Source organism: Marmota marmota, unplaced genomic scaffold (genome assembly GCF_001458135.2).
Source record: "Marmota marmota marmota unplaced genomic scaffold, marMar, whole genome shotgun sequence".
Classification (NCBI taxonomy): Eukaryota; Metazoa; Chordata; class Mammalia; order Rodentia; family Sciuridae; genus Marmota; species Marmota marmota.
In genome coordinates, this window is record NW_025999942.1 from 3,180,807 (window position 1) to 3,252,895 (window position 72,089).

Here is a 72,089-nt window from a genome sequence, read left to right on the forward strand (position 1 = left end):
AGGTCAGGAGCTAGAATCAGCCTCACAGGTTTGCTGTTCTTCACCCACGACTTATGACCAGCATCCTACCTCCAGGCTGAAGGTGGGTTTCTTCTTGAAAATAGATGCTCGCCTTATTTATTTATTTATTTTTTGACACAGTAGTGCAAAGGTTTTTGTTTTGTTTTGTTTTGGTTTTTTTTTTTTTAGAGAGAGAGAGAGAGAGAGAATTTTTTTTTAATATTTATTTTTTAGTTTTTGGCAGACTCAACATCTTTCTTTGTATGTGGTGCTGAGGATCACATGCCAGGCGAGCGCGCTACCTCTTGAGCCACATCCCCAGCCCCAGTGCAAAGTTTTAATACAGATTTTTGTAATTGATACATTAAGAATGAATAGAAAAACTAGGATATATATGATTTGAATAGCACAATTAACAAGATTGGTCTAATGGACATATAACACTTTGTGTTCTTTTTTTTTTTTTTTTTTTGGTACTGGGGATTCAACCCAGGAGTGCTTTACCACTAATCTATATATCCTTTTATTTTTTGAGACAGGGTCTTACTACATTCTAAGGAATAATTATAAAGAGGAGACAGAGACAAGGTGCAGAGCAGGGAAGGTGGCAAAGTGGCTCCTTGTCCAAGTGGCCATGTTTATTTATACCAATAGGTTACATTAGGTCATTAGTACCATAACTACATTATTGTTTAGAGTATGAGTAAGGTTGCTTATTTTGCAGTTACATTTCACAGTTACAACATGCAATGTTAGGAGCTTTGTGCAGCTCTCAAGGAAGTCCATTGTCTGAAGTTACAATTAGGCAGGTAGATCCAGGAGCACCAGAGCTTGGTGAAACATTGTAGTTATCAAGCAAGCAAGTTCCTTTATTCCCAGGAGTTATATGCCTAAGATTAAGATTGAAACCCTCAGGAAGAGCATTACTACAGTGGCCAGGCATCCCATGTCTTTTACAGGGAAGTTTCCCAGCAGCCAGGCATTCTGCACCTTTGCACAGAAACTTCCTAGCCACCAAGAATGACACAATCAGCAAGTTTATTAGAGACCCCAATCCCAAACACAGAACCCCTACACTAAGTTGCCGGGGCTGCCTTGAATTTGTGATCATCCTCCCTCAGCCTCCCAAGTGGCTGGGATTATAGGCATGTGCCACCATGCCTGCCCTGTGTCCAGTGATTTTAAAACTCACATTCTTTTTAAGCTATATGGAATATTCATGAAAACTGACCATTGAATAAACCTCAAATCTAGCCTTAAGATAAAAAGTTTGGTCATTTTTATACATTATATTATCTGAATGCAATGTAATTAAACATAAATAATTTTTCATGTAGTAATAAAAACATCTTATGTTTAAGATTTTTTTAAAAAAATTGTTCATTTATTTTAATTAGCTATATATGATGGCAGAATGCATTTTGATTCATTGTACACAATTGCAGCATGACTTTTCATTTATCTGGTTGTACACAATGTAGCTTGGCACCACATGTGCAGCCATACATGTACCTAGGGTAATAATGTCCATCACATTCCACCATCTTTCCTGTTCCTATACCCCCTCCCCCCTCCCTCTTGCCCAATCTATTTTTCCCATGCCCCCCTCCCCCATTATGGATCAGCATCCACTTATCAGATAGGGTGCTCGCCTTTTTTAGCACCTGGGACAGCTTAGAGAATTTTGTTGAAGGAACATGAGGCAAAGTCAATTAAAGCTCCCGTAGGGAAAGTAGAGAAGTATTTTCTGGAGAATGTAGAATTCATCTTTAATAATAAAAGAATAAATTTCATTCAACTATATGGGGAACATATGAAGTTGTACAGAAGAAATTTGGGGACCATCCTAGCGGAACAAAGTAACCGATTCTTTGAACTGTCTTTACTATGATTCTATAAAACATTTAGGCTATATAAGAGAAATTCTGAACTTTCTAAGAATGAGTTACATTTGTGGGACACAAAATTTCACAAAAAACAGTTACATCTTCATGGCCCTTAGTTAACACTCTATCTAAACCTCAAACTCTGTTTTAAGCGTCCTAGGAAATGATTTCTATTCCACTTCTGATACAGATGAATGGGAGTAATGGTGTTTCGCACTCAGTCTTCTCAAAAACACCATTCAGCCTTAGAACCCAGGAGTGAAAACCTTACTGTACAAAATTTTAAAAATTTAAAAAATGCAGCCGCCAGGGGGCGCGCGGGCGCCGCCTCCTCAGATCGCCGCGGTTTGCTCGCGGCCGGAGGTCTAAGCCCTGGAGGCGGTCACCGCTGCCCTAGCGTGGCAGCCAGGCCTGAAGCTTTGGCGGCGTTGGTGCTTCACTCTGAGCTTTTTTCTCTCCTGCGAATTTCTGTTGTTAAGCTGTTCCCATCGCTCCTTTCTCTGCCATTCGAGAACAGAGGTTTGTTTTTTATTTTTTTTTTAATTTTTCTATTTTTCTAGTTGTTTGTTGATAGACCTTTATTTTATTTATTTATACACGCTGCTGAGAATCGAACCCAGTGCCTCACACATGCCAGGCAAGTGCGCCACCGCTGAGCCCCAGCCACAGCCCTTGAGAACACTTTTAGAGGCTGTCCTGTGCCTGCTGTCAGAGCGTGGAAGAAGGGCAAACCCCAGGCCCTGCTGAACCTTCATCTGCAGCCTGAGACGTACACTCCTGGCTGCTGACCTCCACAGATAGCTTTTTTTTTTTTTTTTTGAGGGGGGCACAAATATACTCGACATAAGCAATTCAGTGGCATTGCAGTGGCATTGATTACTTTTACAATGTCACACAACCATCTCAACATTCACCTCCCAAACTTTTGCATCACCAGAAACTGAAACTCTGACTCTGTTAAATAATAACTCCTATTCTCCTCTCTCCCTCCAGCTCCGAGGATAAGGTCTATTCTACTTTCTGCCTTTGTACATTTGACTATTCTGGATATATCATAGCAACAGAATCATATAATATCTGTCCTTTTGTGCCTGGCTTCTTTCACTTAGCATACATTTTCAAGGACATGTTGCAGCATGTGCCAGAATTTCCTTCCTTCTTGAGGCTGAATAATATTTCATTGTAGGCAGAGACCACTTTTTTTTTTAACCATTGTATGTAGATGGACATTTTGGTTGCTTTCACATTTTGAATATATTGAATAATGCTGCTACAAATCCCTGCCTTTAATTCCTTTAGGTGCTTGCCTAAAGAAGTGAAATTTCTGGATCATATGGCTATTCTGTATTTAATTTTTGAGCACCTGCTATAGCAATTGCATCACTATGTTTAGTAATAATTAAAAGCATGCTTCTCTCTCTCTCTTTTTATATATATATATATATATATTTGTCTATAAGACTTGAAATTTGAAGTCAGAGCACACCTCTATTCCATTGCCCTGCTGAGTTTCCCCAGGAGGAAAAATGACTTCTTTAAGGTCATTACTAATTAGTGACAAAACCAGTCCTAGATGGCAGGTCTCTTGTCTCTAAAACTTAGGAAAGGAAAAATTTGGCACCTGCTTCCCTGGAGGGGAATTAAAATTAATGTGGCTGTTATCTTATTCATCCTTTCAACAGGTGTTACTGACTTCCCAGTGAGTGAAGGGCCATGTCCTGCATACCCTGGTTTGGGCTGTTTAATGAGCCCAGGTTGCTGGGATGAAGTTTAGTGGAAGTTGATGGACTTATTTGCTCTTGAGAGCAATGCAGCAAATGCCTTGGTGCCTGCTAAAGTTTCCAAGGGACATGCACACATTGAAAACATTTTTCACTCTTTGGGCAGGTGGATTCCATTAATTCTACAAACAACTGAAGGTAATCTGTTTGCAGAATCATTGGTTTAAAATCAAATCCACATTTCTTTGCATGTGTTGTTTATGGCCTTCAGATTAATAATAGGAGATGTGTGTGCATGTGTGTGCATGTAAATGCATGTGCTTAGAATATATCTTTTACATGCACACAACAAAGATAGAAACTGTTACTCAATTTTATGAGTAAATATGAAAATATGATGAAGAATGTTTAGAAAAAAATGTGTGTGTGTATATCTATGTCTATATCTATATCTATATCTATATCTATATCTATATATTGTCAGGAGGAGGCTCAGACTGTGGTAAAGAGATTTTGGATCCCAACATGTGGGAGAAGATCTAAAGCACAGTTGGAATAGTGGACTTGCTTTATTCAGAGGTGGCAGCAGCTTCTAACCAGACCCCAGCTCCAGCTTTAGCCCCCAACCTGTTCCATTTATCCCCCAGCCAGTTCCTAATTATTTGCAGCACCCCCCCAGTCTTTTCCAGAGGCCTTTTTTTACATGTTAGCTTTACTTTCTTTATTAATTAATTTATTTTTTTAGTTGTAGTTGGACACAATACCTTTATTTATTTATTTATATGTTGTGCTGAGGATGGAACCCAGCTCGCACGTGCCAGGCGAGCGCTCTACCTCTGAGCCACAACCCCAGTCCTCCACAGGCCTTTTTTATATGCAGACAGACAAAGAAGACACAGTGTCAATAGGTTATATCAGTGGGCACATGCTCACAAGCAAATGTTTATGACCTTAAGGTAGATATGTTAAATCAGAGTGTTTATGACCTTGACTACACACTAAAAACATAGTCCACTGGAAGTTTTGGTGAGGGAGCCTAACTACAGCCATTTGGGGCCTGCCCTACAGTTGTCAAATACAAAGTTTAGTAACAGGAAACTAAGACTCGTGATTTTATAATTTTTTAGCTCTAATGACAGTCTCTCAGAGAGTCAAGGGATGTTTGACTCAGACCAGCTTTGTGCACTCTGTGGCAAAGTGGACCTGTAAGCTTTGAGTTAGAGAAACCAATGAAGAAGATAGGACTGAAAGGCTCCATGCAATGATTTGAATGTTTGTTCTCCAAATTCATGGGTTGGAGATCTCCTCTCCAATGTAACCCTGTTGAGAGGTGATGGGACCTTCATGAGACAATGAGGTTGCGGTGCACCATCCTCATTAAGGAATTAATGAAGTTCTTGTGAGAGTAGGTGAGTTATGTCAAGAATGGGTTATTGGGGCTGGGGTTGTAGCTCAGTGGTTGAGTGCTTGCCTCACGTGAGTGAGGCACTGGGTTTGATTCTCAGTGCCACATAAAATAAATATTTATTTTTAAAAAGAATGGGTTGTTGTAAAGAGAGTTCAGCTTCCTTGGTTGACTCTCTTGCCTTGTGATCTCTCCCTTCATAAAATGTCCACTTGCTTTCTGATTTTCCACCATGCCTGGACCAGCACATGGCTTCACCAAAAGCCAAACAGATACCAGTGCTACGCACTTAGACTTCCAGAGCTATGAGCTAAAATAAACCTCTTTCCTTTATAAATGGCCCAACCTTAGGTATATTGTTGTAGCAATAGAAAACGGACTAAGGTACACACCAGCATACAGGTGGCTCCTCTGAGCTTCCTTCCTTCCCTCTTGTGACCAAGGGTAGGGGACAGGGAAACTAGAGTGATCCCTTTTCTCACCGAGTATTTCTGAAAGTGGACTGGGGGTATTAATACAGAGTTTGGTGGGGTTAAATGCATGTAAGCAGGTCAAGTGAGACCTACCAAATGTTTTACTCAGGATCTTGGTATGAAAGTCTCTTGGGATTTTCACTCAGAGCCCTGAGTTCTAGCTCCCATTTGTATTAGATCAGGGTCACCCGGGGAGACTTTAAGACATAGCAATGCCCAGGCTGGCTCTTTTTCCCCAGAAAGTCCCATTTAACTAGTCTATTGGCCCCTAAACTTCCCAGGTGATTCTTATGTGCATTCTGGGCTGAGAATCACTGCTTTGAAAAGATTGCAAGGGCTGATTCAGCCAATTCCTCCATGTTTTGAGCCCTATGTGGTGGTAACCATGAAATTAGGTCCTCTCCTCCAACTCTTTAAAAAGAATATATCTATTTATTTGAAAACCTCTATGTGATTTCCTTTTATTTATAGAAACTAATTTATAGCTCCATTTTTCTTCCCCTGGAAGGTCCTGTACTTTCTTTCTTGTGGTTGAGTTGTAACATTTGCAGCTGGTACGGCCCTGAATGCACATGGAATTATTTAGTGGTTTTTTTTTCTGATTTTCTTTTCTGCTTTGGACTCAGATTTATTTGCTTGATTGTTTTCATATGGGTGATGACATCATTTGTTTTTGTTTTTATTTCTATTTCTGAGGGTGAAGGTATTTGCTCCTAATGCTGAGCAGATGCACATCATTAATCACTTGAAAGAGAGCCCAGCAGAAGAGAAGAGAAATGTGGGTGAGGAAAGTGCCAGGAGAGTCCATGGGACCTTCAAGATTTGGCAGACATGAACTTCAGTGAGCTCGATGCTGTCATTTTACCAGTAAGTTAGCTGAAAGCTGTGAGACCAACTGTTCATTTTAATTAATTCTCACTGATATTAAAATTGTCTTCCTCGCCAGTGCTGCCAGCTACTATTTTGATCATCTGTGCAAGGCTTTGGGTCTGTGGTTCTCAAACTTCACTGCATATGAGAACCACTTGGGAGGCTTTTAAAAACTAATGCTGGGCTTTACATCTGAATCAGTTAAATCAGACTCGCTTGGGGCAGAAACCAATGCTAGTATTTTTCGTGTGCCCCAAGTGATTCCTCAGTGCTCCAGTTAGAGTAACCGCTGCTTACTCAACTTGGCTGCATCTGATGGAGTCCAAAGCCATCAAAGCCTGTGTCCCACCTCTTGCAATTGTGTTTTTGTTGGTTTGGCTGATGGCTAGAATTTTTAAGATTTGCAGATGATTCTCACATGCAGACAAATTTAGGAAGCACTCCTCTGTACCATTGCTTCTCAAGGGACACATGAGTCATAGGCAGATCTTGTTACAAGGCAGGTGGTGACAAGTGGCAGTGGCATGCAGTCCAGACTTTGAGGCCTCAAGGCTTTTTGGAAATCACAGTGGAAGGTTTGCCTATTTCTGGACCTTTTCAGTGCACTTTTGGAATAGTCACATCTTCAAATTAAAGATTGATTTATAAGTGTTTCGGATATTTCCTTGACTTTTTATTATTTAATTCTCTTCAGAAGGAATTGTACATATTTGGTTTTTTTCAAAGCAAAGTCAATTTTATTTCAAGAGTTGCTATATTTTTGAAATTTTGGGAAACAACTTGGAGGTGTCTCATGCTGATGACTGGGAACTGTTATTTAGTCCAGGAATGAGTTGCTTATTGATATTTGTATGTATCTACTGAAATAGGTTTCTAACTGCTATTTTACATACATAGTTATTATAGTTTGAATGTGATGTGACTCCCAAAGACTCATGCGTTAAAGGCTTGGTCCCCAATGCATCAATTTTCAGAGATGGGCTTTTAGGAAATGATTAGATTGAGAGTTGTAGCCTCATTAGTGGATTAATCCATTTGATGGATTCATGGTTTAAATGGACTATTGAGAAGTGACGGAAACTGTGGGAGGTAGAGTGTAGTTGGAGTAAGGTAGGGTGTGTCCTGAAAGGTCCCTTGCTGCTTCCTCTCTGGCTCTCTCTGCTACCTTGCTGCCACAAGTTGAGCACTTTCTTCCACCATGCCCTGGTTCCAATGATGTTCTGCCTCTCCTCAGGCCCCAATAGATCTAGTCCACCAGGTACTGAAACTATGAGCTCCAAATAAATCTTTTTTTTTTTTCTATAAGTTTTTGATGGGCATTTGTCACAGCAATGAAAAACTGACAACCAATAGTATTTTAGATTCTTATGGCTGGGTAACAAACACTATCAAAACTGAGTGAGTTGGCCAGGCATGGTGGTGCATACCTGTAATCCCAGCTGCTTGGGAGGCTAAGACAGGAGGATTTCAAGCTCAAAGCCAGCCTCAGCAAAAGCGAGGCACTAAGAAACTCAGTGAGACCCTGACTCTAAATAAAATACAAAATAGGGCTGGGGATGTGGCTCAGTGGTTGAGTGTTCCCGAGTTCAATTTCTGGTATCCCCCTCACCCCAAATTAACCCATAGTTAACCCATAGTTCATTTCCTTGGTTCTGTGGCTTGGCCAGCTGGGCTTAGCTGGACTTTGCATGGGCTTTGATGCAGCTGCAGTTATTGGAAGGCTTGACTAAGCTGGTTATCCACAGTGGTGTTTTCAGTTCTGTGGCTGGGCTGGCTTTCAAGTCATGCATTATTCCATGGGGCAGTCTTGGGTTTTGTATAACCAAGAGACCTGTGTGGGCTCCTTACATGAGAGCCAACATTCCCCAGAATAAGCATAAGATAAACATTGGCACATTAAAATTTTGGTGGGTTTATTTGGGCAGACATTCATATATGAATTGGGCAGTACCAGTGCACAAGCAATTCAGAACTCCCCCTCAGGGTCAAAAGAAGAAAACTTTTGTAAGGTGTTCTTGGAAGCAAGACAAATAAAATATTTGATTGGTTAAAGTGGGAAGTTCCTAGTTGGAGGTTAGTTGGTAGTCTCTGATTGCTTCAGTTTTATTTTTGTAGGGTATTATCATCACTCTGAGCTGGTTTTCTGCTTGCTGATATAGGAGCCCAAGGTGCTGGGACATCTCAGCCTGATGGTCTTCTAGTTGAATATTTTAACACAAGAGATCCAGGCTTTCTTTCTTTCTTCTTCTTCTTCTTTTTTGTCTTCTTCTTCCTCTTCCTTTTCTCTTTCTCTTCCTCCCTCTTCTTCTTCCCCTCCTCCTCCTCCTCCTCCTCCTCCTCCTCTTCTTTTTCTACTCCTCCTTCTACAACATTTTATTTTAAGGCTTTAGGATCAAGGGAGATAACATGAGTAAATCCACTCTTGTCTTCTCCTTGTCTTCTCCAATGTTCTTTGGGACAGATTTAACATCTAATTCATTAATTAATATGATTGATATATTCATTTTGGATTTGCCCAAGGGTCCTGATTTTATTGCTTTGGAAATTATGCTTCCATAAAAGTTAAGAGTTTTATAGATTTAATGGGGAGACAGATTGGGGTTTTATTCAAGAGTAAGAAATTTGTTGGAATAAATGGATACTTAATAAATGGATAATTGATATAGGTAGACGTGTAACTATTGAACCTTAGGCCCTTGCTTTCAGTGTCAGATCATTCATATGTTCTTGTCAGCTGCCTTCATTAACCTCCACTCTCTGTCTTTGCAGGTGGTCTTGCAGTGACCCCAGGTGCCCTGGAAGGGAAGGACTGCCTTGTCAACAGTTCTGTGAAGGACCCTTCCTGCTCTGCCCTCTGCTGGAAGGCCCAGCGGCTGCTGCTGTGTTTCCCCTGGGATGACAGCCAAAGCCTTCCTGCTTGTGGATTCTAGTACATCAGGGTGACAATCCAAAGGGACAAAGAGGAAGCAGAAGATGGAAAGTTCCCGGCCAGGTAAACAGGTTCTGCAGTGCTCCCTCTTTTCCTTCCTCCTGATGAGTATTAATGTGACTGCAGTTCTGATAGCTTGACAAATAATCTTTAGTTATGTGGATGCAGTATTTGGTTAATTGGCTTCAGGTTGCAGGTGGGGGTGGCAAGGACTATGGTTTAAGGTGATGAGACCAGAAGGCTTTGAATCATGTGGAAGACTTATTCTTTCAAAATACATTGATTTGCTTTGTAAGGAAAAAATTCTACATATTAGTTCTCTTTTTATTATATCCTTCAGCTGTGTGGATTAAATTGCTTTGATTGTTTCCTATTGATCCTAGTAAATTTGGCCTTCATTTTTCTTACTAATTGGATATTTAAATGAATTCTCTTGGAACAGATCTCTTATGTGTCTGTGAGCTTCGGTTCTGAATATTGCAGTGTTGAGAGTCCACCAGGAACTGATGGTGTTAACCCTTTTCACAATCATGGTTTCAGGCACCTAAGAACATTTTCTCCCACTCAGTTAGGTTTTCTCATCCAATAGGTTTGCTGCTGATGACAGCGATGCTGCAGCACAGAATTCTAGACATAACATGGATGTGAGTGAGCCCCATGGGGATGCAACCAACAGAATGCCACCAACATTTGCTTTTGTGGCATAGCCCCTTGGCTTATTTCTGCTGGGGCAGGAAAAATGATAGGGGGTTGTTTTATAGCGTATTAGAAAAGTGGTGCATCAGCTATGGTATTTAGAAGAATTTGCCCAAGTAAAAATACTATAGCTCCAACCAAATGAATTATTTTACCATTTGATTGTGGTACTTCAAATGTGATTTTTTTCCCCCTTATACAAAGGATTGAACCCAGAGGCACTAAACCACTGAGCCAGCTCCCACCTCTTTCTTTCTTTCTTTTTTTTTTTTTTGAGACAGGGTCTTGCTAAGTTGCTCAGGGTCTCACTAAGTTATTGAGGCTGGCTTTGAACTTGTGATCTTCCTGCCTCAGCCTCCCAAGTTACTGGGATTACAAGTGTGCACTACCATGCCTGGCTCAAATGTGATCTTGACTCATAAAAACCATCATTAAATTATTTAGCACAGGGACTGGGGCTGTAGCTCAGTGGCAGAGCACTTGCCTAGCACCTGTGAGGCTCCGAGTTTGATCCTCAGCAGCATCACACAAAAAGATAAATAAATGAAATAAAAGAGCAAAAAAACCTTTTTTTAAAAAAAATTATCATGTTTTCTATGTAAGCATATTTTTATTTTTATTTTTATTTTCAGGATTCCCCACCCCCACCCCATGGTGTGGGGATTGATCCTTACACATGGTAGGCAAGCACTGTACCACTGAGCAACATCCCCAGCCTTTTTATTTTGTAACCGTTTTTTTATTTTATCTTGAGATCTTGCTAAGTTGCTGAGGCTGGCCTAGAACTTGTGATCATCCTGGGATTACAGGTGTGTGCCACCGCGCCTGGAGATTTTCCAGTCTTTAAAGTTAGAAGCAACACTCTCATGCCATGTTTCAAACAGATGGACCTTGGGCTGTTCTAGAGTTTTTCCTGAATCTTCAGGCTGGTTCCTTTCATAGGCACCAACTATAACTGTGTGGGTTGATGTGTTTTTAATAATAACCATGACAAAAAGCAGGGAGAATTTAAGTGAGATAGTGATCTTTGAATATCAATTTCTCCATTTACAACTGAACTAATTTTAGTTATTTTCTATTCATGATTTGGATAAAGCCATGTCACTTTAAAAAAGGTACTATGCATATCATACCTTTTGGATATGCTATACATCTGTAAACTGCTGGACACCCAGGTATTAGCAGGAATCAGAGTAGTTACCTGTAAAACACTCATCTGCTTTGGATATCTTTTGAATTATTGCTTTCTGTGCACTCATCCTGTGCTATTTTCTTTCCTTTTCCTTTTTACATAGGGTTGGAGAAGAGAGGATAAGTGAAGCAATTTCTGAGTGATTAAACAACAACAACAACCCCTCAAACTGCACTATTTCAGGTGAATGTCGTGGTGAGAAGGGACTGCACGCACACATACATACCTGAACGTGACCGCAGAGCTCTGCTGGAGAGAAAAATGGACTTTTGTCCCTCTTGGGTTCCCTCTAGCTTCACTTTGTGCAGGCAGGTCCCCCTAGCATTGACAAGGATGCTATAATAGTGCCACATGTCCTTTGTAGTCCCAGGAAGCTATTTAAATACATGAAGGGAAGGGTCACATGCTTTGGATTCTCCTGGTCCCTGAACCCAACTCAGCTTCTAGAAGCCGCCCTTCCTACCATGGCAGAGATGCAGGAATCATGGCACGGAAGACTTTCCTCTTTACTTATTGTCTGTCTATTCCACACTAGACTGTAAATTCACAGGAGCAGGAGGTTTTGCCTGTTTTGTTCATTGCTCCATCGCCCCACCAAGCACATCCCCTGGTGCATATGAAGCCCTCAGCACAATGATTTGAACTGAATGAATGCCTAGCATCCCCTGCAGTTTCTCTACACAGGCTTAAAATGGTCCCTGGGGCTTATCATAGAGCACTTATCTGACTGTGATCTCTCTCTCTCTATCTCTCTCTCTCTCTTTTAGTTGCAAGTGAAGTTGCTATAAATATAATTTATAAAAATTCCTTTAAAACTCACATATTCTCATTGTAAGTGACTGAGTTAAAATCCTTGCAGCTCTTTGGTCTGTGACAGCTTTAAGTGGATTGGGCCATCAGGTCTAGCTTGCTCCCCATCAGGTGATACAACACACAGCTCAAGGAGCAGGTGCAATGGTGCAGTGGCAAGTCCCTGTGTGAAGAAGTCCAAGTTTGGGTAACATTTTTCTACCCTACAAAATCACACAAACAGGAAATGAAGTGTTTTTGGGGTGAGAAAATCTGTGCAAAATAGGTAACATGGAGGCTTGAAGCTGCTGCAGCAATAGGGCAGCTTACAAGCATCTGGGAACTAGCACTTGACCTACCCCTGACTGATAAGAGTGGCTCCCTGCAAATTGATTTATACTGGACGGCTGCTTTCCTTCTTTGAGTTTAGAATTCAGATCATTGCTAGGCAGAGGGCGCCTGCTTTAACCAGCCACTAGTTAAAACTTTGAGGGCTGAGTCTTTCCTATAGTAGAAACATTGCGTGCACATGAATTTTTCATCACTGAAAAAAGGAGTACATTCAGCGTGACCCCCGCCAAGGAGAGAGTGAAGCCAGTGCATGAATTTCTCTCTCTCTTTTTCTCTTGCTGTTTCTGTCGTGCATTGTTACACTGTAATAAGCCAAAGCCACAAGGACACTACATCCCGTATCCTTCCAGTGAATCACCAAAGGTGCATGTGGTCCTGGGGATCCCCCAAACACACACTGTAGCCAGCACTGGGGCTCCTGAAAGTGTGTCTGGTTTCAGGCAGTTTGACTCAGGACCCCAGGTGTGTGCTGGAGATGCAGAAATGCAGGGAGGAATTCTGCAATGAACTGGAGCCTCAGGTGAGTTTCTCACTAGTGGTCTGGTTTGATCCTTGTGGAGGGGTCGCTGGCCTGCACAGAAAGTCTATGACACTAAAAGTGAGCTGAGTAGCATCCTTAGTTGCTTTCCTCAAAGAAATGGAAGGGAAAACTCTAGCATTTTCCATAATGCCTTGACTTGATATTTTTTGAGCCCACATTTCCAGCTTTCTTGGGGCAGAGGAGATCACAAGCAGGGCTTGCTCTTCAACCTCATGCAAGGAAGGGACAAAAGGGCTCAGCTTCAAACTACCATTCCAAAGTAAGGTCCACTAGCACTTTTTCTAAAAAGTATCTTACTTTTGACTCTCATAGAAGGGAACCATCTAGGAAGGAACTTGGAGAGTCAGTCTTTCTCTACTTCCTGTTTGACTCTGGTGTGGGGGTGGGATGTGAGTGAATGGCACACAGGCCTGCCAGTGAAGAGGAACCTTAACCTGTCTCCACAGACCACCCCTCCCCCATTTACTCTGCCTTCAAGTAACTCAGTTGACTCATAGGCCAATGCCAAGGTCACCCTGCTGCTCTTTTCCCACTCATTCTCAGGAGAGAATGTCTTCCCCACCATCTACTGTTGGTCTGATGCATCTGTCAGGGTTTATCTGAGGATATTATTAAATGTTGTCTCTAGAAATTTCTGAAACATACTGATAAAGGACAATAATTAAAATTTTGCCCCAAGATCACAATAGAAATGACTTTATCTATATCCCCTTTGATCGGCTGTATTCAAATTCATCAGTTATATAACATGTTCTGTGGAAGAGCACCATCCAGATGATACAAACCCAACAAGGGGAATACAGCACTTTCCAAAGTACTACAATCCTTAATATATAATAATTTTGTTATTGGTTAGTTCTAAATATTTTATAATTTTCATTATAATTTCTTCTGTGATCCAAGAATTAGATTTCTTGCCAGGCATGGTGGTGCATGCCTATAATTCTAGTGGCTCTGGAGGCTGTGGCAGGCGGATTGTAAGTTCAAGGCCAGAAACTTAGTGAGGCTGTAAAGCAATCTAGTGAGAACCTGTCTCAAAATTAAAAAAAAAAAAAAAAAAAGGGCTGGGGATATGACTCTATGGTTAAGCATCTGTGGGTTCAATCCCTGGCGCTCACACACACACAACACACACACACACACAAAAGAAAGAAAAAAAAAAGAAATAAAAAGTTTTCTTTACTTAAAAAACATTTTGAGCTTTCCTAATTATCTCTTTTTATATTAATCTTTAACATAATTGCATTATAATTAGAGAATTTAATATGTATGATCCAGTTCTTTGCAAAGTTGTTGAGGCTTGCTTTATGGCAACTGTATGGTACATTTTTGTACATGTTCTGTGAAATTTTTAAAAGATTGTGAATTCTCGAATTTTGGGGTGCAGAATTCCTATTGTATAAATGTAAATGTATGTTGTTATATTTAGATATTAGCATCTATTTTTGGTTCCTTGAAATGTCAATTACTGACAGAAATGTTAGAAATAATACAACTGAACATGTATCTACTTCTCCTTGTAGTTCAAATTATTTTAGTAATTATTTCATTTTAGAATTGTTATTAATCTAAAATAAATATTTTAAAATTATTTTATTTTGTAGGCATCCTCTTTATTCCTAGTCACACTTTTTGTTTGAATTCTATTGCATGGAATATTAACATTTATTCCAGCTTTCTTTTGTTAATATTCTATCCATATTTCTCCCATATTTCTGCTTTTAAACTTTCTGTATTGGAAGATGCCTTATGATGCCACTCAAAGAAGGAATGATACATTTTTTAATGGTAAAATAGGCTTGATCAAAAAATTTTTAAAAATATTTATTCTTAAGTTTTAGGTGGACACACAATATCTTTATTTTACATTTATGTGGTGCTAAGGATAGAACCCAGTGCTTTGTGCATGCTAGGCGAGCATTCTACCACTGAGCCACAACCCCAGCCCCAGAATAAAATTTGAAATTTATCAAGGTATGCCATTAAAAAAAAGAAGGGGAAAAAAAGACAGGACACAGAGTGGGAGTAGATATTCATGAAACACATATCTTCTAAATGACTTATACCCAGGATATATAATAAACTTTTTCAACTCAACCATAAGAAAGCCAATTAAAAGAACTGGCAAAAAATAGGCAAGAAGGAGTCATAGTGAGATATCATTAGACACTGACTAGAATGGCCAAAAGGGTTGGTGAGAGTGAAGTGAAACCAGAATACTTATCTGTTGCTGGCATGCTGTGACCTGTGTGGTGGTTAATTCAGAAACTGGACAAGAGGCAATGGGAGATCAGAAAAGACAGACAGACACACAGGAGAGAAAAAGCTGGGACTAGGTGGGACATTACACCCTGATGGCTATGTAATGAACCAGAGCTAGCTCAGCATGTTTATAATATAGATTTTAATATCAAAAGGATTCTCGGTGAGAAAGTTTCTTCACAAAGAGCCACAGTCAAAGATTAGAGGTCCCAAATTATAATTATCAGCTTGTGCTCATAATTCTCTACCTCTGGAAGCATGTGTCTGAACTCAGGTTAAGATTGATAGCTCTATGGCAGGCACAGAACCTCCTTTTGAGCAGGCCATCACCATAGCAACTGGGCATTCTCAACTGGCATCTTTGTACCAAGAGTTCCCATCACAAGTGTGTTCTTATCAAGGCCATAATTCAAATCACTGCTTCCAACACTGGCAAATATATAACATAATAGAGATACACTACACACTGCTCTTTATAAAATTTAACATATATTTACCAAACGATCCAGCTTTCTACCAAGAGAAATGGAAAAATGTTCGCACGAAGATCTGTATGTGAATAGTCATAGAGACACACTACTCAACAGCTGGTGGCAATCCAGCTATCAACTAGTGAATGAGTAAAGAAAATGTGGTATATGCATGAAATGGAATGCTTCCCAGAGATGAAAAGGAATAAAATACTGATACATATGTGGAATAATTTCAAAACCTTTATGCTAAGTGAAAGAAGTCAGATATCAATATCACAATAGACACTTCAGAAATACAGAGGATAATTAGAAATTATTTTGAAAACTGTACTCCAATAAAATAGAAGATATTGAAGGCATTGACAAATTTCTTAAGTCATATGATTTGCCCAAATAGAATCAGGATGATATACACAATTTAAACAGACCAACATCAAGTGATGAAATAGAAGACACCACCAGAAGCCTACCAACCAAGAAAAGCCCAGGACCAGATGGATACACAGTCGAGTTCTACAAGACCTTTAAGAAGAACTAATATCAATACTCTTCAATTTATTTCAGGAAATAGAAAAAGAGGGAGCACTTCCATACTCATTCTATGAGGCCAATATTACCCTGATTCCAAAACCAGGCAAAGACACTCAAAGAAAGAAAACTTCAGACCAAAATCTCTAATGAACATAGATGCAAAAATTCTCAATAAAATTTTGGCAATTGAATACAGAAACATATCAAAAAGATCATGCACCATGATCAAGTGGGATTTATCCAAGGATTCAAGGCTGGTTCAACATACAGAAATCAATAAATGTAATTTATCACATCAATATACTCAAAGATAAGAATCATATGATTGATTATCTTAATAGATGCAGAAAAGGCATTTGACAAAATACAGCATTCCTTCATGTTCAAAACACTAGAAAAATTATGGATAACAGGAACATATATCAAAGGCTATCTATGCTAAGCCCCAGGCAAAAACATCATTCTAAATGGAGAAAAATTGAAAGCATTCCCTCTAAAAACTGGAACAAGACAGGGATGCCCTCTTTCACCACTTCTATTTAATATAGTTCTTGAAACACTAGCCAGAGCAATTAGATGAAAGAAATTAAAGGGATACACATAGGAAAAGAAGAACTCAAATTGGCACTATTTGCTGAGGATATGATTCTATACCTAGAAGATCTTAAAATTCTACCAGAAAACTTCTAGAACTAATAAATGAATTCAGTAGAAGGATATAAAATCAACACTCATAAATCAAAGGTATTTCTGTATATCAGTGACAAGTCCTCAGAAAGGGAAACAAGGAAAACTACCCCATTTACAATAGCCTCAAAAAAACAAAAACAAACAAACAAACAAACAAAAAAACCTTTGGAATCAACTTAATGAAAGAGGTGAAAGATCTATATAACGAAAATTACAGAACCCTAAAGAAAGAAGTCAAAGAAGACCTTAGAAGATGGAAAGACACACCTTGTTCTTGGATAGGCAGAATTAATATTATCAAAATGACCATACTTCCAGAAGCACTATAAAGATTTAATGCAATTCACATCAAAATTCCAATGACATTTCTCATAGAAATAGAAAAAGTAGTCATGAAATTCATCTGGGAAAATAAGAGACCCAGAATTGCTAAAGCAATCCTTAGCAGGAAGAGTGAAGCAGGTGGCATCACTATACCAGACCTTAAACTATACTACAGAGCAATAGTAACAAAAACAGCATGGTATTGGCACCAAAACAGACTGGTAGACCAATGGTACAGAATAGAGGACATAGAGACTAATCCACAAAACTACAATTATCTTATATTAGACAAAGGGGCCAAAAACATGCATTGGAGAAAAGATAGCCTCTTCAACAAATGGTGCTGGGAAGACTGGAAATCTATATGCAACAAAATGAAATTAAACCCCTATCTCTCACCTTGCACAAAACTAAACTCAAAATGGATCAAGGACCTAGGAATTAAACCATAGACATTGAGTCTAATAGAAGAAAAAATAGGTCCTAATCTTCATCATGTTGGATTAGGCCCCAACTTCCTTAATAAGACTGCTATAGTGCAAGAATTAAGATCAGGAATTAATGGGATGGATTCAAACTAAACAGTTTGTTTTTTTTTTCTCAGCGAAAGAAACAAACTGTGAGGTGAACAGAGAGACTACATCTTGGGAGCAAATTTTTACTCCTCACACATCAGATAGAGACTAATTTCTAGGGCATATAAAGAACTCAAAAGTTAAACATCAAAAAAAAAAAAAAAAAACCAACCAAAACACAATCAATAAATTGGCCAAGGACCTCAGCAGACACTTCTCAGAAGAAGATATACAATCAATGAATAAATATATTAAAAAAAAATGTTCATCATCTCTAGCAATTAGAGAAATGCAAATCCAAACTACTCTAGATTTCATTTCACTCCAGTCAGAATGGCAGCTATTATGAAGACAAACAACAATAAGTGTTGGTGAGGATGTGGGGGAAAAGGTACACTCATACATTGCTCGTGGGCCTGCAAATTGATGCAGCCAATATGGAAAGCAGTATGGAGATTCCTTGGAAAACTGCGAATGGAAACACCATTTGACGCAGCTCTCTCTCTCCTCGGTCTATACCCATAGGACTTAAAAACAGCATACTATAGGGACACAGCCATATCAATGTTTATAGCAGCACAATTCACAATAGCTAAACTGTGGAACCAAACTAGATGCCCTTCAGTACATGAATGGATTAAAAAAAGTGGCATATATGCACAATGGAATTTTACTCAGCAATAAAAGATAATAAAATCATGGCATTTGCAAGTAAATGGATGGCACTGGAGAAGATAATGCCAAGTGAAGTTAGCCAATCCCCAAAAACCAAATGCCAAATGTTTTCTCTGATATAAGGAGACGGATTCATAGTGTGGTAGGGACGGGGAGCATGGGAGGAATAGATGAACTCTAGATAGGGCAAAGGGGTGGAAGGGGAAGGGAGGGGGCAGGGAATTAGAAATGATGGTGGAATATGATGAACATCATTATCCAAAGTACAAGTATGAAGACACGAATTGGTGTGAATATACTTTATATACAACCAGAGATGAAAAAATGTGTTTTATATATGTAATATGCATTGTAATGCATTCCACTGTCATATATAAATAAATCAATAAAAAAAGAAAAAAAGAAGCCAGATACCTATGACTATCTATTATATGATTTCATTTATATGAATTGTCCAGAAAAGACAAAACTATAGCTGGATCATTGTTTGTTAAGAGATGGAGGCGTGAATGGGGATTGATTACAAATGGGTACAAAGGAATTTTTTGGAGTGATGAATGTATTCCAATACTGGATTATGGTGATGTTTGGATGACTCTATAAATTTACTAAAACTCCTTCAACTGTATTCTTAAAGTGGGTGAATTAATGATATGTAAATTGGACATCAATAAAGCTATTAAGGATTTAAAACTATGTTCAGATAATCTTGGTTTTATTTAACTGGAACATTTAGTCCATTTACTTATTTTGTAATTTTCAGATGTATTTGTCTACCATTTCATATGGTGCTTTCTATATGTCCTTTTAAATATTTCTTTTCCTCTCCTTTCCTTCCCTTGGATGATGATGATGATGATGATGATGATGATGATGATGATGATTGGATTCTACTTTTCTCCTCCTTTTAACTTGGAAGTGATATGCTCTCCTGTAGTTCTCAAATGGTTACCTGAGAAATTTCAACTTGTGGTCTGGGGCTGTGGCTCAGTGGCAGAGGACTTGCCAGCATGTGTGAGGCACTGGGTTCGATCCTTAGCACTACATACAAAAATAAATAAAATAAAGGCATGCTATCCATCTACAACTACAAAAAAAAATTAAAAAAAGAAATTTCAACATGCACACTTATCAACCAATAGTCAGAGTTAAGAGCTTTGCCTTTTTGTTTTGTAAATAACACCAGAAATTTAGCACACGTTATGTATGATTGCTAATGTTGCATTATTTTAGTTCCATGTGACAATAAACTGTATGAAATAACAATGATTATTTCATATATAATGTATGATATATAATTTAATATATAATGTATGAAATAATATTATATATATTATATCATACATTATATATTACATTATATATATATATTTACTGTATGAAATAACACAATTTTTATTTCATACAGTTAATATATAATTACCTGCACATCTGACTGCTCCCCTTTTTATTCTTTCTTGCTTCTCTGACTTATTCGTGACATTTTTCTCAAAAACTTTTTGTACTAAAAGGTGGTATGTATTGTAAAGTATATTGTAAAGGTTAAAACCATGATTCTCCAGACTTTTCCAGACTGCTGGAAACAGAAGCCAAGGGCTACTTGGTTACACTCTCAGAGATACATCAAGCAGAGGCAGGATCAAACCAATTGATCCCACAAAACACCCCTTATGCTGTGGAGGGACAGGCAATACCCATTGTCAGAGAAATCTGTGGTGGCACAATAGACCATAGCCCCACCCCTGTGGCGCAAACAGCATACAGGGTCATCTTTCTCTAAAGCCTGAAGGTTTATTAAGTTCATAAATAATTACTCTGAAAAGATTACAAGCAAATCACAGGTAACTTAATATTCACCTTTTTTTTGGAATGCTTATAAAATCATTTTTTCTTGAATATTTATTGTCTTAATTAAGGCAATTTGGATAGTCCTACAAAATTTATAGCACAAGACTCCTTGCAAATATACAAGGTGGACTCTTTCCACCTTGCTGCGGAGAAGTGCACCACCATGAATTCAGAAAACCGGGCGAGGGGCGATGGGGGGATTAATTCTAAAAGACAAACAGACACACATAGAGGGAAAGCTGAGATCAGGTGGGACGTTACACCCTGATGGTGATGTAGTGACACAGAGCTAGCTTGGCATGTTTATTATATAGGTTTTAACATCAAAAGGGCTTTCTCTGAGAAAGTTTCTTGAAAGCGCACAGGTCCAAGGTCAAAGTTCTGGGAAGCCAATTATTCTGATCTTTTTTGCGCTAATAATTCTCTACCCCCAGCAGCTGGGGTCCGAATTCAGGGTCAAGACTGAGTCCAGTGGTAAGCACCGAACCTCCTTTGAACAGGGCATCACCATAGCAACGGGGCCGTCTCACCTTTGCACCAAGAAATCCCAGCGGAGGCTCTCCTGAACCCGGAAAATAAGAGACTTTAATTCAAAGCACGGGCTTCTGACACTTTGCTTTGTACCTGGGCAGACTGGCCAGCAGACCCCGGTTTATAAAGCAAATCACTGACACCCCCACCCTGTGCAAAGTTATTTAGATGCTGATGAGCCTTGGGGGACATTGTGAGGCACACTGATTACATGCTGGATAATTTGGAAGCCTCTGGAGGAGAGGGTCCTTTCAGAAGTGTGGTGAGCACAGAACAGACTTCTAGGTCTTCCAGCTTTTCTACTGTCTTTATGAGACTTTCCGCTGTGTGGCAGGACAGCGTCTTGGAGGCATTGTCTCTGAACTTTTCCTGTAGGTCCTCCTGGCTCAGTGGTTTCCTCCAGTGCCCATAGAAGGTATCTGAGCGCTCGGTGAAGGTGGCTCCGCCCTGGAGGGTGACGCTCATCTCACAGTACAGTGTGTTGAAGCTTGGCAGGTTGTCCGAAGGGTGCTCCAGCTCCACTTTCCTGAGCAACTCTCTGACCTGCGGCCTATTGATCTGCTGTATTTGGAACGAAGGGACAGTAATGCCTCCATCCAGCAGCATGGCACAGGCCACATACTGGAAGGAATGACGGGCTTCGTGCTCCGTGTCTGGGAAGGGCCTGTTTACGTAAGGGACGTCTGGAATCCTGAGCACAATCCTCTCGATGTGGTCAGCAGGAAGCAGGTCTCTATCCGAACGCACAAGGTGCTTTCTCACAGATGCGGCTGCATCTGCCACCCAGTGGGTAGCCAAGTGCGCAGGGAAATGCTTGAAGGCCACGTCCTGCTGGTCCAGCAGCCAAGCATGAGAATCCAGACTTGGAAGGACTTTGGGGGAATAGTTGGTATAGAAGGCGCCAAACCCTGTCTCCAAATCCAAGATCTGCTTGTTTCCTTGGAGACCCATCATTGCCAGAAAAGAGGCTTCTATTCCGTGTCTGGCAGCGTTGCCCATATGAAGGGGCTTGGTCTGGGTGGCAGCATTTGCCATAGGTGCCCCAGCATAAGAAACAGCAATAGCCAGGGCCTCTCGGCACTCTGTCAGGCTGAGCCCTAAAAACTTGGATGCAGCAGCAGCACTACCCAAAGTTCCCACCACGGAGGGGGGATGAAATCTGAAAAGCAAAACAGAATTGGAGGTTTGAAAACTTCATCCACCAGGTGCCGCAGCCCGGCTGGCTGGGCAAAATAATCGGGGGGTGACGAATAACTTGTGTACGTTGATACAGCAGGAGTAGGAGCCGTTTATTGCAGGACAGGAGCAGTATTTATACATTCCACACAGCTTATCTAATTAGCATAAACTAGATACATCAGTCAACCAATCAGGAATCTCTACACCTAATGGCTCGGTTTTGTTACTTCTCAAACCACTCCCTCTGACATTTTGCCAGGCACCATCCAGACTTGTTTACGAACTTTAACATTCCCCTGGCAAAATGCCAGGTGTTATTTTGACTTGTTTACAGACTCTAACACAAATCCACCTAACAACCAGGGGCAGTATTTCATAGTGTTCAAGAGCAATAATTGAGTCATACTGCCCCAGTTCAAATCTCTGCTCTTCCACTTAATAGCTGTGTGATCTTAGTAAAACTATTCAGTTTCTCGGAGATAAAAATAGTGTCTATGCATAAGGCTTGGGAGCTTTTAATGAATTCACATGTTTAGAACACTAACTTCCGGAAAGTTCTTTATAAATGGTACTATTATTTCCAGAAAGGCAGAAGTTGCTGATTGCTGAAATAACTTTAAGAATTGAGGGCCTTGTAGAAACTGAAAGTTCACTACCTGGTATTCCAATGTATTCCTCTCCTAGCAGGATGGAGCTCATGGCAAAATAAATGTTATTGAACTATATGATTAGCCAATATTTGGCCATTTTTGATCTATGGGGTGAACAGTCAAGGTTAGGATATTCTGAATGCTGTAATTAGTCTGAAGGATCCTTTGAATATCAGAGTAGATTGTGCTATGAGGATGAGATCAGGAATACTCAAAGTATCATGAATGCTACAATTAGTCACCTTGGGATGAGAGGCCCCAATTTATTTCATGGACTTGATTGTTTCATAGGCTTTTTAAATCCAAAGGAAGTTTTCACTAGCACTTCTGAAACCACACTCTTGTATATTGACATGGGGTTTGGTAAGTGACTGGAATTGCCTTATCCACCAGCATTGATGTTAACGTCTTCAGCTGAGCTAGCTTCTAAGCCAGAAAGCTCTACAGATATAACCTGGCAGGTGAAGCAGATGTGGCTGCTTGCCCATGGGGCAAATTCTCTCCATACCTCTTTGGTATGTCACTGGCTTCCTTCGAGAAATGCATTAATCGGCCTTGAACTTCAATACCAACGTTGAAAGCCAGCAGCAGGTCGAGGCCAGAAAACTTTGATCTTTGAGGCAGGGCTTCTGATAAAGCTGTGAGGACAGGAAGAACAGCCCCCGAAGGGTGGGTGGCAGGGTGCCATGTGTCATCAAAATCCATTGAGTGAATCTGCATAAATAGACAAACAAAACCCTCAAATTTTCCCTGAATTTGTCATCTTTGGGATCAGCAAAGGGTTAATTTAGCAATAACCTTGTTTGCTATAAGATTTTTTTTCAGTCTGATTCCCTGAAATTAAAACCTGAGATTTAGCTGTGATTCTTTTTTCTTCTTCTTTTTTTTTAAATACTTATTTATTTATTTTAGTTGTAGTTGAACACAACATCTTTATTTTATTGATGTGGTACTGAGGATGGAACCCAGGGCCTCACACATTTGAGCGGTCTACTGCTGAGCCACAACGCCAGCCTGTAACTGTGATTCTTAATCACATTTCTGGGCCCTGGTTCTTGTTCCTCTGCCCAGAGGAGAGCAGGACCTTGGAGAGGAGCTTGTGAACCCCAGGATCTTGCCTCTTGCTAGAGCTACTGGAAAGATTCATATTTCCTTTAAAAACAGATCTTGTCTTTTCTGTGTCCCCCACCCTTTAAACAATTGACACTAAAAGTTTACTATCATCCATTTCATATCAGGCCATATGTTATGGCCTGATATGATATCTCTTTGTTGTGAAATAATTTCAAATTTTCAGAGAAGTTGTAAGAACAGCACACTCAAACCCAAGTCATTATTTTGCTGTAGGGTTTTCTTCTTCTTCACTCCACCCATTGTTTTTTTCTCCCATATATGAAATAATAATAACCAGTAGTTGATTTTTAAATAGATTTTACATCCATTTGATGTGACTGGTGTGTTTCCTACTGTCAGTTGGGCATTTATTCCTGAACATGTCATTGGGTCTGACTGTTGTATTCTGGATTACTGTCACCATAAATCACAAATACATCTTGGAAATCCCAATATGTTCATGTCTAAATTACATCTTGTAGACTTTTCCTGACACACAGAAAATAAAAAAACCACAAAAATCATGTGTCAGATGAGAAGTGCTGATTTTTTCATTCAGAAAATATAAACACCATATGAACATTTTTTCTTTCTTAATAAATACCTGTTGAATGAATGAAAATAGCATTGCTAGATGGAAACTTTTGTTCACAATGGAAAGAATTGAGAAGAAAATATGTTGGGTTTTATAATTTTTTGCTATACATATCCAAGGTTTAGAGTTGGAATACCTTGAAGGTCTTTTTAAATCTAAATCCTTTCATTTTCTCTACTTCACAATTTTTTTGAAAAGCATACATTTATTGTAAAAATGTGAAAACTGAAATAACTGCCTAGGAGAGAAAGGGCAGGCCACTTCATCTCTCTGAACTTCAATGAGCTCATATGTAAAATAAGAAAGATAATTTCTAAGATATTTTCTGGCTCTAAAATTATGATGATAGTCTAGTATTTGAAAAGACACTGTAAACATCCTTACAGCGACACTGTTAACAAAGGCAGCATATGTGGGTGGGAGCCTGAAGTCTGGCTGACCCCAAACAGTGCTGGAGATATTGGAACTGTAGATCTGGAATAGAAGAACATAGGTCAGTGACACAGATAGAGCACAACACACCAAGTCAGCATTTCAAGAGGGACTCTTTGTGGAGACATTTTGTTCATAGTCCTTAAATGAACCCAGTGATAGAAGTTTTTAGTCATTGGAATTCTCTCTACCTTGTAGAAGAATGTGGAACCTTACCCAAAAAAGGGAGAGATGGTATTGCTCAATCCAAGATTGTGATCTGGAAGTGCTTCAGGAAAGTGAGGCTAAATTTATCGTTATTTATTCTTGGGGTAAATACTGGGGATTAACCATTCATGCCAAGTGCATCCTGTGGAGAGTGGCTGCTACATCTGTACATACATGTTCACTCTGCTCAGAGTCCTTGACCAGCCTTCCCACAGACAATCTTAAAGTCTTTGCAAGAATGAATGGTCTGTGGTAGGTGCCTTTGCTTCTATGATTTTTGGGTTAAAACGTACTTTTGGTTGTAATAATAATCTATGAGAAATTACTAGTGAATAGTTTTTCAACAGTAACATAGCAAAAGATATGAATGAATTTTTAAAATCAGATAATGAAATAGAATCACAAAACAGTATAGAACAATGATATATACATTGAGCATTATCTATAAAACTAAGTATAGGGGACTGGGACTATAGCTCAGTGGTATAGTGCTTGCCTAGCATGCATGAGGTGCAGGGTTCAGTATTGGGGAGTACTGCAAAACAACAAAACAAACAACACCACCACCAACAAAAACCAAGTATAGAATAAACAGAACACATGCACACATCTCTCAGTCTATCCCAGAGCAGGCATGCACACATATTTGATTGTAGTTTAAACTTTGAGTCTCTTACTTTACTGTATTGGCTGGCTTTGTGAAACACTTCTGTGCTGGTTCCCAGGAACCCAACACCCAGAGTATCCAGAATCATCCTCTTGCTCCTCTGAATAACTCCATCAGTCAGGTGTCCCACTTTTAAGCCGTGGATCAAGGTGGCAAAGCTTTCTGTGACAGACTTCATATAGGAAAGAGGGTTAGAACAGAGCTACACTCCACTTTGTATTTGCATACTTTTTTTCTACAAGAGACCTTAAGGGAAAGAGTTTTGCTCCACTAGAGAAAACCCAGTTGATAAAATTTAGTTCTATTTCTAAAAAAATGATGTGTACCAAGCACTTCTGCATGAGGCCCAGGGATGTGGAGATGCACAGCCAGGTTCTGTCCTAAGTGGAGATTAGTGAGCAGATGATGACAACAGAGCATGGTGGGCGATGGTGGAAGGAAGCACAGAGGGTCTGAGGGGGAGGATGGGGGGACTTCTCACCCATGAAATGAGAATGGCTGGAGGTGGACTGCATGCAGACAGCTAAGAGCTGCCATTATTAGAGGCAGGCCAGGTACCGTGCAGAGTATTTCAGACACATCATCCATTAAATACCCAAAAGTGTCTAGGTTGGTGCTTGACCCAGAAGTGTTCCAGAAAAGTGCTGCACTTAGCAGATGAGGAGACTGAGACCTACAGAGTGGAAGTCACTATTTTTCACAGCTCCTAAATTGTGGAATCTGGATATAAACCCCTGTAGGTCTAACTCCAAAATCAGGGCATTTAGCTAGTAAGCCCACATTTCCTTAGATGTTGTTTGAGGAACATGGACATTAGGACCACCTGGGATTCCTTTTCGAAAACCAACATTTCTGGTCCCCCCAGACCACCACAATTAGACTCTCTCCAGAACCAGATCCTTTGGAAGCCTAGCATGGGGATTCACTTTTCTGTCAGATCTCTATGTTTTTATTTTTTTTTTTGTCTGTGTGTGTGTGTGGAACTGGGGATCAAATTAAGGGCCTCATGTACTGCTGAGCTACACCCCCAGCCTTCTAGAAGATTCCTAAGTGCTCTAGTGCTGTTATGTTCAAAATGGTACTATGCAATTTGGCATTTAAAATATGGCTAGTCCAAACCAGGATGTGTCATAAGAATAAAATGAACACTGGATTTTGAAGACTTAGAAGAAAAAAAAGAATATAAAGTATTTCAATAATTTAAAACCATAGATTACATGCTGAATCAATGTTTGACATTAATATCAACATTTCTATATTATGATAATATAGATGCATCAATTTCTTGTTACTTTAAAAAATATGGCTACTGGAAAAGTTGACATGATACAGTGAGCTGGAGAACCACTGTCTGCTCTTTCTTGTTGGTAGGGACTACCTGGAGGCTGCTGGAGATGTGGGTGGAGGCTAAAGGAAGGGGTAGCAGTACAGGCCAGGACTTGGAGGGGGTGGTGGCAGCATGAATTTGATACACTTTCATTGCAGAGCTGCATGTAGAGTTGATGCAATGGGAAACCATAGTCCTTCTATAAGAAGGTGGAGATTTGATCAGCACTGTGTTTGGAAAGATCTCTTTGGTAATCATGTAGACAATGGATTGGAGTTGGCTAGACAAGAGCAGTTAAGAGGCTGCTGAAGTAGCCCACATTATGGGTGGGGGAATGACAGTGTCACTTGCCAAAAGAGAAGATATTAGAGGAGGAGCAGGCTCTGTGATGATGGGATCCTGCAAACTTGCTGACTCTGAAGTGCCTTGTGTTGATCCCAGTGGGAAGGAACATTCTGCTGCTACCCACAAACCAGACAATGAAAACTTGCAGTATAGGATGATTTGCATTTCATAAGCAGTAGTGAAGTACTTTGTAATTCCTTTAAATATCAATTTCTTCAATGCACAGATGATTCTTTTGTTGTCAACATGTCTTCACAAGACAGCATCTATTATGTATAGTTAAAAACCTCCAATCTTAGGAGGCATTTCATTATATGCCTGCTACTTAGTGCCACTTGGTGAATGATAAGTAGTTTCTCTTCCCTGTCTAAAGACTGCATTTAAAAAAAAAGATTTAAAAAAGAAAAAGACTGCATCATTGCACAACTTCTTTTGTCTCTGAGCATCTGATACCTCATTTACCAATGTTAGTTGCAGGCTGAGGGGTTAATAGAACAGGGGTTCTTAGTGCCCTAGCACTGAACTCAATGTGAGAGATTCCCAGACACCTTAAAGCTACCATTTGTAGATGAGGTATCTGATGTAATGATGTGATCATTAGAGCAGGGATGGGAAGCCCCTTATCATTTAGCAAGTGACACTGAGTGCCAGGCACATAATGAAATGCCTTGAACCACTGAAGGTTTTTAACTGTATGTAATAAATGTTCTCTTGAAAAGACATGTAGACAACAAAAGAATCATCTATGCATTGAAAAACTTGATATGTATTCAAAAGTCAGCCCTTTAGGGTTGGATCTGAATCTGGGTTGCTTTCTGGGGACAGGTGTATGCCTGGGGAGCAAGCAGGGGTGCCAACATGGTGTCCAGGAGGTGGGTGGAACATCAACCTACAAGAGGCCCTAAGGTGGGGCCCATGGGACCCCCTGACAAGTCCTGAACACCTGTCCCTCTCACCCACAATAAGCCAAAGAACAAAGGGCCCCTCTCTGGCCCTGGGGGGAGGGGAGCATGAGGGAAATTAACACACAGCTGCTCAGCTGTCTGAGTCTTGTCTAAAATGTCTTTCTGATTTGTTTGACTTTCTCATGATCTTCACATCCCTTTTTAGCAAAATACTGTGACTTATGTATAAATTAAGGCACATTATGCAGTCATTTAATAATTAAATTCTCAGATTCTTGTGAACTCACTGTACTAAACTCTCTAGAATGCCAAACCATACATGATGTTTTTTTGCTTCAAAATACATTATCAAGGGACTAATGGGTGGGGACTGTGACAGCAAGCAGATAATTAGAAATGCAACCTGGCTATGTCACAAAGTCTCATAGAACTAAGAGGTTAAAATTCAGTGAGTTTACAATGATCCATTTTCTTCCTAATATGATACATCACAATCATGTCTCTCATTTGTAAAATGCCGATGAGAGCTAACCCATAGTTAATTAGGGAGCTCAGAGGCTATGAGGACAGTTAAAATGCCATTTTTTAAAAGCAGAGCAGGCATCTCTTAATTTGAGAAGGCAAGCGAGGAGATTGAGAAAGGAAGGAGTAAGCTAGAAAGGGGATTTAAGCAAGCCACAAAAAAATGCCACAATACCTTGAGCATCATGCTGTTCTAGAGGAAGTTTGGTGCAGAAGTGAGCTGGAGGAGTGGTTTGTTGACTCTGTGGCTGCCTTTATATCCTTCACTCCTCTCAAGCTCTTTTGCTTTGTTCTAACTCTGGAGTTTCTATTATTTCAACACCTCTCCACTAACTGTACTTCCTCTACAGTAAATTCTGGCACTCACCCGGTAGCTGAAGGATTAAATGAAATTAGGGGGCACAGTAGCCATGACTGTATGGCTACTCACAGGCCACAGAAAAGTCAATTTATGGTAAAATTAGGATTGCCTCCTGTGCCTAGATGTCATACATTAATATGAGAAAAAAAATACTTACACTTTTAACTAGGTGTTTCACTAAAAAAAATATGTCCTATGGAAATAAGCACGGAAAGATGGAAAGATTGAAAGAAACACTCACATGTACTCTAAATAAAGTTGGACACTTGTTTGTGGCTCAGCTACCTCTCTTTGTGTGTTTCTGTTTTCCTAGTCCTCTGCCTGGCTTCTGGGACATCCTGGCTGCTTGCTCCCCTCCCTGCCATTGCCTGAGTCTACTTTGACACAGCTCGGCCTGGCCTCTTTGCTTATAATCACTCACTGTGGTCTGGCTTGCCTGGACCTGACAGTGCTCACCTGGGCATTTGCCACCTCCTTTGGGCTGCCTAGTCCTGGCCAATTTGTTTGTACATAGAGTAGGCACAAAAAAACAAGTTATCTAAAATCTGAGTCTGTTGTTCTAGATGGAGTGGAGGAATTTATCTTTGGGGAAGACTGTATTTCAGGTTTGGAGGAAATTTCCAAAAACTTTATGGTTTATCTCAGGCCTAGAGTAGAAGGGAGAGTTTGGGGACAAAGAGAAGCCTTCGTTTGCAGGAACACTTTGAATTTTTTAGGTTTCACTTCGTTTTCCCCTATAGGGATACATGCATTTGGAACTCTAAATCAAACACGGTTTGTGCTAGCTGCTTGAAACTACATATCTACATAAAAATACAAAAGGCTGTTTTTCTTGTGGACAGGCAGTGTTTCTGGGAGATGAGGGTAAGTAAGTAGTCTTTCTTCTCTTGGATAGAGTCTATGGAGAAAGAATGCTGGGACTCAGGATACAGGGCCAAGGGTAGGGTCAGTGGGAGCTCTCTTGGCTTGGTGGGGGTGTTACTAAGGCTATCAGCTAGGAGCTGTGGAGGGAAATGGCCAATAGGAAACTCAGTGTGAAAGGACAGGGGCAGAGAGATTTAGGGAGAAATGAGACCAAATGTGTAATTTGAAGTTTTTTTTTTTTTTTTCTCAACATAATTCTCTAATGTTATCTTTATTTTCTTAGGCAAGTTTTTTTTTAATTTTTATTTTTTTTAATATGCCGCACAAACTAGAGTTAGCCGTGTTGTGGGAGATGAAGGCAGAGGAGGCTGATTGTGCATGGAGTCAAAAGGGCTTGGAGAGAGAAGGTCAGGGTTTGAGTCACTGGGAGAAATGACCAACAGCAACCACTGCTTCAAACCCACCACGGCTTGGAGTAGGCTTCCCAAACATGGTCCAGATCAGAGAAACCCAGACAGGTTCAATATTGGCACAGGTGGTGCTTATGTGTATAGGGATTTCATCTCAATATTTATTTTATGTCAGTAGACTCCAAATCCAGCTTCCATGGAAGCGTAGATTCTTGTGTCTAAAGAACAAGATGGGTGTTTTGGAGCCATCGAGTAAGAATGCTCCATTGTTTAGCTTTTCTGTAACTCAGGTTTTGCCACGATTGAATTCAGAAAAAGTGTTAGCTTAATTACTTGATAGTTTAATAGTAAATAAAAAAATATTTACTGTGACTTTCATGGAACTGTGATTAATTAAAAAAACTAGGTCCCTCTGTAATTAGAATTACTTTATAACTGTCTAGGAGCTTAAATGATAAATGATATGTTGATTGTCACTCTCCAGTGAAGAACAATTGATAACATTGATGAAAGAAATTGAAGAGGACATTAAAAAAATGGAAAGATACCCTGTGTATGTGGATCAGAAGACTCAACATTGTTAAAATATCATTCAAAGTGATCCCTATCAAAATGCCAATGACATTCATCAAAGAACCAGAAACAACAATCCTCAAATTTATACAGAAAAAAAAAAATCTCCGAAAGAGCTAAAGCCATCTTGAGCAAAAAGAAAAAGAGGAGGCATTACATTTCTTGATTTAGAAATACACTACAAAGCTGTAGGAATCAAAACAGCATGGTCGTGGCATGAATACAGATACACAGACCAATGGAACAGAGCAGAGACCCGTAGAGTAAGCCCATGAATCTATAGCAAACTGATTTTCAACACAGGTGCTAAGAACATACACTGGAAAAAATAGCAGTATTTTCAGTAAATAGTGCTGGAAAAATTGGATGTCCATATGCAAAAAAATGCAACTAGACCCTTATTTCTTACCAATTACAAAGATCAAATGAAAATGGATTGAAGATTTTAAAATGAGAAATGAAACTGATAGCATAAATCATAAGGGAAATGCTAAAGAGCAGTGGAATGGGCAAGGATTTTTTTTTTTTTTGATAATACCAAAAGCATAGGAAAAATAAGCAAAAGTATACAAATGAGATCATATCAAACCAAAAAGCTTTTGCCCAGCAAAGGAAACAAGCAACAGAATGAAGAGACTACCTACAAGGTAGAAGAAAATATTTGCTTACTACACATCTGACAAGGAATTGAGATCTAGAATACAAAAGGAACTCCAAAACCAAGAGCAAAATAAACAATTAAACAATCCACTTAGAAAATAGGCAATAAAACTATATAGCCATTTCTCAGAAGATTTATAGTATGAATGTATAACAATGAATCCCACCATTATGTACAACTATAATCCACCAATAAAAATATGGGATAAAAGACATACAAATGACCAAAAGTATACGAAAAAGTGCTCAACATCATTAATCACCGGGAATATGCAAATCAAAATGAGTACAAGATGTCACCTCACCCCAATAAGAATGGCCATTTTCAAAGAGACTGAAGATAAAGAGCATTGGGAAGGATGTGAAGAAAAACGGAACCCTTTAAGCTGCTGGTAGGGATGTAAATTTATGCATTATGGAAAACAGTATGGATGTTGCTCATAGAATTAGAAGCAGAATTACCTTAAGATCCAGCAATCTCACTACCTAGTATTTATCCAAAGGAAATGAAGTCAATGTGTCAGAGAGATGTCTTCACTCCCATGTGTTGGATTGCAGCACTACTAACGATGGCCAAGAAAGGGAAACAACCTGAGTGTCCATGACCTGGTGAATGGATAAGGGAACTGTGGGGCATATACACAAGGAAAGACTACTTGGCCCTAAAAAAGAATGAAGTCCTGCCATTTGTGACAGCCTGAATGGAACTGGAGATGGGCCAGCACTGAAGGGCAAGTACTGTGGGACCTCCCTCATATGTGGAATATAAAAATAGTTGGTTTCAAAGAAATTCATAGTAGAATGGCTGCCAGAGAGGAGGGCAGAGGAGGGGAGGGGAGGGAAGAGGGAAAGATGGGGAAAGTTTGATCAACGAGTACCATGTTATGGTTAGATGGGAAGATATTCTGGTGTGCCTCTGTAGGGAGCAGGGTGGCTACAGGTAACAATAATATTCTGCACGTGGCAAAAAGCCAGAAGAAAGGATTTTGAAAGTATTTACATAAAGAAATGAGAAATGTTTGGAGAGATAGGTATGTTTATCCTGATTTAAACATTTTATACACACACACCCACACACACAGAGCAAAACATTTTACCCCATGTATGATTTTTATGTACCAGTTAAAAATAACTAAAAATTAAAAAAAATGATGGCTTCCTGTTGCTTTTTGTTTCTAGATCTAAGTAGAAACCAGAGCTATTTTTTTTAAGGGAAAATCTCTCTGGTCACTGACCTGGAGGAAGCCATGCTCTGAGCAGCCCTCTGGAGATGCCCACATGGGAAGAGAAGAAGATGAAGCCTCAGGTTGAGGGCCAGCTTGGGCACTGATCTTTGTGTAGGAAGTCATGTCTTGGGAGACTGCAGCCTGCAGTTTGACTACAACACCTCATGTGAGACCTCAGCCCAGAACTTCTCAGTGAAGCTGCTCCAAGTTTCCTGACTCTTTTGAGATAACAAAGGTTAGTTGCTTTAAATGGAGAAGTTTGGGGATAACTAATCAACACAGTGTATTAGGATTCTCCAGAGGAACAAAATCAGATGCATGTGTGTGCTTGTGCATGTGTGTGCTTGTGTGCACAACTGTACATACAGGTGAGTTGCAGTGTGAGAAAGAGGGAGAAGGAAAGAATTTTATTATAGAGAATAGGCCCTTGAGGCTGTGGAGGCTGACAAGTATCAAGATCTGCAATTGATAAGCTGGAGACCCAGAGAGATGTTGTGGTCCAAATCCAAAAGGCCCGTGTATGTGGGAAGACAATGATGTAGTTCCAGTCCAAATGCCAGTGAGCTCCACACCCAGGAAGAACTGATGTTTCAGTTTGAGTCTGAAGGCAGGAGAAATCCTTTGTGCTGAGTCAGAGGCAGTGTGCGGAAGGAATTCCCTTTTTATTTTTAGTAAAACCTTCAATTGATTGGAAAGGACCCACACATTAATGAGGGTAATCTGTTTTACACAATCAATTTAACTATCAAACTCATCCAAAATATCTCTGCAGAAACATCCAGAATGGCATTTGGACCAAATATCTGTGCCCCTCTGTGGCCTACTTGGGTTGACACATAGAATTAGCCATCATACTTTGCAATAGTTAGTTAATGTAATTCCAATTTGATGGCATGACTTACAAGGGCCCGTGGTATAGGACCTTAGTTATGTGTTTGTTCTCAGGTCGAGCTTAGCATTATCCACCCACCTGGGCCCCAAGAGGTCAAGGTCTCTATTGCCTTAGAATCCTTTGCATTAGTGACTCCTTCTCACTTTCACGTATCCTTCTCCTGCTCTATTCCCTGTGTCCTCACTCTTACCCCCAAATTTTCTTCTCATCTTCCATCTAAATCACTTGTACTACTTGGGATGAGTTTGTGCCCCAGAGGACATTTGTCAATGTCTGGAGATATTTTGGTTGTCACCAACATTGAGTTGTAGCATCTAGTGGGTAGAATCCAGGTGTATTGCTAGATATCCTGCAAGGTGACAAGACAGTCCCAACAACGGTGAGTTAATTGATCCTATAAATTAATAGTACCAAAGTTGAAAGACCCAAAGGTGGAGCCCTTCACAACTTCTTATGTTCAGGCTAAGTAAACCACCTGTAGGTTCCCATGGGTCACAGGGCTTTCCCCAATTAGATGGGAAACTCCTCTGTTTTATCCTGCTGATTACTACATCCCAGGGTTTCACATGGGACTCCATAAATAGCAGATGCTCTATTAGTATTTGTTGAGTGAGTTAATGCAAACGATGCTTTCAGCATGTCAATTATACTCACATATGAAGTTCATCTCCCCCTTCACTCCCAACAGAAATGTGACAGGAAGATACATTTTAAATGACTGTGGCTTTTGTCCCATTCTGGAATTGGGGGGGATCCTCTTCATGGAGTAGGCTGGCTGTGGAATAAAAGCTAAAAGAAGAAAAAACGGCAAAAACAAAACAAAACAAACAAACACCCCACAGTACACGGGAAGTAATTTTGAAAAGTGAGGGCAAGAGAGAGACCGCACTTGCTTTATTTATATGGGGGGACATCAAAGAATATCAATATTCTTTGCCAAATAAGGTAGGGGATGGGCTGTTCAGTTCCCAATGGGTTACCCAACTCCAGAGCTATGAGAGCTGTCCCACTAGTAGAGCTGGGGCAGAGAGCTATGCCTTGGGCAGTCTAATACACTTGGGAAAGTGGGGCTCATTCCCAAGGACACCTAAGCCCCCCATGGCTTGGTACTGAGTAAAGACCCCTCAAGTAGCTTCCCAGGTGGCTTCCCACAGTCTTGACAACAGCAATTCCAGCTATAAGGAATAGCTTGGAGACAATGTAAGCTATTGAAGTAAATCAGGAATATTTGAAACAAAAAGTGTTGGAATACGAGAGTGCAGACCATTTCTATAACAACATGGACAACAACTATAGCAACAAAAATTTAGTTTGATCTGTGTTGTCCAGAATAGCTGTTTTGGAGTATTTGAAATGCAGTTCCTGTGCTATGATTGTGCAAAGTCTGATGAGTCAGTCTCCGGACACTGATTGTTTCACTTTCATGTAAGGCTGACTTTTATGAGAAATCACAGTGGTGGTAATTAGGGTTCATTTCCCTGGATTATTTTATTGTTAATTCATTTGATGCACGAAATTGACTTAACATGAGAATGTTTTTAAAAAGATGACTCTTGTGGCATACCATGTTACTTTCCTTAAAATAACAAAGGCCACAATCTTCTCCACCTCAGGTCATTACCTTTCTACCATTTTTCTATATTTCATTTTCCTCAGCTCTTAGACAAGAAAATCAATCAAATTTTAGGAAAGGAAATGAAAGCTTCAGTGGCTTCAGGCAAGACTATATATATTTAGTTGTAGATGGACACAATACCTTTTACTTTATTTATTTTATGTGGTGCTGAGGATCAAACCCAGCGCCTCATATCTACAAGGAAAGCACTCTGTCACTGAGTCACAGTCCCAGCCCAGGCAAGAATATTTTTAAACACATATTTAGCATAATGCCTCACAAAGCCAATATTTATTTTGTATGTATATGTACCTGTTATGGTTTGGGTGTGAAGTGTCCCCCAGAATTTCATGTGTGAGACAATGCAAGAAGGTTCAGAGAAGAAATGATTGGGTTGTGAAAGCCTTAACCCAATCAGTGAATTAATACCTGATGGGATTAATTGGTGACTGAAGGCAGGTGGGGGTGTGGCTAGAGGAGGTGGAGCACTAGGGGCATGGCTTTGGAATATATATTTGTATCTGGCAAGTGGAGACCCCTCTCTCTCTGCTTCCCAATCATCATGTGAGTTGCTTTCCTCTGCCATGCTCTTCCACCATGATGTTCTGTCTCATCTCGAGCCCCAAGGAATGGAGCCAGCCTTCAATGGACTAAGACCTCTGAAACTGTGAGCCCTCAAATAAACTTTTGCTCCTCTACAATAAACTTTTTCTGGTCGGGTCTTTCAGTTTCAGCAGCAAAAAAGCTGACTAAAATAGTGTCCCCTCTGTTTTCTCTACCAAAAGTTGGTATTTAACTTTGGGAATTTTATAAGTATACAAAAAAGGGATTAAGTTTGGACTATGAAGTAAGGAATCTGAACCATTGGATAAATGTGTGACTATAAAATCATTGCCTAAATACAATAAAATACAACATATTTTATTGTGAGGAAAGCTTCCCATTTGTGGATGTGCAGGTAGTTATAATTTATCTTCCAAATTACTATACCTCAAAGAAGGATATTATTTATAGCTTTCTCATAAGCATAAAGTAGTTTGTTAGTGCTTCTTAGTTAACTAACAAATGCAGAGTGATTATCCATAGGCAGTATTTCCAGACATTTGCTAAAAACAGATAAAAATGGGTTGATTCCTGATCTGATATCTGACAGACTCTAAAAAAAAAAAAAAGTCTACGAAGAAATTGCTTCTGCATATATAACAGAGTAGAATCTGTTTGACGTTCCCATGGCACACCAGAAACTGCTGGAAAGTCAAGTCTTTCACCTCAGAGACATTCTCTATTACTGTTATTTTGATTCTTTTCTCTCTCTTATTTTTGCTTCTGATATATCTGAAAAGTGAATTGACTCTGCATTTATCCTCTGTGACTCCACTCAAGTCTTGAAATCTCCACTTTTGCTACCTTTGTGTTCAGTGTTCTGATAGGAGTACATGACTTGATCTCTAGTTCATTCTTCAGCTGTGTACATTCTATTGAGATCTTTTACTGCATTTCTTATTTCAAAAACATGTTACTCAGCTCTCTGTCACATTACAAAATGCCTGAGATAATCAACTTGTAAAGAAGAAAGGGATTTTTTTTTTTTTTTTTTTGCTTCTAGGTCTGGCGTTTCCAGTCTATGATTGGATGGCCCTGTTCCTTTGAGCCTGCAGCCAGGCAACACATCCTAGTGGGAGCGTGTGGCTGAGTAAAATTCCTTACATTTAGGGAGTGAAACTGCTTATGACAAGGAGCAAAGAGGAATAAGAGAGACCTGGAGTCTCACAATCCTCTCCAAGGATTTAGGTCACGCCACAGTGACCTAAAGATCTCCTGCTAGGCCCTGCCTCTTAAAGATCCTATTACCTTTCATTAGCGCTCCAGGGACCCAAACTTTAATAGGTGGGTCTTTGAAGGACATTCAAGATCCAAACTATATCAGGAAATCATGTTTTTATTTTATAATAACTCTTTCTTGTTCCTTGATTAACATTTCATTTCAGTGTATTTTGTTTTATTCATACAGTAACTTCTTGATATCTTTAAGAAAATTACTGAAAGTTTTCTTCTAAAATCATTCATAGCACTTCTCATCTTTGCCCTTTTATTTCATGCTATTGTTTTGCAGCATGAATGCAAGTGATTCTGCATTGTTCTTTCCTATTGCTGAACTGCACACTGATTAAATTGATCACCAGTGCTGGGACATGACCCTTGAATGCAGGAGCACTAGTTGTGATAGAAGAAACTTTGTCCCCTTAATCCCCCAAGTTGGAATGTCCATTCCTAGACTTGAAAATTGTCAACTTAGACAACAGAGAGAGATTGTCCAAAAAATAGTATTTATCCAGAAAGAGCAGAGTGTTTAAATGGGAATATGACTGCCATAGCAAACTATGTGTTTATTCAAGGAGTGGAGGTAAGGAGAATTTTTTTTTAACAGTAAAATAATGATTACATAAGATATTTTGAAACAATAATCCTTGGTTCCAAGGATTATTTATTTAGGTTAGGGCTGAGCAAAAGCAACTCCATTTTGATTCTGAAAATTTTCACAAGATCATGAGACCTCCCTGGTCAGGTCTTAAAGAAGATCTCAAGGTCAGATAAAGTGAGAAATACTGGTCAGGGCCCCCAAACAGAAAGGCTAATATGCTTTCCTGTAGTAGTGTTAGCATTTTTAAAAAACATCTGCAGGTCACTGAACCTGCAGAGAACTTCAGATTTATTCACTGTCATCTCCTAATCTTTATTTATTAATCTTTTAGTTACCCTAAGTTACCCCATAAATTGTCTTTTTTATTAATTATTTATTAACATGAAGACATGATGCTAGTTTATAGCACAATGCAATCAGATATTCCTAGACTTAAATTTTATTCCTCAAACATATCAACCACATTTTGTCAATGGTGGGTGAGATTATATACTCCAAGCTCATTATGTAATGAAACACTGCCTCTGAGGGTAACAGCAATGACAGCTAATGCGAATAACTCACTACCATGTGTCAATGAGAGAAATTCCTTTCTGCCAATATGTTTGTTATAACCCACTCGAAGAGTATAAATTAGCTATGCATTTGTTGAATGTGCCCAGTGATCTTACAACTTCTCACAAGGTTCCTTCTTTTAAAGGTCCCACTTTTCTTATTCTTGTTTCTTTTCTTTTCTTTTCCCTCCCTCCTCCTTTCTTCCTTTCTTTCTTGGTACAGGGGATTGAACTTAGGGATGCTTAACCACTGACCCACATCCCCAGCCTTTTTTATATATTTATTTAGAGAGCTAAATTGCTCAGGTCCTCAGTAAGTTGCTGAAGTTGGCTTTAAACTTGTGGTCCTCTTGCCTCAGCCTCCCATGCTGCTGGGATTACGGGCCTGTGCCACCAAGCCTGGCTAATGGTGATCCTGTTTCTTCTTAATCACCACATTGGGGGCCAAGACTCCAATGTGTGAGTCTTTGGGGAACAGACATATATGCAAACTATAACAATAGATACAGAAGTGATTTTGTATGGGAATTTTCTCATGTGATTATGGAGGCTGAGCAGTGCCACCATCTGCCATCCGCAAGCTAAAGAAACAGGAAAACTGGTGGTATAAGTCATTCTGAGTCACCTTTGTTTACTACCTTTTCTTTGTTCCCCTTTTAAAATTTCATACTGATCATCTACATGTTATTGCAACATTTGGGTATGTCATAGCACAAATTCTTAGACTCTCTTTTTAGTGCAGTTCCTATAAGAAGTTACATCTGAGTTTTTTTTTCCGCCATGTCACCCAAACGTTTGTTTTTCCATAGTACAAATCAGAGACCAACTTCAAGAATGAGCCACTGATATCTGGGCATAGTGGTGCAAGCCTGTAATACTGGCTACTGAAACGACTGATCTCACGAGTTTGATACCAGTCTGGGTAACTTGGTGAAACCTTGTCTCAAATTTTAAAATAGAGCTGGGGAAGTAGCTCAGTAGCAGAATATTTCTACATGCACAATTCCCTAGAATTGATTCCCCAATACCACCACCAAACAAATAAACCAAAAAAAAAATGGGCTACGGATAAAAAATTGTATTTATAATCTTTAGTTCATTTCCTTCAGCTTCTGTATTTTCTGAAGGTTCTACACAAATTGATTTGTATCAAGCTCTTCATATTGCTTATTATTTTATAGAATTCCACTACATGAGGAATTTTACAGGACTTTTATACGATTTGTTACAACTGACAACTTTCTGGTATTTTTCACAAACACAGTGTTTTGATCCATTGTGTATTCTTACATGTGGGCCAACCAAAGACTTTTGAACCTATCTTCTTCTTTAAAAAATATTTACTTAATTGTAGATGGATACAATATCTTTATTTATTTATTTTCATGTGGTGCTGTGATCGAACCCAGTGCCTCACACCTGCAAGGCAGGCACTCTACCACTGAGCTACAGCCCCAGCCTTTGAAAACATCTTCTACTCAAGGTTTCTTTTTTGTCTGTGAATCTAACCAAGATGATGAGAAACCTTCTCATGTGCTTTCCATTGTCATGAATTCTCTCCATCATGCATACTCGTGTTTGCTAGAATGATCCTGTGATAACAAAACTTTCTTACATTCTACATTCACGGTTACTGTCTACTGTGGCTTCTTTTTTTCTTGGGGTGGTGGAGGTGGTTACCAGGAATTGAATCAGGAGCACTCGACCACTGAGCCACATCCCCAGCCCTATTTTGTATTTTATTTAGAGACAGGGTCTCCCTGAGTTGCTTAGCGCCCAGGCTGGCTTTGAATTTGCGATCCTCCTGCCTCAGCTTCCCAAGCCGCTGGGATTAAAGGCGTGCGCAGCGCCCAGTTCCACGGTGGCAGCTCCTTCTCCTTCTTCTGTGCTGGGATTGAACCCAGGGCCTTGTGCATGTGAGGCAAGCACTCTTACGGACTAAGCTATACCCCTAGCCCCTGTGAGGCTTCTTTAAAATTAGTAAAAGCACCTGGAGTCACTGAAGGCTTTCCCATACATAGGATTTCTCCTCAGTGTGAATTCTTTCATGTATTTGAAGAAAACTGAAACAAGTGTAGTTTTTCCCATTGTCTGGAGGGGTGGGAAAGGCTCAGAGCCAGGAACTAGATTTGGGATCCTGGCAAGTGGAAGAGGATGCAAAACACAGTTGGGATAGTAGACTTTTATTCAAAGGTGGCAGCAGCCTGGAACTAGTCCCCAGCCAGTTTCATTTTAGCATACAAAGAAGATTGCTAAGGTGCCAATAGCAGGACAATAGATTGCATGGGGGGGGAGGCATGCTCACAAGCAAATGTTTACAACCTTGAGTACATAAGCTGAATCTGGGTGTTCATGACTTGGCTACATACTAAAATCATAGCGGTTGGAAGCCTCAGCAAGGGAGCCTAATTATAACAATTTTGGGCCTGCCCTATACTCCAAAGGTCCCTGACTCCATTCCACACTTCTGGTGTGTGTGTCGGGGGGACTCTGGTGTTCCCCCAAGGTCTTCAAAGGTCAGTGCAGGACGTGGTGTGACAGAGGCTGAGCCACTGGGATCTCTTTCAGCAACTGATATGGCAAATTTGAGTTCTTATAACTTGTCAGATTGCAGTTTGCTTGTGGTCCATCTTTAGTCATGTTGGCAGAGCTTATCTTCCTGAGACCCTGTCATAATTTCCAGAGGTATGTGGTTTCATTTACTCTTTGGTGGAACAGAACAGAACTCAGTCGTCAGCTGTGGGTTTGGGCTAGTTTAACTTTGAGAGGTAGCTTGTGTTCCTGTTCTAGGGTGCCTTATGTTGTACCAATACCAATGTGCTAATAATAAGGATTAATCCCAGGAGTATATGTGGGTTATCATGTCTAAAAGCAAGACTTTAAGTAATTTATAAAAAGCAAAGAAGTCAGAAAATGATAGGGTATGAGATGATTGAAAAGATAAAACAGGTCCAAAAGCAATACTGAACCCAAACCAATAAGGATGGGAGAAGGGAATGTTATGAATTGTGTCTCCCCAAAATTCATGTGTTGAAGCCTTAGCCCCCAATGTGACTATATCTGGAAATGGAGAGGGCCGCCACAAAGCAACTTAAGGTTGAATGAGGTCATGAGAGTAACCCTAATCCAATAGAGCAGGTGTCCTTATAAGAGGAAGAACTTACAAAGTATGTCGCACTATTCTAAGAGCTTTACATGTATCAGTTAATGTTTAGTTCTCACAAAACAAAACGTTATTATCCCCATTTTACAGATGAAAAAACTGAGACAGTGAGAAATGAGTAACGTGCCCAAGGTTACCCTCCTGGTACATGGTAGAGCCTGGATTTATAGACAGGTAGTTTGGCTCCAGAGACTACACGTAGTCACACTAAACAGTGAAATGAGTATAAAGAAGCTGAATAAAGGGGGTTGGGGTTGTGGCTCAGTGGTAGAGCACTTGCCTCGCACATAAGAGGCACTGGGTTCAATCCTCAGCACTGTATAAAATAAAAAACAAGTAAAATAAAGATAATGTGTCCATGTTAAAAAAAAAAAGAAGAAGCTGAATAAAGTGATTTCTTTATTGTTGTGTCTACTTTGATGCTTTTTAGGGAAATGTCAAAATCTTTCACAAATAATGTTTCTCATTTTTTGGTGCCTCTGCTATAATGGTTTGGAACTTAAAGGTCCTCTAAAAGCTCCTATGTCGAAGGCCAGGTCCTCACATGATGATGTATTGGAAGGTGGTATAACTGGGGCATGCGCTTGAAGGGAATATTGGGACCTAGGCCCTTTAATCTGTCTCTCTTTGCTTCTCAGAAACAATGAGGTGAGCAGCTTTGCTCCACTGTGTACTTCCTGCCATGAAGTTCTGCCTCGTCACAGGTCTGAAAACAAAAGAGCCAAGTGACCATGGACTGAAACCTCTGAAATTCTGAGTACAAATAAACTTTTCTTTCCTAAAGTTGATTTTTCTCAGGGTATTTTGCCACAGCAACAGAGACCTGACTAAAACACCTAATATAGCAGATGCCTTATGCACATGCCTATTCCTCTGTTGGGCAAGCCCTCACTGGTTTGTTGACTCACGTCAGACTTTCCTCAGACTGAATGCTGATTGCAGTGCCACATGTACATTTGGATGTGGGGAATACCCCTGATTGATGAAGTTTCAGCCAACCCTAGTGGCAGGATCTGTCTTCTCAGTGAAGTGAGTAAATGAGTAAATCCATTGATCACTCCTTTCCTACACTTAATTTACCTATGGCCTGACTGTCTTGGTTGTTCCAGACCCAAGACAGCTTGACTTCCTTCCTAGTGAACAGCACCACAATATTTTAGTCCATTTAGGCAGGCACATTTACTTTGTTAGAGCTGGGTGCTAATTGTTTAGATTAATGGTTCTTGAACATTGTGTACACCAAAATTACTATGCACAGCACAGGTTACCCCAGAGTTTTTCATTCAGAAAATTTTCATTCATTTGGAATCTTACTCCAGACTTTATAAATGTAAAAATAAGGATAATGTCTTCTTGGGGGAGAAAAGTTGAGCATGCTTACTTTCAGCCCCTTATAAAATTAGAGATTTCTCAAGACTTGCCTCCGTAGGACCAGGGTGGGCAAGGAGAAATGGCACACTTGAAGTTCATGTTGCCTGCTATGTTGTGATGACTGTCTAAATGTGTGGGGGAGAGCCTGATGAGGAACCCAAGAATTTGCATTTCTGACAAGTTTCCAAATGAGCTATACACTCAAAACCATTGCCTCAGACCTGTGCTAGTGAAGTGTGGCCACAGACCCATGGCCTGGATATCCGCTTGGGAGGTTGCTAGGAATGCATCATCCTGAGCCCCAGCCCAGACCTACAGAATCAAAATCCATATTCAGTGACTTCCTCCAAACATGGTTTGTATGCGCATTCAGGTTTGAAAAGCAATTGTTTAGATCACCGGGTTCTTGATCTTATTTCGGATTTTCAATGTCAAATGAAAGAAAATCTTATTTGACAGCAGTACCTAAAATAGTCATAGCATTAAGGTATATTCTAGCCACCAAGGAGACCAAATAAGATTTTAGACAAATCTATCATAATTCAGTCTCAGTGGCTCAAGACTGTGTTTTAACAGAGGAGAGTATTGGCTTCAGATTAATAGCAATTTTTAAAAGTGTTAATATGTACCTGCTCAATGCAGCTTAATGCCAGAGTGGTGAAGGTGATCCCCCTCTCACTGTCTTGACAAGGTCACAGTGAAAATAAGTGCTGGCAAAGCCACTCTCCCACTGTCTTGACAAGGTCACAGTGAGGATGAATGCTGGCAAAGCCGTGCTGGTTGGTGGGAAACCGAAAGCATGAGACCCTTTTTTAAGTAATTGGGACTTTTCGTTTTCATGCTTATGTTCCTGACAGGAGGCATGAGTATGTTAAATGCCAAACCAAATTAAATTTCAGATGGCTAGAACATAACAGGTAGTTCATGCCTTGAAGGCTGTTCTACTATCCCCTCCGCATATCAAGGACAAAGTAGAAAGCTGCTCTACTATCTCAGCACATTGAGGACAAAACTGATAATGGACAACAATCATTCTCCAAAAGGTCACGAGAATATTAGGCACCACATTGATTATATCAACTGGAACCCAAGCCCATATTTCCGGCCTCTTAGAAATTCTAAACCTAATCATTATGCTCATTGTACGAAACCCACCACTTGTAGTTTCATTATTGATTAAGTAAAGTTATGTTATACACTTAGGAAAGTTAAGACATATAAGGATACATTCTTTTCATTTCTATAAATCCTCTTTTACTTTACATAGGGATTCATGATGAGCATACTTAATATTGGCGGAAAGTAGACTGATGTTTAGAACTTACTTTTTATTGAGAAAGATTATAAAGATATAAGAACTAGTGCACCTTGACTGAGAAACAAAGAAACTCTTTGAGAAAGCAGCTCAACCAATTTTATGAGAATAAATTTAGGAATTAATTAAAGTAGCTTTATAAGACATATTTTTAGAATAATGTTAGAAATAGTATTCTATTTAGATTCTTGGGTTTAAAATTCTTAAGTTTTTAGCTGTATGGGTTTTTGATATGTTTTAAAAATGGTTTATAAACATTAGGATATTTTAAGTATAAGATTTAAGGGGACTTTTTTAGATGGGAATTTTAGATTAGAAATAAAAGTGCAGGTGTACTTTAAAACTTAAATGTTAGTGATAGGTTAGGAGACTTAGAGTCTGGTTCTGTAGTTTGGCATTAGTTAATAAGAAAATAGTACATCTTGGGAAAATCTGAAAAAATGTAAATCAGTGACACATTTTATTAATGATTGATAACTAAAAAGTCACATCCTGGAAAAATGTAAATTGATGTTACATTTTTCTATACCCCTAATTATGGTTAAGGAAACGTTATGTCTTGGCAAAGTTTTGAAATTGTATAATCAATGACGTATTCTGAATCTATAATGATGAGCAAAATTGTAATAAATGATGACCCAGAGAAAGCTGCATTAGAGCTCTTTCCGGAGATTGCTCCAACGAAACGACTCCTGTCTCATATTTTCGCCGACGCCACTCATCCTTCAGGACTCCCCATACCCTGCTAGGGCTGGACCCTGGCACCAGGGGAATAAAAATGTCTTTCTAAAATAATTTTAACCCCTCTTCTATCAGTAAAACAGTGGATTGGCCTAAAATGCACACAGTTTAAGGGTTTGAGTTTGAATATTTTGAAAATCAGTTAGAAATGAAAGCTTGGGTTGTGTGAAGTGAAATAAGAAAAAGCTATTTTCACTGCTACTTTTACATTTTGGACAAAAAAGAGAAAGATAAAAAATATCAATCTTGTTTTTTAATTTTTTGTTCTTTTTAGATACACATGACAGTAGGGTATATTTTGGCATAGTATACATACATGAAGTATGATTTCCCATTCCTGTGGTTATACATAATGTGAAGTTACAATGGTTGTGTATTCACATATTAACACAGGAAAGTTACGTCTGATTCATTCTACCATCTTTCCTATTCCCATTCCCTGTCCTTTCCCTTCATTCACTGTTTTCTAGTCCAGTGAATTTCTATTCTTCCCTCTTTCCCCACTTATTGTGTGTTAGCATTCACATATCAGAGAGAACATTTGGCCTTTGGTTTTTTGGGATTGGCTTATTTTGCTTACTATGATATTCTCCAGCTCTATCCATTTACTGCAAATGCCATAATTTCATTCTTCTTTATGCCTGAGTAATATTCCATTGTTTATGGATACCATATTTCTTTATCCATTCTTCTGTTAAAGTGCACCTAGATTGGTTCCATAGCTTAGCTATTGTGAATTGAGCTGCTATAAACATTGATGTGGCTGTGTCACTATAGTATGCAGATTTTAAATAGTTTGAGTATACAACAAGGAGTGAATAACTGGGTCAAATGGTTCCATTTCAAATTTTCTGAGGCATTTTCATACTTTCAAGCTTGTTTTATAAATAAGTTAAAAAATTCAGAATATTTTTTTTTTCTAAATCTTGATAGACATTTTTAGATTTTCTAACTCACTGTAAGAGAGAATAATTTACCTCCATTCACTGATTTTTGACATGCTACATGAAAATAATCAAACAATATCTACAAAGTTGCTACTTTAAACCAAAAATATGGAAAAGGTAAGTATCTAATAAATTTTACAAATATAAAATCTAAATGCTTGAGAAGTTGAAATTTAACAATGATTATCTTTCTTGAGTGCTTACCACATCCCAGGCACTAAGCAAAATGTTTTATCTACATTCTACATGATTTATTGGCTCCTTACCAAAACTTATATATTTTTGGCAGATAAAGGAAACTAAGTCCCAAGGAAGCTTCAGAGTGAATGTCCATTTCATTTCTGCAATTCCAGCAGCTCAGGAGGCTGAGGCAGGAGGGTCACTAGTTCAAAGCCAGCCTCAGCAAAAGCAAGGCACCAAGAACTCAGTAAGTCCCTGTCTCAAAATAAAATACAAAATAGGGCCAGAGATGTGTCTCATTGGTCAAATGCCCCTGAGTTCATTCCCTGGTACCAAAAAAAAAAAAAAAAAAAAGTGAACGTACAATCTATGCATATTTATATATATGTGTTTCAACTACATAGATACTCGCTGTAAAATCTAACTCTTAAATAATTTTTAGTTTATTTTGCCTGATTGTTCCTGATAAGAGGATAAAGAGAAAACCCTTCACAGATGTGTTTAATTTGCCTTTTATTAGGATGAAGAACATTTCCTGTGGCCACCTCTGTTGGTTTGCCCAGGACTGAGGCATTCCAGTGCTAAAACCAGGAACATTCTGGGTATATTGAAGCAGCCATTCTCCTGAGATTTCAGATAGCTTGATCTCTTCTCCAGTTCTAGTTAACAGGTAGCCTTTATGATTAAAGAGAACTAAAAGTACTAGAGTACCTTAAGGTCTGTTCGTCATGAATTAATGGAAGCTGAACCTTCCATCACTAGAGCCGGCTTGTTTTTTCTCAGTACTGGGAATGGGTTTGTGTGAGATGATACGCCAGATGAGCATCACAGTGTAAAGCTCTGTGACTGAAAAGTTTGATTTGGATCTAAAGGAGCTCAGAGAAGGAATCAGCTCTGAATGACCCTCACTGAAATGTCTCAGAGGCTTCACGCCCTTTGAGTCTTTTCACTGGCAAGTGAAACAGAGGTCAAGCTAAATCTAAAGAGAAAGCTTCTCTCAAGATTAATAAGTTTATTTGGGAATAGTGGTGCATTGTAATAGGATTACACAGGTCACAATAAAATATAGGTATATGCAAGGTGGCCGAGGCAAGGGGGAGCTTTTATAATCAAAAAGGGGGGAATTTAAATACACCACTTGAATGGAAAGTTCATGGGTCTTGGAAATTGGAGTGGACATCAGCTCACTTGTCGCAAGGGTTCTGTAGTGAGCCTCTTATTCGAATTGCTGCAGTCTTAAGGAAAGTCAAAGGTAAATTTTGTTACAGAGGTGTGTGGTATACAAAGCAAAGCTGTGTGTCAAAGAAGAAGGAATTTCTTATGGGGTTTTTAGAAAGTCCTTAAGACAGTACTTTGTGAGATAGGCAGGTGTGAGTTCTCTTCTTTCATAATTTTCAGGCTCTAATTTTGTCTGGATCTGACAAGAACTATTTCATCTTGGTATCAGCAAATTTCAGAGCTGACCTTCTTGCAGTACAAGCAACCCAACTGTAATTTGGGTTGTGACCTTATCTGAGACCTTATCTGAGACCTGGAGTATCATGACCTGATGAGCATTTCTTTTTTTTTTTTTTTTTTAAATATTTATTTTTTAGTTGTACACAATACCTTTATTTTTGTTTATTTATTTTTATGTGGTGCTGAGGATCGAACCCAGGGCCTCGCACATGCTAGGCAAGCGCTCTACCGCTGAGCCACAACCCCAGCCCCCTGATGAGCATTTCTTATGCTAATTTCTGGCTTGGTAGATGAGGCTCTTGCAGACAGTATAATGTTTAGTCATAAAAATCACATGAGGGAGACCCACACTTATGCATTCTTTTATTTTAAAATTTTTTTTGTAGTTGTGGATGTACAGCGTGCCTTTATTTTATTTATGTATTTTTATGTGGTGTTAAGGATCCAACCCAGGGCCTCGCATATGTTAGGCAAGCACTCTGCCACTGAGCTACAGCCCCAGCTCCTATGTTTATTAATTCTTTTTTTGGGGGGTGTTACCAGGAATTGAACTCAAGGCCCTCGACCACTAAGCCACATTCCCCAGCCCTATTTTGTACTTTATTTTGAGACAGGGTCTCACTGAGTTGCTTAGTGCCTCACTTTTGTTGAGGCTGGCTTTGAACTTGTGATCCTCTTGCCTCAGCCTCCCAAGCCACTGGGATTACAGGTGTGTGCCACCACGCCTGGCATTTTTTTTTTTTTTTTAGTTTTTTTTAGTTGTAGATGGACACGATAACTTTATCTTATTTATTTATTTTCACGTGGTGCCAAGGATTGAATCCAGTGCCTCACACATGCAAGACAAAACGCTCTACCACTGAGCCACCACCCCAGCCTTTGCGTCTGGCAATTCTTGATGGGAAATATACCTCCCTCCTGTCCCGCACTACTCAGAGCCCACATGGAGATAGGTAAATATTCTCATTGCCTCTTTATGTTGGTGGGTGATTTTTCTTGTGTCCCTCAAGTTGCCAGATGAAACACAGGGTGCTCATTTAAAATTTCATTTCAGAACAACAGATAATTTTCTAATATAAGTGTGTCCCAAATATTGCACTGGGCATTTTTTTTTGTTCATCTACAATTCCAATTAAATTGGATATTCTGTATTATTATTTGCCAAATATGACAAATCTAGGTTCCTTCCACTTAGGCTGGGGTTTTTTTGTGGATTCGGTTTTACTGGGGGTCTGTTGTTCCCCATGGGGTCTGTACCTCCTCAGTTGTAAATGGGGTCTCAACCATCAAAACCCCAGCCCAGAAGCTCTTCCACAGGATGACTCTCGTCCTCTGGTTCTCTGGTTTCCTGTTAGTTTTCATTTCACTTTCACATTTCCCTACAGCTTCTTGTTTTGTTTCACGCTCAGGTGTGATTCAAGAGGATGCTTGTTTTATATTCTTGAGGGTTTTCAGGTGTTTTGAATGATCTAGTCCTCCCTCTTGTAGGAGGCGGAAGCCCTGACATGGGCTCTGTAACCATCATCTGAGGCTTTTGTTGCTGTGTTGTGTGGGGAAAGTCAGCACACTGCTTTCCAGACTTTCTGAGCTATATGTGGTATCATACATGATCAAGTATGTTTGGCGTAAGTGTAACCACATTGGTGGTATAATGTGATACTTCAAAATGGATTTGATTAAGCAGGTTTATGTATCAAACTTTAAAGATACATAATGAAAAAATAATCAAAGATCTCCTAAATAATTTAAGGAAATGTAATTTATAAGTCTAGGAACTTAATTCCTGGGATTGTGTTATATCAGTGTTTACCAAATAATCTGTTTCTTCATTGCAGTGCCTCTCTCTGGGAAGGTTAAAAATCCCTTTCTTGGTCACATTACTGGGGACAGGCTGCTGAGGTGGAAGTGGAGCATGTGATTTATAGTTTGTCACATCTCTTTTATCTTTGCCACAACAATCTGCCAGGGGATATGAGGAACGGAGCGGCAGTCCACTGCTTCAACAGATGGGCTCAGCCAGCCACCAGCTCCACAGCCTTTGTTCTCTTTAGCTTTGAGGGTTTTGGGGTTGAATGTTACTGTAGCATGTGATCTTGACATACCGCTGCCATCAGCCCTCTAGCATGGTGCTAGGCACTGAAGTTAGCAAGCAATTGAAATGTGGTCTTTGCCCCTCATGAAACTTTTGGCAGCAGAAGTTAATCAGAGATGAATAAATATACAAAAAAAAAAAAAAAGGAGGCAAATGTTTTGAAAGAAACAAATTCTTGATAAAATGAAAATGTATTTCTTTAAGATGATATCCCATCTATTTCCAGAAGAGCCCCAGGCTGTTTAGAAAACCGAACATAATGCACAATGCACAATTTAAAGCCAAGACACATTAATATAGCAGAGGAATCAATGTCATTAGGCCCTTGAGATAAATGAATTGCTTCAGTAGGTAAAATTATTTTTGAGTTTCCTGGAGATAAGGCAAAAGGGAAAATGGATTATGTAAGTCTTATAGTTTGACACAGGTCAGAGGCAAACTCTTGAGAAACTGAAATTGTTCTTCCTTTGAATCAAGAAGCAATTTGGCAACTGAGTCTTCTCATGAGGGACATTTTCCAACTTAACAAATAATAACTCTAACTTTGGCTTTATAAAAGTCACACAGATATTGTTTAAAGGGATGTTCCTTGTATAAAACATCTTATAAAACTTGAAGAGAACAAACATCTTATCTAAGGGAATATATTTCTGTAGAGAGTTTAGGTAATAGGAGCCAGATAGCTTGCTTCCTATGGCCTCCTCAATGGGGGCAGTTCTTGAAAGAGAGGCTACAGACAGCAAATTTTTAGAAGACTTTAAGGCCTCCCTGAAAAAACAGAGGTTTCACATGAGGCTTTGGTGAGGGCTGAATTTAAATTGGTTTTTGGTTATATTTTTTCAACTGGGATCTTAAATATCTATATTCTATGCTGTTTTGCTGTAAAAGAATCCATCTATTCAATTCTCCCAGAAGGGGGCAGAATTGTCAATGTCATTGAAATTAGAGAGGCTGAATTCTGTGTTTTTGCCATGCCATTCACATGGGATCCTGTAAGCAGGATCAATATTTTCTTCCAAAAGAAGCATTGAATTTCCTCAAGTATTGTTAATTAAGATGCCAGAATTTGGCCAGGTGCGTTGGCACACGCCTGTAATCCCAGCAGCACAGGAGGCTGCGGCAGGAGGATCACAAATTCAAAGGAAGCCTCAGCAACTTAGCAAGGCCCTATGCAACACAGTGAGACCATGTTTCTAAATACAAAAAGGTCTGGGGATGTGGCTCAGTGGTTGAGTGCCCCTGAATTCAGTCCATGGTACCAAGGGGAAAAAAAAAAACCTAGAGTTTAGTAATATGAAACATGGAAGATACAACTTAGGTCTGAAAATTTTAAGGGGCTTTTGTTTATAATGTATTGCTTCAGCCAGACAAGGACGAGGTGGATCATACCTGGCCTGCTGATGGAGGGATAAGAAACACCTGTTCTAAGTCAGAGCTGGTTAATAGGGCAGGCGGTTGGACAGAGCCACCATCATCTCCCTTCTTTCTTGGGAAGCAGTTCACCTTCCCCAAAAGGGAACAGGTCACAGGTCAGTGCCATAGACATGAATGCAGTATGGATTTTAGCAGAATATATGTCATATATATATATATGGTTTATCATGATTTCTTCAGCAGGCACACTTCCCATCCACAAACTTAGGTATCTTTTGTAAAATTTCTACAACTGGACTTTTTTGTTGTTGTTAAATCTCCATTCTGCTCAATGGCAGAAGCTAAATCTCAGTTAGTGTAATATCTCACTTTCCTGTACATTATGGTGGTTGGGGGCACCTATGTTGTCTCAAGGCATTGGCTAGGGGACATCAGATAGCAGGTCTTAGGTTGTCATCATCAATCTATGCTGGTTTTGGCAGAGACATCTTTGCTCCTCGTGTCTCTGATCTTAGATCATGTTTGCTGTGCCAGTCTCATTCCAACTGAAAGTCCCGTTGGGTTATAGGGATCCCTTTTGGGTAATAGGGATCATCTGGCTCTTCCTATGCCTCACTGGATTTAGGAATTCCTGATCATGATGTTTCAGGTATGTCTACATATACCTTTCCTTCATTGCTTCCACTCTGGATACAGAGGAACTCTATGGATCTTTCTAGAATGCTCAAAGTGTTAACACCTCCCATTTGGGATTGCTGTTATTCATCCTTTCCCACCAGTGTTGAGGGCAGGATTGGGGCTCCATTTTAGAGATATCTCTCCTCCTCCTCTGGCTCCTCTTGTTGACAGAATCCCTGTCTAGTTTTGGGATGGTCTTGATCTTGGCTTTGATGAGGATGACTTCCTAATGGGATTATGTCATAAACTTTAGGCCTGAAGTCTTTCAGCTTATGTTTTCAAAAGCTTCAAGATTGTGGTGCTGGGAATTTTAGTCTGTTTTTTTTTTTTTTTTTCTGTTCTGCTATGGCAAGCACTGTGAAGGGATGCAGACATAGAAAACCAGAGCTGCCTCCAGAACGGGGGAAAATTCATGGGAAATAGGACAAATGAAGAGAATTCAAGTTACTCTATCAAAATTGTGTTCTGCTTCAGCGTTCTCACGATAGAGGTGGGTGAATATGTTAAAATAGCCCATCTAGGTGGATAGGTGGCTATGAGTCCCTTTGAGAATCTAACAAAAAACTTTAGAACCTTTCTTTAGAAAATGCTCATTCACATGAAATTGGGCATAAAAGTCAGGAGATCATTGGATTTCAGTAAAAAAAATCTTTGTGCTAGAATATTGTTTATTATGTAGAGAGTTTTTAAGGATTTACACAAATCCCCACCCTACGCCTAACTTTATAGATCCCTTAACCACATTTCATAGAGGAATAAACAGGAGATCAAAGAGGTGAGGTGAATTCCTGAGCCAGATACCAAGTTATGTTGCTGTCTTCTTCTAGACCTTGATTAAGAGGTCAGAAACATTCCAGTCAAATCTATAGGTGAGACCAAACTGAGACAGACAGTGGAGATGATCACTCACAGTTCAAATTGTGTTATCTTGAATGGTTTTGATAGGCTAAAGAGCTACTCAAAATGAGGTTAGTGTGAAATGTTCAGCAATTTACCTTGGAGCAGTCTTGTCAGGAGTTACTGTGCCAACACCTGTGGAGTGTCAGCAGGCCACAAGCCGGAAGAGTGAATCTGCAACTTACTACTGTAACTTCCTTTATATGAATGCCAGGGTTTCGAAATCCTCGCAATCCTGATTGTTCATTTCTGGGAAAGATAGTTTGTTAATGTCCCTACCCAGGACAGCCCAGTCTGTATGTACCTTTGTTATTGAATCTTAAGGTTGAATTTGTTCTCTTCAGTGTGACAAAATCAGCTCATTCTGATGGTAACTTGATCTTGAACTTGAACTTCCTACCCTCCAACAACCCAGTCTGTGGTATTTTGTTATGGTAGCCTGGGCTAATACTCTATTGGATTGTTCCTTGTTAATTTTTTTTAAACCTGAAATATTCTTGTCTTCAATTACTTGAGGGATTGTTATCTTCTGAATGGGGTAGGAGTAGATAGTTTGACTGAGTAATGTAGAATTAGGACCAGATGATTAATATCAGAGGGGAAGGCTTTTTCTTTGAAACTTTAGAGTTAAAAGACTATGCAAACAGAGAAATAGGTAGAGAGCACATTACCTGTCACCAGAAGTGCTAGAGCAGAAGTTGAGTTTCACTGGGACAATGTATAGAAGTTCTTGCATTGATAAGGAAATTGGACAGAGGACTTTGAAAATCTCTTCAACTCTAGGATTTAGATATTTAAAATATTTTAGTTGTAAATGGACACAATACCTTTATTTATTTATTTTTATGTGGTGCTGAGGATTGAACCCAGTGCCTTATGTGTGCCAGGTGAGCGCTCTACCACTGAGCCATAACCCCAGCCCCCAACACTAGGATTTAAAAGAGTATATACAGTGGGCTGGGGTTGTAGTTCAGTGATAGAGCACTTACCTCACCATCTGTGAGGCACTGGGTTGAATTCTCAGCACTGCATGTGAATAAAGGTCCATCAACAACTAAAAAAATATTTTAAAAAAGAGTATATAAAATATTTATGAAACAACAAAAATGTACTTTTCTAACTTCCAAGAAAACAACCTTTCCTCAGAACTCAATGTGCCAAAGCTCTGGAAGATAAGTATAATAAATTCTCTGACCATGTATTGATTTCCAAGGAGCAATTTTACTCAATAGCTATTTCGTGTGTGCCTATCATGAGTTAAATGCTATGGTAGGTACTTGAGCACAAAGAGTAAAAAAATGTGGTCTCTGCCCCTGAGGGAGTTGGAAATATTAAATGGGAGAGAGAAACCTGTAATAATAACAAGAAACTAATATTTATTATTAATGCAATGCATGGCAGGTACTAAAGAGTTTTTGTACTAGCTTATTTCATGATCACAATAATCCTATGAGGTGGGTACTGCCAACGTGACCATTTTACAGATGTGGCAACTGAGACAGAGTAAAAATAATTTGTTCTACTTTATCCATTAAGTGAGAACTGGACAGGCAGGTAGGCAGTCTGACTTAGGAATCTGTGGCCTTGATCCCAGCAATTTTCTCCCTCTCTCCTGTGACATCTGTCTTTTGGCCCAATATGCTCCACTTTCCTGGTTCATCTTCAGCCTCTCTAACTGTGCTTCTCTGTGTCCTCTATGACTTCTCTTCCTCAGCCAGCCCTGTCACCTAGATGCTCCCCAGAGTTCTGCTTGGCAGGAATCTCCACCTGGATTCCCCAAAAGCACTGAACACTCTGTGTGAAACAGACTGAAAGCATCATCTTTCTCCCTCAATTGTCTTTTCCTGTGTACTCCACAGCTTACATGGGTCCCCGTGCACACCAGAACTCAATCGTCTTTGATGTGACTCTCATCTTCCTCACTCTATCCCATCACCAAGTTTTGGGGGGTTCCATGTCCCCCTGAACATTCCTCAAGTTGAGGCCTTTATCATTTCTTCCTTTGACCACTGAAAAGGTCTCCCAGGTAGTCAATCTTTCTGCTTCTAATTTCGCCCTTTTAAATATGTCTATCTTTGACCCACAAGAGTATTCTCTCTAAAACACCAATCTTTTTTTTTTAAATGTTTATTATTATTTTTTTTTAGTTTTTAGGTGGATACAATATCTTTCTTTTTTATTTTTATGTGGTGTTGGGGATCGAACCCAGCGCCTTGCGCATGCCAGGTAAGCGTGCTACCACTTGAACCACATCCCCAGCCCCTCAAACACAAATCTTTATGTGGTTGTTTGTATGAGTCCCTCAAAGGCTCTCCATCATTCACAGAAGTGTTCCTAAAACATGTGATGCTTGGGCAAAGTGCCGCAGGCCACCTACCCACTTGATAAGATGGAAGATTTCTGGCTCTTCCCCAGATCTACTACATCAGAGCCTCGGGTGGTGCAGCCCAGGGAGGTGGATTTTTATGATTCTTCCAGGGTGATTCTTAATGTACTGCCTGGATAAAATCTAAGCATGCTAAGACCATGTGAGTGTTCTTACCTCTGTTCCTCTCTCCAGCCTTATCTCTTACCAATCTCTCCAAGTCCCCCCAAACATCAGCTGCTTGTGTTTTCTACCCTTGATCAGGAAGAATAAGTTTTGCTGATCGTTGCATAGCATGGTGACTATCACTAATCATGCATTGCATAACTCACTTATGCAATAACTCACTGTCCCCCCTGTCCAGTATACCTTATGCTGTCTCCTGGTTGCTGACGGCCTCTTCCATTGCCCATTTCAGGCTTTCCCTCCTCTACTCAGGCATCTCGACCTGATTCCCCAGACTCTGAGCTCTTTGGAGCTTCCCTAACACTCTCCTCGCCCACCCTCTCAGTCCTTACCACACCACCCTGTGATCATGTTCCTGTCCCCTTCTAGTTTGTAGTTTCTTGATAGCAGACCCTGGGCACTGCTCATCTTTCTGTTTCCATAGCTGAGTACAATGTCTGATCTATGCTCCATAAATATTTGTTGAAATGAATGAATCAGTGAATGCATATAACTCTAGCGTAACCGGTGGAGTGGCTCGAGTGCAGAGGAACCATTGTGTGACACTTCACAGAGATCTTAAGAGAAAAAGATAGGTGGAAACATGTTAGTTACAGTCAAGGGGCAAAAGGCGTTGTTGGCAGAGGGTACTTTCAGGGAGAGGGAGCACTTTGGCCTGGCTGCACACAGGGGACCCTCAGGGAGTGGCAGCAGCATGCTGGGAGAAAGCTTATAGTAGGACCCTTGAGGCTCCTACACCTCCCTAAAGGGCTCTTCCAGGCCAGTCCTGGCTGAGAACCAGAGTGAACAGTGCCACCTACTGTGCCAAAGTGGTTTTCCATCTCCCGGAGTGGAAAGAATCGAGTAAGTCGCTCAATAACTTGTCAATAAAATGGGAGTTTTAAGATAAAATTTCTCATGGAATTAATGGCATAAGTGACATATTGAAAATCTTCAACAAGGAACAGTGAACATTATTCTAACTTGTAATTCTAATCCTGTCCTTATCAAACGAACATGCTTTTGTGCAACAAAGGAAACACTTAATAGTGAAGAGACAAGCTGGATTGGGAGAAAATATGCGCACACCATGCATTTCATAAGAGGCTAATTTGCAGAATACACAAGGAACTCAAACTACTTAACACCAAGAAAACAACAACATTCACAATAAGCAAAGGGCTTAAACAGACATTTCTCAAAAGAAGACATATTACAGAAAAATGCTTATCTTTTCTAATCATCAGAGAAATGCAAATCATAACCACCATGAGATGTCACCTCCAACCTTTAGCCCGCAGCCAGCACAGGCTTCATAAATGAAGGTTCAGCTACGTGAGAAATCCAAAAAGGAGTTTGAATTAAAGAGACAGACTCTAATTACCTTTAAACCAGCTCCAGGACGGCTTCTCCTAGCTCCAGCCTCCAACTATCTATTAGAGTGGAGAGGTTTACTGAAGAGACCAGCGAGAGTGGATTTTTATTGGGGAACAAAAAATTCTGGGGAAAATCCCATCCAATGAAGATTAAGGGGTGCAGTGTCTCAAGGTCAGGTGCGACGATTGGGTCTTCAGGGATAGTGGCCAGACACGCCTCCACACGGACAAGCCCTTGGATCTGAGAAGGGTGGGAAAAGCTCTGGACACAAAGATGTGTCTAAGCGCCTCTCGCCCAGCCAGGGAGGTAACTCAAATCACGTGCGAGGATGGCCTCCCACATCGACCTGTTGGGTTAACTGTCATCAAAAAGATGAAAGATGTGTTGAGGACATAGAGAAAAGGGACCCTGTGTACTGTTGCTGATATTGTAAATTAGTACAGCTGTTTTGGAAAACAGAATAAAGGTTCCTCAAAAAACTAAAATAATATTGCCAGGTGACCCCCACATCCCACTTCTGTATTTATACCCAAAGGGATTAAAATCTGTTTTGAAGACATATCTGCATTCCCATGTTTATTGTAAGCATTCACAATAGCCAGGATATGGAAAGATCCCAAGTGCCATTATGGATCAGAATTCACCTATCAGAGAGAACATTTGGCCTTTGGTTTTTTGGAATTGGCTTATTCGCGTAGTATGATACTCTCCAACTCCATCCATAAAATAAATTTTTTTAAATAAAAAGATCCTGTCCTGCGTTATTTTATAGAATGAGTCTCATTTGATTTTTCTTTTCCTCCTCCCTGAGTTTTTTATCCTAAAATTTTATAGGCACTGGAGGCTCAATCACTGCTACTACTTTTAATAACTTTGCTCACTGTTGAGATTTTAATTTCCATATAATAGTGACATCACAATTATTGCTAAAGTTAATTGGAACACAGCGCTCTGATTAGTAATTCTATCAAAACTATTGCTTTTAATCTATTTGATCTTGTGGTCCATAAGCATTTGAAAGGTGCTATTTTGTACTCGAGACTACTTTTTCCTTCAAAATCTCAGAATTCAGTTCTTAAGATTTTTCTAGGGGAAAATAAGACAACTGCTGCAGCCCAGTTTACCGTTTAAATATTTCCCAGAATCAAAATTTCCAGAGGGGGCCAGATGTGGTGGTGCATACCTATAACCCAGCGCCTCTGGAGGCTGAGACAGGAGGATCATGAGTTCAAAGCCTGCCTCAGCAACTTAGCGAGGCCCTAAGCAACTTAGCAAGACCCTGTCTCTAAATAAAATATACAAAAGGGCTAGGAATGTGGCTTAGTGGTTAAGAGCCCCTGGGTTCAATCCCTGAAAATAAATAAATAAATAAATTTCCAGAGGGCCGGCCTTCCCTTCCATTTCTGTCACTTGTTGAACATGAATCAGGTGACTTTGTGTCAGGGACCATCCTATCCACTAGGAATGTAGAGTTCAAAGAGACCTGGTTTCAGCCCTCAGGAGCTTGGTCGACAGAGACAGCCATGAAGAAAACCTGTGGTCTGGAAGTTTATGGGGACCATGGTGGAGACACAAGATGGTCATCAGCTTCTTGTGGGAATTCAGGAACAACTTCTCAGAACAGGTTATGAGTTTGAACCAACCGTAAGTGCTCAAATGACATTCTTACAAGTAGAGGGGGGTGGTGGCAGGTGTGCAGTGACATCAGTTAAGTAAGGATCCTGAGAATTTGCATGGCCTTTTTTTTGAGGAATTTCTATTTTGTCCTTCAGGCAAAGCCCCTGCCCTTTTTTCCTCCCTTCCTGTTCCACCTCCTCCTCCTCCTCTTTGAGACAGGAACTCACCATGGTGCCCAGGCTGTTCTCAACTCCTGGGCTCAAGGAATCCTCACACCTCAGCCTCCCAAGCAGCTGGGACTACAGGTGCATGCCCCGCTGCCTAGCAGCAAAGGCGCTCTATTTGTCTTCCCCAATGCTGGGGGTCGAGCCCATGTCCTTGAGCATACTAGGCCAGCCCTCTTCCACTGGGCCACATACTCATCCCTACAACAAAAGGGCTTTGAATGGGAGGGTGATACTGACAGATTACCTTTTAGAAACCCCTGTCAGGTAGTAGTGTGGACCATGGTTCATGGTATGGGGTGGGGAAGATGAGTGGATGGGTTGTGTAATATTGGGAGAGATTTTATTGGCAGGGATGCCAATTAAAAAACAAACAACACAATAACTATTAAAATGACCCAGGTCTGAGACGATGAGGAATTGAACAGATCAGTGGTTTTCAACTGAAGCTGTCTAGAGACTTTGCCTCCGAGGGGACAACTGGTAATGCCTGAGACATTTTTGGTTGTTCCAACTGGAAGGGAAACACCAGCATGGGAGGGTGGAAGTTGGGAAGGCTGCTAAACACCCCACAGTGCATAGAACACCACCGCAGCACAGAATGATACGACCCAAAATATCAGTAGGGTGAAGGTCAAGAAGCTCAGACATAGATGGAAAAAATACACAGTCATGGGAGCACAGAGGAAGCAGGACATACTAGATGTGGTGGCTGATGGGATGTCATGGGTAGCGGAGAGAGTAGTTTATTTAGGGTGGTTCATGGTTCTCAGGTTTCTGATATGGGTGATGGAAATAAAAGAGGAGAAAAAGTTTTTTTTTTGGAAAAGAGACTGTTTATAGTTATTGAAGTTTAAATGCTTGTGTGATTTGAAAGTGGAGAGATCCAGGAGATAGATGGGTATATGAATCAGGAACTTAGAAGAGATCTCTGACAGAGACCGAGATTTGGATGCCATTGGCATGAAGATGGCTGTGAACCTGGTGTGAACAGAGGTAGCCTGCATCATTTCCATAAAGGGTTCTTTGCATCTCTTGCCTCCTTCCTAGAGAGGGTGGTGCTGTGTGACGGGGACTGGCCATTGGACTAGGGGCAACAATGTGCCCCATCCTTCCCTTCCTTCCTCTGGCTCTGTGACTGGGAGGCCATGTGTTCCAGAGGTAGAGCTGCCATGGGAGGAGGGCTGCTGAGCCTGTGCTGCATTTTCTGTGAGCAAGGCATCAACACATTTTTGGCCACTGTGGTTTCAGAGTGTGCTCAGTTTCTGACGTTGTTTATCCAGAAGGATAAATCCTGTAACTGGTTGAGCTTCTGATTCTGTCTAAAGGGCTGCAATCTGGTCTCTTCCAGGTCAGCTCAGTCATGTTAATGACTTCTCAAATGTATCTCCTTTCAGTTCTGAAGCTCCTGAGAGTCACAATTTGTTAGGAATGGATTTTGTTCAAGGGCATCTTGTGTGACATCCACTGATGTGTAGATCTGTGGATCTTAGGTATTGTCACCAATTCAGACTTGCCTTGCTGAAGGGTTATAATCCACCTGACTTTGTCCTACAGGTCACACTGCTGTCCAAAGCCCTAGTCATGACTACAGGACCATGTGTTCTCCCAGTCCCATCTGCACTTCTTTCCTCCTGGGGCTCCCGAGGACCTCCTGGGGAGCTGACAACACATCTGCTTTTGCTTCCCACAATTCCATCTCTACTCTCCCATGCCATGGCAGCTCAGAGGAACCCAGATGGATCAGGGACACTGGTTTCTCTCTTCCCAGATTCTTAGATGGATTGAAGAGACAGAAGGGGTGGGGGTGGGTGTAGGAAACTCACTTCTTGGGACTAATTACTTTCCTTCTAACTTTGTTAGGAAAGAAGCTTTGGGCAGGTGCTACTGGGTGAAGGAAAAAAAAAAGATTCTCCATCTCTGTATCACTCTGTTGCTATATCCAAATCTTTCTGTCTCATCTTTGGCAGGAAAAACTGAGATCTTGATAACTTTGGTATCCATTTCTTTTTGTTTTCTATGTGGAGTGGGACATACAATTAGGTGAAATCCTGGAGGACTCAGATGACTTAGCCATTCAGGAAGGAACATCCCCTACTTGGTGAGTGTGGTCATGGGAGCAGACAAGGCCAATTAAGAAGAAATGTAGAGCAGTGCCCTTTGAACTTGAACAATCAGAAACACATAAAGGGCTTGTTAAAAAAAGCTATGGCCCCTTGCCCAGAATTTCTAATTTGTAGGTGTGACAGTGACTTGGTAATTTGCATTTAAAGTTCCCAGATTTAGCAAACAAAATAAGGAAGCCCAATTAAATTTAAATTTCAGATAAACTATATATATTTATTTTAGGATAAATAGTGTCCCTAATATTGTATGGGACATAGTTGTCTTTTTTTTAAAATAAAAAAACTTGTTCATTGTTCATCTGAAATTCAGACTGAACTGTCTTATAATTTAACTGGTAACCTGTATTAGGGTTCTCTAGAGGAATAGAATCAATAGGAAGTATAATTATAAAAAAGTGATTTATTAGGTTGGCTTATGTGACCAGAAACTGGATAGTCAACAGTGGCAGTCTGCAGGCTGGAGAGCTGGAAGAACCAGTAGCTCTGCAGTCTAAGAGGCTGAAGCCCCAGAACAAGAAGGATCAATGGTGCTGCCCTAGTCCAAGACTGAAGGTTTCTGGAGAATCACTGGCAGAGTCCGCTTTGGAAGAGTGAAGAAGCAAGAGTCCTATATCCTCAGATGTTCACAGCAACAATCAAAAACCCGGTCAAGAAGAATCAAGCCTGCATCTGCTACTGCTTCTTTGTTCTTCCAACTTTTATTCCATCCAAGCCATCATCCTATTGGATGGTGCTGCCCACGCTTAGGGAGGTTCTCCATTTCAGTTGGCTATTCCATATGCCAATCATTCCCAGGCACACCCTCATCAAGATGCCCATAAACCTCTTAATCCTGGGCATCTCTTAATCCAGTCAAGTTGACAATTCAAAGTAACCATTACACAACCCAACTTTTATTTTCAGCAATGCTGCTGGTTAGCTTCCAGATCTAATGTCTGATAAAGATAGAGCCCCAGGCAATACCAACACTGAACCAGCAAAAGAACCTGAGAAGGATTGTAAGCAGGATTTAGAGCGCCTTCTCATAAGCCAAAGGAGAAAGTTCCAAAATCACGGAAGGATCCACAGAGTCGCACGTTACAGAGTTTGAGGAAAGCTGAGAATTGAAAAGAAGACGTTAGATTGGGCAATGAGGAGGCCTTTGGGGACCTTTGGCAAAGGATTTCAGCCCAGTCATGGGGCGGGAGCCAGCTGGCTGTGATGAAGACAGAGTCTGTGTCGGATGGAAGGGACAGTGTGCAGGTGTGCTTGTGGTCATCTGGGGGAAGTCTTTGTGGTGTGCAGCAGAGGGGAAACTTGAGTATGTTCATAGCCAGAGGAGAAGCCAGCCGAGAAAGAAAGTCTGAGATCACAGAAGATTGACAAGAGCAAATGGAGCATAAGGAGGAGTAATTACCAACTGGGAAGCAGGAAGAAGATGGAGCTAGGAAGGAAAGCAGGAAGGTAGCAGCTCCATTTCATGACAGCAATGGGGATCCACAAGGATTAATTGCACTGCGACCACTGTCCACGCTCTACTAGCAGGGATCATCTATCACAGCAGAAATGACGGTGGAGCGGTAGCAGGAGGAGACTCTATGAAACACGGGATATGCTTTATTAAAACTGAACAAAACTATGGGGCTGGGGTTGTGGCTCAGAGGCAGAGCACTTGCCTAGCATGTGTGAGGCACTGAGTTCGATTCTCAGCACCACATATAAATAAGCAAAATGAAAGCCCATTGACAACTAAAAATATTTTTTAAAAACTGAACAAAACTACAAGTGTATACATCAAGTAGCTGTAAAAAGTCTTTAGTGGAGAAAAAGAATGACAGCAATGCTCATTTGAAATTGAACTTAGGCTCAGCATCTCAGCCTGGGGCAACCAGTCAGGTGTCAATTTTATAATTCTTCTGCCTCCTAAAGAATAAAGAATATCTTCCTTCTCTTTTTGGACTGTGGATTGACTCCTTGGCCACATTCCCAGCCCTCCTTGTTTTGAGACAGGGTCTTGCTAAGTTGCTTGGGGCCTCATCAATTGCTGAGGCTGGCCTTAACTTGTGATCCTCCTGCCTCAGCCTCCTGAGTCACTGGAATTATAGGCATGTGCCACCACACAGCCTCTGACTTGGTTGTGCTTCACTGGCTGTCCTTCATCAAGAAACATTCCCACCTCTTCCTCATTGGGTAGTCACAGAAGCTTTTCATCTTTGATTTTCCAACTTATTTCTGTACTAAAATTTAAAAACTTTTCTTTATATATTAAGTGACCTAAACCTTGCTATTCAAACAATATTTTACTCTGCAGTATTCAAACCATCTCAGGTTCAGTATTTTAGAGGGTCAGAATTTTTCACACCATAGCCTTGGGACATCTTCCCCAGGCTCATTTCCTACTTAATCTTTAGGGTACATCTGGAAGGGCAGATCTTCACATGCCCCTCTGACACTTAGCCCAAGAGAGAATCATTTTGAGAAGTTCTGGAAAGTTCAAGGAGGCACCAAGGCAGTTTAAAAATTGAATAAATGCATTATTTAATAAGCAACATTTATTCAGTTTAGCCTGTATCTCCTGGCCATAGTACCTGGAGGTGGATATTGACACAAAGAAGTAGTGCCTGCCACACTTGAGGAGGGTGGGCTCCTCCAGGGAGGTTTGCAGAGGGAGCTGGCTGAAGTCGACAAGGCATGGTGGAGGATCTTGGGCAGAGAGTGCAGCAAAGAGCCCAGAAACTATGCCGGTGATTTGTCTTCTCCCTGCCAGGAAAGGCTCTGAGGTCTGGAGTTGATATTCATATCTTCTCCTCACAGTCTTAAACATCAGCTCCAGAATGCATGCTCCTCCCCCTTATTCTTCTCTATTTGTATTGGACTTAAGGACCATTTTTAGAAACGTGGTGGTATCATCATTGTGTGTATGTCAGGGTGTACTGACAGACACCTAGGTGGTCTGCCTCCTACACACTAAGCTATAATGGCGTTTGTTGTCACATGTGCAGCCTGCTGTTGACTGAAACGTCTTCATATGGTGCATGACTGTATTTACATTTAACATATTGGAGTTTTGATGCTCAGTTTTAAAATTGAATAAATGCATTATTTAATAAGCAACATTTATTCAATACATATTCATGTATTAAATAAATCTTAATAGATGGCATTCATTAAATATTGTTTAGTAACATTGAGTCACAATTAAGAAAACCACTTGTTAGTTGTTATTTAATAAATCATTTTCAATTTTTATTAATATAGTTTTAAAATACAGAAACTACTTAATTGGGAAATGACTATATTCTCTCACACAATGAAATAACCAAGTATTGCCTATCAGAAAGTTCACATGTGTAGATCCCCTTCTTGTCACTACCAATGTCCTTGGATTTTTCTTTATTATTTATGTCTAAAGCAGAGGGTCAGGACTCCTTTGCAGCCATGAAAGGGCTTGACACCAGTTGTTTTAGTTATATTTTCGCTGCTGTGACTAAAGGATCTGACTAGAACAATAAAGAGGAGGAAATGTTTATTTAAGGGCTCATGGTTTCAGAGGTCTCAGTCCATAGAAGGCTGGCTCTGTTCCTTGGGGCTGAAGGTGAGGCTGAATATCATGGTGGAAGAATGTGGCAGAGGGAAGTGGCTCATATGCTCCTCAGAAAACAGAGAGAGAGTTTCCATTCACCAGATTTAAATATATACCCCATAGTCAATGCCTCCAATGAACCACTTCCTCTAGCCACACCCCACCGGCCTCCAGTTACCACTCAGTTAATACTATCAGGGATTGATTCACTGATTAGGTTAAAGCTGTAACCCAATAATTTCTCCTCTGAACCTTCTTGCATTGTCTCACACGTGAGCTTTTGGGGGACACCTCAACATCCAAACCCTAACACCAGACCAGTGGGTATCAGCAGCTTAGAAACATAGTGTTCCCAGCTTACCTAAGGAGGAGTTTGGAGAAAAAATTATACAATACTATAAACTGATAATACCATCTCCATCACTCTGCCCTCCCCTGGGAGTTTCCCAGGGATGTTGACTTTGAAATGCATGAACTGCCCCAGAGCCACAAGTGGAAGAGAGCCTCATGTGTATTTCCTGGCTGAAAAGATCTGATGATTATATGATGCCCTTTGTCCAATAAGGTGGTAAGATGATGTATTAAGCATTTCATTATCATATTGCAGAGAGGGAGTGTTTTGCTATCTTAGCAACTATCCACTGAAATTAAGTTTCCAACTTGTGTAATTTTGAAAACAGAAATTCCAGGATGGGGTTTTGTGTTTCTTTCCTTAACAGACCACCAGGTTGTTAAGGTGGTCTGCTTATCTGCAAGAAGGTGAGTCGTACTTGTCCAGATGTCTCAATGTAATAGGTGGAGTATTTGATTGCATATGAATACTTCCACACTAACCTGAAAACAGGAATTCAGAAAAAGTCAAATAAACAAGAAAGCTATGATGAGTTTGGGTTCTTTAAACCTCAGCAATTTTTCTGTCCACTAAAAAGAATACCTCCCACTTTTTCTTTGCATTTTTCTTCCTAACTCATCCAGTTTGTCAGTGAGTGGGAATGGCCAAATTTTGACTCACAACTAGGAAAGCTCACTTGGGTGGAGAAGGTCTCTTTTCTCTCTTCTCATTCACTGGGAAATCATCTGGACCAGAACCACAGCCCAAAGTTACTGCCTGGCTGATTGGAAAAGTTACTGCTGGCTGGAGGCCAAATGATGCTAAGTTTCATTTAACCAGATGAATTAAATCAATTCTGGAGACTAACATACAGCATGGTGACTACAGTTATAACACTGCATTGTGTATTTAGAACTTTCTTTCTTCCTTCCTTCCTTCCTTCCTTTCTTTCTCTCTCTCTCTCTCCCCACCCCCCTCTTTCTTTCTTTCCCAGGGATTAAACCCAGAAGCGCTTAACCACTTAGCCACATCCCCAGGGCCCCTGACCTTTAATTTTTTTTAAATTTTTTTTTTTAATTTTGAGACAGATCTTGCTAAGTTGCTTAGAGCCTCACTAAATTTCTCAGGCTGTCTTTGAACTTGTGATCCTGCTGCCTTAGCCTCCTGAGCCACTGAGATTACAGGTGTATAACACTTTTCTAAGAGTACAGATTTTCCACACTTTTACTACATGAGGTGATGGATACTTAAATTAGCTTCATTTTATAATTTTACAATATAGTATGTGTAATCCAAACATCATGTCCCACACCATTAATATATCCAGTTTTCTCTCTCTTTCTCTCACTCTCTCTCTATCTAGTTTAATCAGGATAGTTTATTTCGCACATAAAAGATGCGAAGAGTAGGCAATCCAGGGCTGTAATGATAGCTCACACTTTCTTCAAGGAGCCAACTGCTTGTCTAACTGAACTGCTTTCTTCGTTGAATGATTTCCATCCTCAAGATGAGTCATAGTTGAAGAAGAGCGTGGAGATCCAACATCAAGTTCCCATTCCAAGCTGGCAGCAGGAGAATCTGCTGTTCCTCCCTTCTTGCTCAGCTCCTTGAAACAACTTTCCAAGAAGTTCTCCACGACACTTCTCCTTAGATGTCCTCGGCCAAAAGTTAGTTTTCTGGTCTCACCTAACTGCATGAGAAGCTAGGAAATGTTGCTTTCTGGCTGGGCGCGTGGCCACACTGAATAAAATAGAATTTCTGTCACTGAGAAAAAGAGGAGTGGGAGGGTATTGGGTGGGAATGAGAAATCTCTGCTACAAATAAGACAACTGCTGTTCATTCCACAAATGCCAAGGTGAAAGGAGAAGGAAAAGAAGATTGCAAGATGCAGACCTCAATTCTCAGGGATGCCTAGTCTGATGTGTGAGATAACTTACGTAATGAGTGACTTTATTGGAAAGTGACTGCCATTCTCATGAGAGTGTGTATCACGGTGATGTGGGATAAAAACAGAGCCATTGTCAGGGGATTTGGTGGATATGTTTTTTTGTAGGGAGTGGCCTTTGAACACTGGGAGGTTTCCTCAAGCAAGCAATTTTTATTTTTTAACTACATCTCAATAAATCTGGAAAAAAGCCACCCACTTGACTCGTGTACCTAAGAACAAACACACAGGGAAGGCTCCTTTCTTTCATATCAGAAGCACAGGAAGTTATGGTTTCTCCATCTCAAAGTGTGGTTCAGCAAAGCATGCTGATTTAGTTCTGTAGGTATTTATGATACTTATTTATTTTTATGGAAAGATATTTTGAGGTCATTGAACCACATAGATATGTCGAGATTAAAGAAGTAGGAAGACAAAACAAATTAGCACGTGAAAGGATTTCAATGACCATGACAATGATAATAAGCTGATGTCTACTGATGGTCAGACTGGGTGCTTTCTGTGTGTTATTGCTTTCAAGTCTCATAGAGATCCTATGAAGTGGTACCATTATTGTCCCCTTTCTATACATGGGGACATCCAAGCTTAGAGAGCAAAGGTAATGTGTCTAAGGACCCACAGTCAAGCGGCAGAACCAGGCCTTTCACTCAGATCTTTCTGACTGCAAAGCCCACGCTCTGCTACACTCACGTGATTGACAATCCAGGGAAGAAGAGGAAATGTGCAGACTGCTGTTGTGTAGGGCAGGTTGTGGTAGGTGACAGAACACATAGGCCGACAAATATATGTGGGATGCAGTGGAAGGAATGGCGAACCCTGGCTGGCAGGCTCAGATGGACAGCCAGTTGCTTGCCTGATGGCCACTCTTTCCCGCAAGCTCTCTGGGTTTTTGCTGGCCCATTGCTTGTGGAATGTGGATTACATTTCCTTCCTTGCTGCTGGATATCAGTGTGTCTCATGTATTGGCACAGAAGTGGATCATAGTTTAACTCCCCCTTTTCACTGACAAAATTATTTTCAGAAATAGTAGTGAAATGAAGTGAGTAATAGTGGCCAGAAGAGAAACACGGGGAGCATTTTTTTATTATTAATTTTGCATACATAATCCTATCAGTACACAAATGCTACAGGAAAAAAAAAAGAAATTAAACAATTTTAAATTTCATTACTAATCTTTTTTTTTTTTTTTTTTGTGGTCCTGGGGATTGAACCCCGGGCCTTGTGCAAGCAAGGCAAGCACTTTGCCAACTGAGCTAGATTCCCTGCCCTCATTAATAACCCTTTTTGAAAAGAAGGTTTATACCTACATATTTGTCTGCCATAGTAATGACGACATTATGGTAGCTATAAAGGACTTGACAAAAGCTAAAACATCTGCAAAAAGTACAAATGAGGCACCTGCTAAATTGATCACTGATGTAATATTTTGTTTTCTCCATTTATTCTTTAGATTTAAGACAATTAACAATTTATGAAGAAGAAAATATTTCAATTTAAAAGTTATGAAAATTAGTTAAAATATTTCATGTAAAATTTGCAGTCAGCAAACACAATACATCTCACAGTTTGCACTCTTGTTTTGCTGTTTTCGATTGAAACACAAAATAAAAACTCTAAGCAATTACATAGAATGAAAGAATTGAAGTAATTCGATTTCCATTTCTTTCCTGCACTGTATTGTTTCCTTGGAATCTGCTGTTTAAATGCAGGAATGTGTCGTACCACAGGAGCCAGAGACAAATTGTGCCAAGGAGGGTTTGGAGTTTCAAAGAAATGAACAAGGCCTGGCGTGACAGGGACTAAGTGCATAACAGGGAGGTTTTTGGATGAACTTACTAGTAGAATACTGTGTTATTAGAAGAGAAGTAATAAAAAATATACTGATTTGAAACTTGCGTGTTTATTATTAAAATTTAACAGTAATTGTGGCAATGGGTTAGAATTTAGATCCCCACCAAAATACTTCTTTGGGGAGGAGGATTTTATTAGAGTCATTTAGAATTGCTGACAGATGGATTTTAGTTTTATTACTTCTTAATAACTTCTTTATAAATAATGTATCCCCTTCCTTCTGCACCCAAGGCTAAAGAGATTTGAGTGAATGTGTATTACATGACTTCTGTGAAATTTGCTCTCAGTCAACTGACCCTGTTGGGAGGAATACTTCTTCTCTTTCTCTTTTTCTCCCCCTTTTTTCAAAGTGTTAGGTGGAGATGGTGGTTAGAGTTCTAGCAGCCTTCTTAGACCACGAGGGAAACTTGAGGAGGAAGGCTGGTGATAGGGAAGGAAAGAAAAACAGAGGATTCATATCCCTGGTGTGCAGAACAGCTAAAGTCGCCCCCAAAGAGTCATACCCTTTAAAATAGCCTCCTGTTGAGCTGGGATGGAACTTGAGACTTGCTTCTTCCAATTAGTAGAAAATGGCAAAGAAGATGAGATATTACTGCCATAATCATATTACATTATGTGGCAAGGGAAGAAAGTTTTCAGCCTTGATTAAGTAGTTTATTAAAAGGGAGATTATTCTAGGTAGGTCTGAACAAGTTGAGTTGAACAAGTGGTCCCTTTAAAAGAGGGCCTACTCCTCCCATCAATTCAGAGACTCTAAGCAGGGGGATCCTTTTTTTTTTTTTTTTTCTGTTGCTATTTTTGAAGAAACAACACTCCATGAGTTCTCCAGCCACAAGGAAATGAATTCTACTAATTTGAAGGGTCTTGATTGCAGATATTTCCTTTGCCTCCAGATGGGAATGCAGCTTTGTAAAACCACATGGCTAAGCCAGACCCAGGTTCGTGACCCATGGAAACTGTGGAATCAGATATGTGTGTTGTTTAAAGCTATTAAATCTGTTCTGGTTTGTTACGCAGCACAGAAGACTAATACATGGATATCCATGTTGTCATGGTAACAGTCCAGGACCACCTACCTGAGAACTTCTTTCATGTGAGCAAGAACAAAATTTCTCACTCCTTTTTGTTTTTTTAACCCCTTTCTCATTTCTTTAGGCCATTGTGATTTTAGGTTTTCATTTACAACCAGTTGAACCTAACCTTACCTGATTCATGGAGTAATGAAGAAGGACTTGTAAGAGATAAATCTTTTGTCATTAATCTTGAAAAATGGTACAATTTCAGAAGGTGAAAATAGGGGTCATCGAAGGTAGAAAACAATTCTCATGGGGCAGAATGGATAAAGGAAAGTACTGGGTGATTTTCTCTGGAAACTTAAAATTAATTAATTTTAATTACTTTATAAATCATACATATTTATGGGGTATCATGTGATATTTTGACACATGGATACATTGTGTGATGTTAGAGGCAAGGTAAGGTATCTCCTTAAGCTTTTTCATTTCTTATGGTTAAAACATTCAAAATCTTCTCTTCTAGCTTTTTTGAACATAGTATTTTATTTTATTTTTAAATTTTTATTTATTTATTTCTTACATAGATGACAATAATGGAGTGCATTACATTCATAATTATCCATTCACAGCACAATTTTTTGTAACTCTGTATATAAAGTATCTTGATGCCAAATTATGCCATTATACATGAGCTCTCTCTCTTTTTTGCATACAATTCTTAATACACCTTTATACCATCATTTATCATATCTCTGTTTATTTATATATAAGGTATGTTGACACCAAATTCACATCTTCATACATGTATTTTGTATAATGATGACCCTCTCCTTCCACCATCCTAGCTATTCCCCTTCTCCCTCCCTTTCCCTCCCAACTCTATTCCCTATCTAGAGGTAATTTTTCTCCCATGCTCTCCCTCCCTATCCCATTTTGAGTCACCCCCCTTATATCAGAGAAAACATTCGGCATTTTTTTTGGGGGGATTGGCTAACTTCACTTAGCATAATCTTCTCTAATGCCATACATTTCCCTGCAAATGCCATGATCTTATTCTTTTTTAGTGCTGAGAAATATTCCATTGTGTATAAATGCCACATTTTTTTTTATCCATTCATCCACTGAAGGACATCTAGGTTGGCTCCACAGTTTAGCTATTGTGAATTGAAAAACATAGTATTTTAAAACATAATATTATGTTATTGGAAGGCTATTTTGAAGAAATAAATTATATTGAATGAGGTAAGACTGGGAATAGAGATTAGAGCCAAATCACAAGTCCAAAAATGTTTGGAGATTATGTTTAAGCAATAGAGAATAATGGAGATTTTCTGATTAGGGTGGTAGCATGGTCAGAGCTATGTCTTATTTAAAAACATAGCATGAGTGAATCCTCTATGGGCTGCACAAAAATATCTGGAAATAGATTTTGTCTCATGGAGATTTAAGGAAAGAAAACTTGGGAAGAGAAGCAGGTACCAGGCAGGTACCTCGAGAGGCCTTGAAACCAGAACAAGAGACTCAGCCTAGAGCCCTCCTTTCCAGTTCTCTCTCCTATATCATTCCCTGCTTCAGTAGGTTTTTGGTGGCTGGATCATTGCCCCTGACAACTGCCCACCACAAGGAAGGGAAGGAAGGAAGGAAGGAAGGATCTCTGTCAGTTCTGATGAAGATATCATTGCTGGAAGCTGTTCTTGGAACAATCTTGGAACCATCCCAAGGGCCAAGGGGAGGGATGCATTGATTGGCTTGGTGTGTGTGTGTGTGTGTGTGTGTGTGTGTGAAAAAGGAGACTGTGGAATAAAAACACAGTAATTATAGGTACAATTTGAGTTTCATAATCCTGTCTTTTCATATCAGAGCCTCAAGGGACAGATGATACACTCATATAATTACACCCTGCTAAAGATATCAAGTTTCAGTTGAATTTACATTCAATTTAGGAGTTTAAGTACATATAGAAGGTTATTAATAACCTAAAATTATTTCCTCTTATCCCTATCAACATCAAGCAAACTGTAAGCTAGGTAGTTAAGACTATGAAATATTTTAAGTGCCCAATTATTGCTCCATGTCCAATGTGTATAAAATACTGTGTTATTCTTATGGCATCTATCACTTGGAGGAAAGAGGATTTCAGAGTACTTTTTTTTACCAATTCTGACAAGTTCTTGAAATAATCTCAGTGAAACATTGACTTCTTCCTCATGAAAGAAACACTCTTTTGCTCAAATGAATTAATACTTAGATACATAATTGATAAATTAAATCTAGGGTTATCTAAAAAGCTACTTTATTCACATACCTAAGATAGCTAATTAAACCTGCACATTTAACTGGGTACATTTTGGTACCCATAAATTATTTGGAAAGTTTAAGATTGGTTTTGTTTTGTTTTAAATTCTTGGATAAATTGGACATCTATGCATTTTTTTTTGAAATAGTCAAAGCATATAAAATTGAATCCAAATCTGTAATTTCCATGGTGAACATACTTCATTAGGAATTGGCCATACCAGCATTCTGAAAACCGGAAATGTTTCAATAAATGTGGTTGAAATACTTCTTCCCTGGTGGGCGCAGTTGATGCTTTTTACCACAAGATGGTACTCTTCCTCCATCCTCTATGAACGTGTCTCAAAAACAAAGGATGCAAAATCAATATAGTTAACTTTTATTTCCTGGCTTCTGTTTAAATAGGAGATAAAACTTCATCTTGCTTATTTACTCATTACTGTTGCTATGCAGTAGTTTTAAAGTGGTTGGCTAAGCACTCCACACTGTAGAAAGTGAAATTTATATCTGTCTTCTAACTTAACACATTTCAGAAAACTAAATACCATCAATACATTACCTATTGTTATTTTTTATTGATCTAAGGAAAACACAGGGTTAATCTCAGTTTTACTACTACTACTATTACTACTAATGATAATAAAAATAATCTAATTTTTTTAAAGGGGGGGAGAGAGAGAGAAAGAGAGAGAGAGAGAGAATGAATCATTTTTGTAGA

At 39.8% G+C, this 72,089-nt stretch overlaps 1 protein-coding gene and 1 long non-coding RNA gene across 2 annotated transcripts; one reads left to right on the top strand and one right to left on the bottom strand.

Moving 5' to 3' along the window:
* Positions 1-3,671: 3,671 nt before the first annotated feature.
* Positions 3,672-11,976, top strand: LOC125616310. The gene is made up of 5 exons (XR_007346934.1): positions 3,672-3,805; positions 6,182-6,352; positions 9,125-9,347; positions 9,874-9,928; positions 11,276-11,976. It is a non-coding gene; the product is annotated as an uncharacterized LOC125616310 (long non-coding RNA).
* Positions 11,977-20,521: 8,545 nt separating this feature from the next.
* Acod1 (aconitate decarboxylase 1) lies at positions 20,522-29,018 on the bottom strand. Its single transcript, XM_015498714.2, has 5 exons — positions 28,880-29,018; positions 25,616-25,777; positions 24,684-24,773; positions 23,100-23,305; positions 20,522-21,921 (listed from the first exon to the last, which is right to left on the bottom strand). Exons 1-5 carry the CDS (start codon positions 28,889-28,891, stop codon positions 20,970-20,972), a joined length of 1,422 nt encoding a protein of 473 aa, XP_015354200.1. The 5' UTR covers positions 28,892-29,018; the 3' UTR covers positions 20,522-20,969.
* Between the last annotated feature and the right edge of the window lie 43,071 nt (positions 29,019-72,089).

What these genes read in the sequence shown, in the direction of transcription:
- Acod1 (XM_015498714.2), bottom strand. An exon ending in AAGCCAGCCAATACAGTAAA is followed by an intron (nt 24,774 to 25,615) that starts GTAAGAGACTCA and finishes CTTCTATTCCAG; the next exon opens with ATCTACAGTTCCAATATCTC. An exon ending in GCCAGTGACATACCAAAGAG is followed by an intron (nt 21,922 to 23,099) that starts GTATGGAGAGAA and finishes TTTGCTTTTCAG; the next exon opens with ATTTCATCCCCCCTCCGTGG.